The 65,840-nt window shown below is 45.0% G+C and overlaps 1 protein-coding gene and 1 pseudogene across 2 annotated transcripts; both read left to right on the top strand.

The window, feature by feature from the left end:
• The first annotated feature begins 25,847 nt into the window (after positions 1-25,847).
• On the top strand, positions 25,848-56,874 carry ISCA1 (iron-sulfur cluster assembly 1). 2 transcript variants are annotated; one of them, XM_089662119.1, is made up of 4 exons: positions 25,854-26,063; positions 38,643-38,696; positions 48,013-48,118; positions 53,146-56,874. In XM_089662119.1, the coding sequence occupies exons 1-4, from the start codon at positions 25,983-25,985 to the stop codon at positions 53,292-53,294; spliced, it is 390 nt and encodes a 129-aa protein (XP_089518245.1). In that variant the 5' UTR covers positions 25,854-25,982; the 3' UTR covers positions 53,295-56,874. The 2 variants fall into 2 exon arrangements, with proteins under 2 accessions (XP_089518246.1, XP_089518245.1); XM_089662120.1 differs by lacking the exon at positions 38,643-38,696 and having other exon boundaries at positions 25,848-26,063.
• Positions 56,875-60,144: 3,270 nt separating this feature from the next.
• Positions 60,145-61,756, top strand: LOC149436010 (uncharacterized; annotated as a pseudogene).
• The last annotated feature ends 4,084 nt before the right edge of the window (positions 61,757-65,840 follow it).

Raw genomic sequence — 65,840 nt, 5'->3', positions numbered from 1 at the left:
CACACAGCACGGGGTTTCTCAGGGTGCGGAGTCCCAATCTGCTTATTCACCAGGGTCCCTGATAGTGGGGATGGACTTGGAGCAGACTGAGACCAGGTCGCGACCCCTGAGTACATCCGGCAGTGGTAGAGAGCACCGTCAGGGGTGTGCAGGAAATGGAACCTGACGTGAAGAGGCTGGCAGGCCTGGTAACAGGGACAGATCCGTGCGTGATGGATGGATAATCAGGGTAACGTAAGGCATAGTCAGGCAGGCCAGGTCAGCAACGTGCGGGCAGCGAGGTACCGGAGGAGCAGGCAGAGAATGGTCAGGGTCACGAGCCGGGTTCAGCAACTAACGGGCAGCGTGGTACAGAGGATCAGGCAGAAGAATGGTCAGGTCAAGCCAGGGGTCAAGCAGGAGACAATCAGCAGGGTCAAGATCAAAGCAGAGGTCGGCAACAGGAAGCTTCACAGGATCAGATAACAGGAACAGGACAAATAAAGACCAAACGGCAATTGACATACCTCCTGTCCCGTTTAAATAGCGCACCCTGCGCTGTCATTGGTGCCAGGCGCGTGTCCGCGATCGCGAGTGCACATGCGCGGACGTCGCAATTGCCCAGGTCCTGCTGCCCACTGGCTAGAGTGTGTCGGTGTCCTGCGCATGCGCCGCCCGGCGCATTGCGGCAGAACAACCAGCCCCTGACACATACTGCTAAAATTCTCTCCACGCCTTGGTCTGACCATGTCCCGATTTCTATAACATTGTCATCCTGGACATTTGGTAAGACTGCTTATTGCTGGCGCCTTAATGAATCTATTTTGTGTAACCCCTCATACTGCCAAGACATCTCCTCACATTTACAAACATATTTTGAACTTAATAAAGCAGAGGACACGAACCCGGCAATTAATTGGGCAGCCCATAAGGCTTCAGTTAGGGTTTTTTTATTCAACTCTCCTCACGAATTAAAAGAGCCCGTAATGACTTACTAGCCACCAAAACTCAAGTTTATACTGACTTGGTTGCCCAGCATAAGCAAAACCCCAGCCCAGACTTGTTACTTAAACTCGATCAGGCTCGATTGGAATTGAACCTATGTCTTACTACCACTGCTGACAAACAGCTACGATGGTCTAACCATAAATTTTTTACTTGGAGGGATAGGCCTGGCACCCTATTGGCCCGTAAGTTGGCTCCTAGACATTCCCAAACGGCTCTCCCTAAACTTAGATTGAATGATGGAATATTGTCCAAGATCCTGGTAAGATCCTCCAAAAATTTCATTCTTTTTACAGTGAACTTTATAGCTCATCTCCAGGGGGTTACTTCCTCGCCTATCGATGCGTTTTTGAGCTCTATTTCTCTCCCCTCTCTCCAGGAAACCCATAGGGAGTCTATGGAACGGCCTATTTCTTGTGAAGAAAGTTGGAATGCTTTAAAATCTCTTGCCCCTTATAAAGGCCTGATGGTCTTCCTCATAACTATTATAAAGTTTTTCCTGATATCCTGATTCCCCATATGGCTCTTTATTTTAATTATTTACGAGATGGGGGACTGGTGCTCCCTGACAAAAACAGGGCATTTATCAGTGTCATCCCCAAACCCCTCAAGGATGCGTCTATAGTCTCTAATTATCGGCCTATCTCCTTAATTAATTGTGATCTAAAGATTCTCACTAAAATCCTGGCCTTGCGCCTCCATAATTTTTTGGCCCTGTATATTCATGATGATGAGTCCGGATTCATAAGCGGTCGACAAACTTCGGACCAAATTCGTCAGACTTTAGCTCTGCTGTCAGCCGTACAATCCAACTGGGACAAATCCTCACAGATGGAAATCCTATTGTTATCATTAGCTATTCATAAAGAGTTTGACAGTCTTTCCTGGGATTATTTATTTCAGATGTTGGATAGGTTTGGTTTTGTCCCTTATTTTACGACATTATTACGGGCTTTATATTCTAACCCGTCAGCTCAAGTCTCCATTCGTGGATATAAATCAGCCCCCCTTTTGATAGAGCGAGGAACTAGACAGGGATGTGTTCTTTCTCCACTATTGTTTGTGTTGGCAATGGAACCACTTGCGATTGTTACTCGTTCTGATCCCACCATTTCAGGCATCCACTGTGGCCAACGGGACCATAAATGTGCCCTATGTCAGGGCTCCCAGGTATGACCAGAGGTGTGTGACTGATGCAGGGAAACGCAGACTTCAGATATGTGATAAACAATACAATTTATTAACACTAACCATACAAACATAAACGCAGTGCAATACTAAACATAATACAGTGCAAACAAACCAAACCACCCACAGATAACAGTACATACAAGCAAGCGTCGTCAGGCAGGCCGGGTCAATATCAATTGGGCAGGTAGGTACAGGGGGAGCAAGCAGAGAATGGTCGGGGTCACAGGCCAGGTTCAGCAGGTAGCAAGCAGCGTAGTACAGAGGGTCAGGCAGAGGGATGGTCAGGGTCACAAGCCAGAGATCAAAACAGGTAACAAGCAGCGTAGTACAAAGGGTCAGGCAGAGGGACAGAAACAGGATGCAGGACAGATACAGGGCCCAGGACAAACACAACACCAAGGCAGAGTCTGTGGGTCTGGCCATCCCTTAAATACCCCAGCATCATCAGTTCCAGGTGTTAGCTGGCTGAAAGGTTGAGTCTCTGATTGCTGGGAGCACCCGCTGGCCAGCCCTGGTACTGCAGATCAAAAGGCAGGTGAGTCCCACCATTGCTGGCCAGTCCATTCCTAACAGTACCCCCCCCCCCCAAGGAGCGGCCTCAGGACGCTCCAAACAGTCCTAGCTGGGCAAAATGTTCCACCGCCCGGGTCTGGTAACTGGCGGGATATCAAAGACTGGCACACCGGGCAGGACTCCGGGCAGCGGCACACCAGGCTGGACTCCGGGCAGAGGCACACCGGGCTGGACTCCGGGCAGAGGCACACCGGGCTGGACTCCGGGCAGAGGCACACCGGGCTGGACTCCGGGCAGAGGCACATCGAGCAGAGGCACACCGGGCAGAGGCACATCGGGCAGGACTCCGGGCAGAGGCACATCGAGCAGAGGCACACCGGGCAGAGGCACACCGGGCAGAGGCACATCGGGCAGAGGCACATCGGGCAGGACTCCGGGCAGAGGCACATCGGGCAGAGGCACATCGGGCAGAGGCACATCGGGCAGGACTCCGGGCAGAGGCACATCGGGCAGGACTCCGGGCAGAGGCACATCGGTTTACCAGGCGAAGCAGCAGGCAGCGGGCCACCAGGCGGAGCAGCAGGCACCGGGCCCCCGGGCGGGGCAGCAGGCACCGGGCCCCCGGGCGGGGCAGCAGGCACCGGGCCCCCGGGCGGGGCAGCAGGCACCGGGCCCCCGGGCGGAGCGGCAGGCACCGGGCCCCCGGGCGGAGCGGCAGGCGTCGGGCCCCCGGGCGGAGCGGCAGGCGTCGGGCCCCCGGGCGGGGCGGCGGGCGCCGGGCCCCCGGGCGGGGCAGCAGGCACCGGGCCCCCGGGCGGGGCAGCAGGCACCGGGCCCCCGGGCGGGGCAGCAGGCACCGGGCCCCCGGGCGGAGCAGCAGGCACCGGGCCCCCGGGCGGAGCAGCAGGCGTCGGGCCCCCGGGCGGAGCAGCAGGCGTCGGGCCCCCGGGCGGGGCGACCGGCGTCGGGCCCCCAGGCGGGGCGGCGGGCGCCGGGCCCCCAGGCGGAGCGACAGGTCTCGGGCCCTCAGGCGGAGCGGCGGGCGCCGGACCCCCAGATGGAGCGACAGGTCTCGGGCCCTCAGGCGGAGCGGCGGGCGCCGGACCCCCAGGCGGAGCGACAGGTCTCGGGCCCTCAGGCGGAGCGGCAGGCGCCGGACCCCCAGGAGGAGCGACAGGTCTCGGGCCCTCAGGCGGAGCGGCGGGCGCCGGACCCCCAGATGGAGCGACAGGTCTCGGGCCCTCAGGCGGAGCGGCGGGCGCCGGACCCCCAGGAGGAGCGACAGGTCTCGGGCCCTCAGGCGGAGCGGCGGGCGCCGGACCCCCAGATGGAGCGACAGGTCTCGGGCCCTCAGGCGGAGCGGCGGGCGCCGGACCCCCAGGTGGAGCGACAGGTCTCGGGCCCTCAGGCGGAGCGGCGGGCGCCGGACCCCCAGGCGGAGCGACAGGTCTCGGGCCCTCAGGCGGAGCGGCGGGCGCCGGACCCCCAGGCGGAGCGACAGGTCTCGGGCCCTCAGGCGGAGCGGCGGGCGCCGGACCCCCAGGAGGAGCGACAGGTCTCGGGCCCTCAAGCGGAGCGGCGGGCGCCGGACCCCCAGGCGGAGCTACAGGTCTCGGGCCCTCAAGCGGAGTGGCGGGCACCGGACCCCTAGGCGGAACGACAGGTCTCAGGCCCCCAGGCGGGGCGGCGGGCACCGAGTCACCAGGCACAACCGTGGGCTCCGAGTCAACTGGGATGACCGCTGGCACTGGGTCAGACATTGGATCGTCTGGCTGGACAGCGGGCATCGGGTCACCAGGCATCAGGTCATTTGGCTCGACAGCGGGCACCGCGTCATCTGGCAAGGCAGTGGGCTACGAGTCAACTGGTATGACCGCGGGCACTGGGTCAGACATTGGATCGTCTGGCTGGACAGCGGGCACTGGGTCACCAGGCATCAGGTCATTTGGCTTGACAGCGGGCACCGCGTCATCTGGCAAGGCAGTGGGCTCCGAGTCAACAGGCACGACAGTGAGCACCGGGTCATCAGGTTCCGGATTGTCTGGCTCGACAGCGGGCATCGGGTCACCAGGTATGACAGCGGGCACTGGGTCACCAGGCATCAGGTCATTTGGCTCGACAGCGGGCACCGGATCAGGTACCGGATCATCTGGATCAACAGCGGGCATCGAGTCAACTGGCCTAATAGGATCGTCAGGCTGGATCAGTTCATCATGCTGGGTAGAGGCATCAGGCCGAGTAGAGGCATCAGGCCGAGTAGAGGCTTCAGGCCGAGTAGAGGCATCAGGCCGAGTAGAGGCTTCAGGCCGAGTAGAGGCTTCAGGCCGAGTAGAGGCTTCAGGCCGAGTAGAGGCTTCAGGCCGAGTAGAGGCATCAGGCCGAGTAGAGGCATCAGGCCGAGTAGAGGCATCAGGCTGAAGAGAGGCATCAGGCTGCATACAGGCATCAGGCTGAAGAGAGGCATCAGGCTGAAGAGAGGCATCAGGCTGAAGAGAGGCATCAGGCTGCGTACCGGCATCAGGCTGAAGAGAGGCATCAGGCTGAGTAGAGGCATCAGGCTGAGTAGAGGCATCAGGCTGAGTAGAGGCTTCAGGCTGAGTAGAGGCTTCAGGCTGAACCACGGAAGGCAGGCTCACCGGTTTGGATACTGGCAGGATGGTATTGGTTGGAAAGAATTTTCGCTTTTTTCTGGTTTTAACTACTGGAGGACTGCAAGTAAACGCAGGTCTGCAAACGAATGGAGCAGCTGGAGACAGAGAAGAACTGGAGGATGGAACAGGAGAGGGAGCAGTTGCTACAGAGGGCTCTTTTACAGGGTTAAAGGCAGGATAGGTGCAGCGAGTGGGAACAGGGTACTGACATGCGGTAGATAGCAGGGCAGGAGGAGCTGTTGGGAATGCAGGAATAGAGTTTTGAGGAAATAGATTAGAAGCAGGACTGGGTCTTTGTAAGCTGACTGAGGCTGGGTGCAACAAATCTGTCCATGTCTGCAGTATGGGTTGAACAAAGCTGAGCTTACACAAAGCCTGTCTGGTCAATGACTGCACTGCATTTATACAATCTCTTAGTGTCTGTGGTGAACATGTGGAATAACGCTCCAGAAAGTAACCCACATCATCCTCTAATAACCACACCAGGGACTCTACCTGGTCTGCACTAAATGGTGGCAAAAATTCATCCCTGCATTCGGGGGAACCAGATGAAACCAACTCAGCACAAACCTCAATCAAAGGCTGCACCTCAGAGAACTCTGTGCCCTGATCTACTAGAACATGAGCGAGCCGTATACATTCTAGCAGTTCATCCCGGGTATACTCCTTCAGAGTTTGATAAGCATACTCCCTGTCATCAAACACTAGCAGATATAAATATTCAACCTCATCCAGATCCATCCTTCCCATCAACAAGCCAAGATGGCTTCCCTGTGCAGCCACTTCTGGTCAGGATTGGCCTTGGTGTAATGTCAGGGCTCCCAGGTATGACCAGAGGTGTGTGACTGGTGCAGGGAAACGCAGACTTCAGATATGTGATAAACAATACAATTTATTAACACTAACCATACAAACATAAACGCAGTGCAATACTAAACATAATACAGTGCAAACAAACCAAACCAAACCACCCACAGATAACAGTACATACAAGCAAGCGTCGTCAGGCAGGCCGGGTCAATATCAATTGGGCAGGTAGGTACAGGGGGAGCAAGCAGAGAATGGTCGGGGTCACAGGCCAGGTTCAGCAGGTAGCAAGCAGCGTAGTACAGAGGGTCAGGCAGAGGGATGGTCAGGGTCACAAGCCAGAGATCAAAACAGGTAACAAGCAGCGTAGTACAAAGGGTCAGGCAGAGGGACAGAAACAGGATGCAGGACAGATACAGGGCCCAGGACAAACACAACACCAAGGCAGAGTCTGTGGGTCTGGCCATCCCTTAAATACCCCAGCATCATCAGTTCCAGGTGTTAGCTGGCTGAAAGGTTGAGTCTCTGATTGCTGGGAGCACCCGCTGGCCAGCCCTGGTACTGCAGATCAAAAGGCAGGTGAGTCCCACCATTGCTGGCCAGTCCATTCCTAACACCCTATTTGCTGATGATGTCCTTATGCATGTATCTGATCCTAGGATCTCTTTACCTGTTCCATCGTTTCTCTGAGGCCTCTGGTCTTACGCTTAATTCCTCTAAAACAATTGCCTTAAATATTTTGTTACCTGATTTGGAGGTTGGTCACCTCCAGGATAAATTTGACTTCCAGTGGGCTTCTCGTTCTCTTCCTTATTTGGGGATCCATCTCACGAAATCTATTTAGTCGTTATATAGGGCCAATTATCCTCCACTCTTTAAACGACTTATATCTGACTTACTAGAATGGCAGGATCTTCCACTTTTCTGGTTTGGCAGAATTAACTCTATTAAAATGACCTTTTTGCCGAGATTATTGTACTACTTTAGGACATTACCGATCATGGTTCCCAAACGGGATCTGTTAATATTACAAGCAACAGTCTTTAGATTCATTTGGAGAGGAAAACGTCCTAGGGTTAACCAGTCAACCCTTTTCTCCCTAAAGAAGCATGGCGGTTTGGGACTTCCTAATCTTTTTGCCTATTCTCAGGCGGCTCAGATAGCACAATTATCATGTACTACGGCCAGGGGTTATGTCCCCCAGTGGGTTGGCATTGAGGCATTATCTTGCCATCATTACGCTATTGGGACTCTTATGTGGCTTCCCAGTCGCTTGCGTCCTCCTGTTCTGTGTCCTACATTGTCCTATTCATTACCGGTGTGGGATAGATGGCGAGCTCGCAAACCCTTCTTCTCTGCACATACCCCACTAGCTCCAGTCTTTTGCAATCCTGAGTTTATACCTGGCTTATCACCGTTGGTGTTTCAATGGTGGATAAATAAGGGGTTACTGCATATTGGAGACTACCTGGATGGGCTTCGTCCGCCTTCTCTCCAAGGTTTCTTCACAAAATATCAGTTGCCTCCTGGGGAATTATTTCATTATTATCAATTTATCTCATTTATCAGTAGCAAACTCAAATTAATCACAGAACCTTGCACACTCAGTCTTTTAGAAGTCTCCTGTGGGGCAACTGGGATGATGAGTGGTCGTTTGTCCATTGTCTATGCTTCCCTTGTTGATCCACCCACTAAATTATCTTATATGACTCAATGGGAACGGGACTTGAATAGCTCATTAGACCTGGATACTTGGCGAGAAGTGGCCCATACTTTGTCAAAGATCTCGATTAATGTCGTTCTTATCGAATCCAATTATAAAACGCTACTTCGTCTGTATTTGATTCCTACACGCCTTGCTAAAATGTACCCATCAGTGTCACCTACTTGCTTTCAACATTGTAGACAAGAAGGCGCTATGTTCCATATATGGTGTAAATGTCCGGTAGTGAATAGGTTTTGGATCCGAATGTTTAATTTTATCTATTCGGTAACAGGAGTTAATATCCAACGATCACCTGAAGTGGCCTTATTTCATTTGCTACCTGCTCACGTTCCCAAAAAATCGACTAAATTAATTCTCTACCTCTTATTGGCAGCTCGCATTACCATAGCTAGAAGTTGGAGACAATCACTGATCCCATTGGATGGGGTTAAACAAAAACTTAATTGGATAATGGTAAATTATAAACTTACAAGCATTGTTAATAATGATGTGGCCAGATTTGAGGTGACATGGGAACCATGGTTCAGATATATGTCTATTACTTAATAGTGCTACAGCTGACCCCCCCCCCCTTTTTTTTTTTCTCCTTTCCCTAATCTTTCTATCTCACTCTAGATCTTTTTCTGATTTTTCTAGTCTTCATCCTTTTCTATTTTCTTTGCCTGAATTGGTTTTTGATACTTTTGGTAAATTTCTATGGCAATACCTATGTTCAATGATGGATGTAAAGTTTCCTATCTGGTGGTGGTGATGGTGTTCTTTGTATATAATATTGTTGACTAGGGATATATTCTCTATATTTCTCATGTGCTGCTATGTTCTATGAATATGTTTTTATATACTCCATCTCACCTTGTTGGTGAATATTGTCTCTATTTCTATGTATACTACTGTACACCAATCTTTCAATAAAAATATTGAAGTATAAAAATCATACAATGTGATTTCCTGAATTTTTTTTTTTAATTCTGTCTCTCAGAGTGGGAATGCACCTACAATGTGAACTTCAGATCCCTCCATGATTTCTAAGTCGGAGAACTTGCAAAATCGCAGGGTGTTCAAATACTTCTGTTCCTCACTATATATATATATATATATATATATATATACAGTTGCAAGAAAAAGTATGTGAACCCCTTGGGATTACGTGGAGTTTTGCATGAATTGGGCATAAAATTTGCTCTGAACATCGTCTAAGTCACAACAATAGAAGAACACAGTCTGCTGAACATAATACTACACAAACATTAGATGTTGCCATGGTTTAATTGCACATAACATGTAAACATTCACACTGCAGGGAGAAAAAAGTATGTGAGGCCCTAGCTTAATGACTTCTCCCAGAGCTAATTGGAGCTAGGAGTGAGCCAACCTTGACTCCAATCAGTGTGATGATATTGGATGTGTTGCTGACAGCTGTTCTGCCCTTAAAAAACACACACCTGTTTTGGGTTTACTGGTTTCAAGAAGCACTGTCTGATGTGAACCATGCCTCTCAGAAAAGAGCTCTCAGAAGACCTACGATCAAGAATTGTTGACTTGCATGAAGCTGGAAAGGGTTACAAAAGTATCTCCAAAAGCCTTGTTGTTCATGTGTCCACAGTAAGACAGACTGTCTACAAATGGAGAAAGTTTAGCACTGTTGCTACTCTCCCTAGGCTTGGTCGTCCTGTAAAAATGACAGCAAGAGCACAGCACAGAATGCTGCATGAGGTAAAGAAGAATCCCAGAGTGTCAGCTAAAGACCTACAGAAATCTCTGGCACATGCTAACATTTTTGTTGACACATCTACAAAAAGGAAAACATTAAACAAGAATGGAGTACATGGGAGGACACCATGGAGGAAGCCATTGCTGTCCAAAAAGAATATTGCAGCACGTTTGAAGTTTGCAAAAGAGCACCTGGATGTTCCACAGCACTACTGGCAAAATATACTGTGGACAGATGAAACCAAGATTGAGTTGTTTGGGAAGAACACACAACACTATGTGTGGAGAAAAAAAGGCACAGCACGCCAACATCAAAACCTCATCCCCACTGTAAAACATGGCGGAGGGAGCATCATGGTTTGGGGCTGCTTTGCTGCCTCAGGTCCTGGACGGATTGTTGTCATTGATGGGAAAATGAATTCCAGAGTTTATCAAGACATTTTGCAGGAAAACGTACGACCATCTGTCCGCCAACTGAAGCTCCGCAGAGGATGGGCGATGCAACAGGACAATGACCCAAAGCATACAAGTAATTCAACAAAACAATGGCTGCAACAGCACAGAATACGCCTTCTGGAGTGGCCCAGTCAGAGTCCTGACCTCAACCGGATTGAAATGCTGTGGCATGACCTTAAGCGAGCGATTCACACCAGACATCCCAAGAATATTGCTACACTGAAACAGTTTTGTGAAGAGGAGCGGTCCAAAATTACTCCAGATCGTTGTGCAGGTCTGATCTGCAACTACAGGAAACGTTTGGTTGAGGTTATTGCTGCCAAAGGAGGGTCAACCAGTTATTAAGTCCAAAGGTTCACATACTTTTTCCTCCCTGCACTGTGAATGTTTACATGTTATGTGCAATTAAACCATGGCAACATCTAATGTTTGTGTAGTATTATGTTCAGCAGACTGTGTTCTTCTATTGTTGTGACTTAGATGACGTTCAGAGCACATTTTATACCCAATTCATGCAAAACTCCACGTAATCCCAAGGGGTTCACATACTTTTTATTGCAACTGTATATATATATATATATATATATTTATTGAAATGTATTTTTAGATATATTGAATATGGCCAAAATTGTAGCATTTCAAATATATGTCAATATATTTGGGAAGAATATTTTTTTAAATATATTTAAATATATTTCAAATATATTTTTCTTCCATATGGGTTCCTCTGATTGGTGTAGGGGTGGGCAGATAACATCACAAACTCCACCTCAGTCAATCAGAAGAAGCTCTGTATTCATTCAAAGAATGCAAAGCTTCCTGTGAGCACTTAGCTCAACTCTATTTTTTTCTGGGAATAGGACAAGAAGTCCCCATCCCGCTCCCAGAACACAGCACTTTATACTGCTGAGGCTATCTACAGTTCATACAGCATGCCCAGCAAGCGCAGGTATTAGTGCAGTGAAGAGTCCACTTTAGCCAGCTTGACCAAAACTAACTATTTAGAGGTAGTGGTGCACTGAAGTTAAAATTCTGGTGCCGAAACCAAATATTCAGGATTAACTTTGCTGAAAATTGAAAGTTTTTTTAATTACATTTAATTAATGTGGCTGGTGTTTTTGAAAAAGCCACTAGGGGGGTTTTGTATTGAAGTCAATGGGACGCGAGTTTGCATTGAAGTCACTAGGGGGCGTTATTACATTGAAGTCTATGGGATGTGATGTTCTGAAGTATATGGGACACGATTTTGCATTGAAGTCTATGGGACACAATTTTGCATTGAAGTCAGTGGGACGCAGCATGTCATCATCGGCACCTTCTTTTTCTATCACCAAAATGCCAATAACCCTCTTTTCAGCCAATAATTTTCATGCTGGTCGTACAGTAATACATTATATGTTGCACCTTGAATATGGGTGTAACATGTAATATGTTAGGAAAGGCGAACCTATCCTTTAAGGGGTATATGGCTCAGTTTGTACTGCTGTGACCCCAAAGTTATGTGACTTGTTTGTTATTTCCTTGGGACTTCCTTGCAACTTTTGTGATTTAACATTGCAGTCTATGGCACTCAAGTTGCACCAAAGTTGCAGAAAAATAATGCAGGAACCTTTTTTGGTCACTGTGACTTGAGACACATTGATGAAGGCAGCACCCATTGAAATAATTGTGTTTTGACTTGTCATGTAAACTTTATGTGTCGCAAGGTGCATGCTAAGTCACAGCAGTGTGAACTAGGGCTTACGGGGGCACTATCAGATAAATGGTACAGTTGGGCTATAGACAGATATTGGATAGAGTGGGGAAAAATGTAAAAATTCTATTAGGTTTTTTTATGGATTGACATTAAGGAGATTCTTTCTCACTTCCTCCCTAAGGAAAGGGACAGGAAAAGCATGCAAAATAGTACCTTCGTAAGGTATAGGCCAATCATAGGCAATCCTGTATGTGGTAGTATACAGCAAGAGCAACAATTTGCATGATATTCACTGTTCACAAGATATGCATATAATCATTAAATTCATTATTACATGAAGCTCTTGAACGGGGCAAAGGATAACTCACATGGGAATACTGCACAAATCTGAAAGAAATACATAAAGCACACAAAGCTTCAAGTATTATTTATTAGTACAGTAAGAACAAACATGATGGAAATATTTAGACAATATTTGTTTATATCCAAGTTCAGCTTTCATACTGTATGTACTTACAATGTAGAGGTACAAAAGTGGAATTTTCATAGGTATAAATGGTACAATTGGCCTATAAACAGACATTGGACAGAGCGGGGAAGAAAATTTTAAATCTCCAAGAGTGTTTTTTTTCCAGTTTGTCATTGAGATTTTCTTTCTCTTCATTCTTATGGCCTATGGAAAGAGAAGGTATGCTAATAGTTCAAATCATGCAGAAAAAATAAATTTTTTTATTTTTAGTAGCTTTTTTACTTTAAATGTTTATTCATATAACCTGTGCAGTGAGCCAGTGACTGTCTGTCAATATTAGACATGTGCGGTTCATTTCGTTCCCAAATTGATATTCGGACTAAATTTTCATTATTCAGAGATTCGGATGTATCCAAATTTCCAAATTATAATAGTGGTCCTAAACAAATAACAAAACTAAATTTTGTCCGTAATAGCGAATTATCTGAATTCAAATCAAATTCATAAACAAAATCGAACTTGAAATTAATTTGAATTGTAAACATATTGCTGATTTCCTTCACTGGCTGTGTGTATTAGTGTACATAAAAGAACTGAAGTAGTTGTGAAGCCGAAGGGTATTCAAATATTGATTTTTCTTCTGTTAGTTCACTTTGCATTTTTTAAATTGATAAAAATAAACAAGTAAAAAATATATTTTTGAAAGCATTCATACTTTGCATTATTTCTTCACATCTACCTAAAGATTTCTGCACAGTACTGTACATAGAGACATCAAAATTTTGAAGTCAGATATTTCTTTTATAACTTAGAACACTTCACATATTCTAAATCAGTGGTCTCCAAACTGCGGCCCACTATCACACTATCCCGCTATGGCACTATTCCTTCCACCGACACCAACAGTGGGGCATAATTCCTGCCACTGACACGAATAATGTGGCACTATTCCTCCCACTGACACCAACGATGGGGCATTATTCCTCCCACTGACACCAACGATGGGGCACTATTCCTCCCACTGATATCAATGATGGGGCACTATTCCTCCTGCTGATATCAATGATGGGGCACTATTCCTCCCACTGATATCAATAATGGGGCACTATTCCTCCCACTTATATCAATAATGGGCACCATTCCTCCCACTGACACCAATGATGGGCCACTATTCCTCCCACTGATACCAATGGTGGGCCACTATTCCTCCCACTGATATCAATAGTGAGGCACTATTCTTCCCACTGACACCAACAATAAGGTGCTATTCCTTCCACAGATACCAATGATGGGGTACGGTTCCTCCCAGTAATACCAATGATGGGTCACTATTCCTCCTCCTACTGACCACAGGCGCTATGTAACTGACTGACAACCCTGTGGCAATGTTTATTCTCACTGATGTTGGGCCTGGGACAGTTTCTACCCCCACTGGCCACAATTTGGCCCCCCTAATGTCTGAAAGACAGTAGACTGGCCCTTTATTTGTAAAGTTTGGAGACCCCTGTTCTAAATAAACCTTATTATTAATACAAAGGAAAGTAATATGTCAAAAATAAAACGGTCAATTTTTCTGGTGAATGAAAAATGTTAGCATCATTTGTGTCTAGATCAACATATATGCCTTATAACCTCAATTTTTTGTTACTTTCAATCCTTTTATTAAAGGTTTAAGCCAGCCATTGATGGTGTGATTACAGAAAATTGCTTGATTCCCCCATCAACACTGACTGTGTTGATGGGGGAATCCCTTCCGCAGAGCTATTGTGTTCTCCGGATGTGGGAAGGGGAGGGGGCGGGGAGCCTCCTTGCTGGGAGAACATTCAGTGATTATTAGCAGAGGCTATAGTCACTGGCAATAATAAAATGAAAAATCCAACATGCTGGTGATACCCAAGTTGACCAATGCCCCCAACCCTATTCTGGTGGCAGGGGATATTGGATTAACTATACTCAATATAATTGTTATGCATGTGATTCTTAAGGTAAAAGATAGTATCTTCAATCACGTGAGTTTCATGTTAGTAATACACTATTTTTGTTGACAAAACAAGTTCTGATGATGATCCAAAAATTAGGAATGCTGCAGACCTAGAGAAAAACCATTATGCTAACAAAAAGCAAGCTGGAACTTCAAATTCCTGCCCTGAAACAGATAATACAGAAAATACTATCAGTGAGGAAAAAACATCAGTAGAGATTACCAATATAGAAATGGCCACTGACAGAACACAAGAACTAGAGCAGTGGTTCTCAACCTTTCTAATGCCGCGACCCCTTAATACAGTTCCTCATGTTGTGGTGACCCCCAACCATAAAATTATTTTCGTTGCTACTTCATAACTGTAATTTTGCAGTGGGAGGAGTAGCGCCACATCACTGGTGTCAGTGGAAGGAGTAGTGCCCCATCACTGATGTCAGTGGGATGAATAGTGCCCCATCGTTGGTATCAGTGGGAGGAATAGTGCCCCATCACTGGTGTCAGTGGGAGGAATAGTGCCCCATCACTGGTGTCAGTGGGAGGAATAGTGCCCCATCACTGGTGTCAGTGGGAGGAATAGTGCCCCATCGTTGGTGTCAGTGGGAGGAATAGTGCCCCATCGTTGGTGTCAGTGGGAGGAATAGTGCCCCATCGTTGGTGTCAGTGGGAGGAATAGTGCCCCATCGTTGGTGTCAGTGGGAGGAATAGTGCCCCATCGTTGGTGTCAGTGGGAGGAATAGTGCCCCATCGTTGGTGTCAGTGGGAGGAATAGTGCCCCATCGTTGGTGTCAGTGGGAGGAATAGTGCCCCATCGTTGGTGTCAGTGGGAGGAATAGTGCCCCATCGTTGGTGTCAGTGGGAGGAATAGTGCCCCATCGTTGGTGTCAGTGGGAGGAATAGTGCCCCATCGTTGGTGTCAGTGGGAGGAATAGTGCCCCATCATTGGTGTCAGTGGGAGGAATAGTGCCCCATCATTGGTGTCAGTGGGAGGAATAGTGCCCCATCATTGGTGTCAGTGGGAGGAATAGTGCCCCATCATTGGTGTCAGTGGGGGGAGTAGTGCCCCATCATTGGTGTCAGTGGGGGGAGTAGTGCCCCATCATTGGTGTCAGTGGGGGGAGTAGTGCCCCATCACTGGTGTCAGTGGGGGGAGTAGTGCCCCATCACTGGTGTCAGTGGGAGGAGTAGTGCCCCATCATTGGTGTCGGTGGGGGGAGTAGTGCCCCATCATTGGTGTCAGTGGGGGGAGTAGTGCCCCATCATTGGTGTCAGTGGGAGGAATAGTGCTCCATCACTGGTGTCAGTGGGGGGAGTAGTGCTCCATCACTGGTGTCAGTGGGGGGAGTAGTGCCCCATCACTGGTGTCAGTGGGGGGAGTAGTGCCCCATCACTGGTGTCAGTGGGGGGAGTAGTGCCCCATCACTGGTGTCAGTGGGGGGAGTAGTGCCCCATCACTGGTGTCAGTGGGGGGAGTAGTGCCCCATCACTGGTGTCAGTGGGGGGAGTAGTGCCCCATCACTGGTGTCAGTGGGGGGCGTAGTGCCCCATCACTGGTGTCAGTGGGGGGAGTAGTGCCCCATCACTGGTGTCAGTGGGGGGAGTAGTGCCACATCACTGGTGTCAGTGGGGGGAGTAGTGCCACATCACTGGTGTCAGTGGGAGGAATAGTGCCACATCACTGGTGTCAGTGGGAGGAATAGTGCCCCATCATTGGTGTCAGTGGGAGGAATAGTGTCCCATCATTGGTGTCAGTGGGAGGAATAGTGCCCCATCATTGGTGTCAGTGGGAGGAATAGTGTCCCATCATTGGTGTCAGTGGGAGGAATAGTGCCCCATCATTGATGTCAGTGTGGTGGAGGGGAGAATAGTGCCCCATCATTGGGGTCAGGGGGGGGGGAAATAGTGTCCCATCGTTGGTGTCAGTGGGGGGAGGAATAGTGCCCCATCATTGGTGTCAGTGGGAGGAATAGTGCCCCATCATTGATGTCAGTGTGGTGGAGGGGAGAATAGTGCCCCATCGTTGGTGTCAGTGGGGGGGGAAATAGTGTCCCATCGTTGGTGTCAGTGGGGGGAGGAATAGTGCCCCATCGTTGGTGTCAGTGGGGGGAGGAATAGTGCCCCATCGTTGGTGTCAGTGGGAGGAGGAATAGTGCCCCATCGTTGGTGTCAGTGGGGGGAGGAATAGTGCCCCATCGTTGGTATTAGTGACAGCCTGGGCTCGCTCTCTCACTTACCTGTCACCTGTCTTCCTTCTCTGGCCGCTCTCCTCTTCACTCGCTCCGGCAGCTCCCTCGATCTTCTTTGATGTACGCGCGCTGCCGCTCGGCTCCTCCTCTCCAAGCTCCACCTCCTCGCCGGTGATTGGCCGCCTGTGTGCCTCTCCTGAGCTACAGTTCCGGTGGCCAATCAGCGGCGAGGAGGCGGAGCTGCTGAGCGATCCCGGAGGTGTGGCCAGGTGACAGGAGCAGCGTATCATCCCGCCCACACATCGCCGGAGAGAGGAGCGGTGTCTCGGTTCCTAAGACCATCGGAAATATGTGTTTTCCGATGGTCTTAGGCGACCCCTGGGAAATGGTCGTTCGACCCCCAAAGGGGTCGCGACCCCAGGTTGAGAACCGCTGAACTAGAGGAATAAAAATATCCAACAGACAAAGTTCATTATCCTGAGTCGATATGTAATGCTGGCAAACACCTGATAGGGTTGCATGGACCTTGTCCTTTCCCTTGCAATACTGAACGCAGAAGATCTTTTCTTTTTCTGAAACATGTTATTACAAAATACATAAATCAGGAGTTCCTTTGAGAAGGGCATGGCTTTGCTACTCCCCAGCTTTAGGCAAGGTGTTTTGTCAAGCATGTTGGCTATTCTCACAGAAATATAGAGCTCATTCTTCCTCTGTGCAGGGTACCAGTGACTGGGTACACCTCTCTCAATTAATTAGAGAGATATGTAGATTCAGTTTCCCATATAAACGACTGTGTGGTCCTAGTTCATTGGCAACTTCACAAAACTATTAATGATGAAGAAGCAAAAGCTGTCAAGAGACAGGTAAACTTCTGGACACAGGTAATCGAAAGAATTGTCAGTGTTTCTCTGAGTTGACATTAGCCTTGTGTAATTTACCCTTCCTTGTACATGGAGGGGTGGATGCAGACAATAAAGGACATTTCTTTCTATTGAATCATCTGTTTCTAAGTATGACCCTGTTTTTGAAAACCTTCTGGCTTTGCAAGGTGGGAAAGGTTCAACAAATTATCTCAGCGCAACCATTTAGAATGAGGTTATTGGATTATTGCCCGATCAAGTGAAAGATGACATCATTACTGATATTAACAAGGCTCCATTTTTCTCTGTAATAATTGATACCACTCAAGATGTAACAAAGATTAACCAAGTAGACCAGCCTATCCTAACTTAATTAACATAGAGGAACCCTTGAAATCACTTTTTAGTCTCAGGGAACCCTTGGTAATAATTACTGTATCTACAACTCATTGTAAATTAGTGTAATGGTCAGAGGGAAGAATACTCCTTATGTAGTCAGATGCCGACTGCTGCAAAATGGAATCAAGAGGACATTATCAAACTGGACTATAGAATACATTGTTTCCTCCTAATGTTCGGGACCCAGACAGTTACATCACTTCCTGCCTATAGAGGAGGGGAGCTGTCCACCTGTAACAGAACACAGGATCTTAGGACCAGTAGTCCTGCAGTCAACCCTTACTGTATTAAAGAGTCCCTTCAGAACTAAAAATTCCTAAAAGCTGATTCAACAAAGGATTATGAGAGAGCCTACATATTTGATTGCTTCTGGCGGGTTTGCTCTCTCTGCCCGGGGACATTAAAAAGGACGGTTGGAAGCTACCAGTCTGTATCCAGATGCATCGGGACTCATTGGCACAGCTGGTGGTAGTGACACACAGCCCGTTCATCTGCACCACAGATTGCCTACTGTTTACAGCAGCTGCCAACTATCCAGTGATCCTCACTGCCTTTCTCAGTGCCATCCGCCCCGGCTGTAAGCGCACTAGCAGCCTGCTGTGTAACCGCTGCTCCTTCCGTAGAGATGTAAAGAACTGCTCAGCTCATCCAGTAGTGTCGGAGACCATATCTGTACTGGGAATGGTAAGAGAACAGTTGCCCATCATTCTATTTACCCAATTGTATAAAGACACTGCTAGCAAACACTGGTTTAACTACACTAATCAAGGAATCTTCGTTTTGCTACCTCCCTGGCTCTGTCTGGAGACCTCACAAAATATGTATCAAACTTGCGCCAAGAAAATGAGTGAAAAATGAAGTGGGCAATTCAATGCTGCTATTCAAGGATTGACTAAACATCAAAAGATAATAATAAAAATAATACAGCGCAAATAATACAAATAAGAAAAACTTACGAATTATATGTGAAAGACCAAAAGAAAAGTCCCAAATTAAAGTCCAATGTCCCAAAAAATTTGAAAAAATTATTATTTACTCAAACTTTATAAATTTTCCAGCTTGCTCACATCTTCTGTGAAAAGCATTATATAGATCCACACTCAGCAAATGCTGTGAATTCCCAAACTGGTATGGCTTTAAGATGCAAAAAAGACAAGCCTGCAGGTGGGGAGTGGTGTCCTCAGAGATGATATAACTCTTTATGCGATCTCACACTGACTCTCCTTCCCAGATATTTCCTCATATAGCGAAAAACATAAAAGAAAAATATGCCAATGATATATTGCTATATACCGATAAAAAATATATTTTATAAAAAATGCAAAAAAAAAAAACACCTTCCTTACACTCACATAAAGTAATTAAGCCCCAATTTCCATAGGGCAATTTGATCTCCCACATCACAGATGGTGATCCACCCTTATCTTCCTCCAAGCTCTCACTCCTGGATGGACGGATGGATGGATAGGGGTACTTTATGACCAGCTTGTTACTCTCAAGCCTTCGCTCATGATTCCTCCTTAATTTACCCCGAATGCATTCTCATGGATGGATGGATGAGAAAAATACAAAAGAAAAAATACCAAAATAGCGTAATACTGTTAAAAACTATTTAATACTCAAGTGATGCTCCAAATGCACTCACACTTTCAAACTGAATAAAAAGGCTTTCTGTATATAAATCAGGACTCCTCAAACATGTTCCAATAGCTCCTCTGACAATTCCAGTCAGGTAGACACAATTGATCAGCTCTGGCAATGAAGAACTGGCAAAATTGTAAAATCAGACCTCTTTGCCCACATTAAAGATGACAGCGGACCGCCGCACCGGAAGTGATGTCACCGGAAGTTGCGTCAACGCGTTTCACCCTCCCACAAGGCGTTGTCGCTTCTGGAGACCTGACTCTGTCATTCTTCATTAATCTTCACCTTTAAAGGGTCCCAACATGCTAGCAAAAGATGTCCCCAACCTTTGAACTGGTTCTATTCAATATCCACAGCTATTCATCGCTTACTTAAAGCAGAACTCCAGGATTCCCTAAAAATGTAAAAGTCAGCAGCTACAAATACTGTAGATGCTGACTTTAATTTTAAGGACACTTACCTATGTAGGGATCCAGCGATGTCCTCACCGGAGCCGATTCTTCAATCAGCTTCAGGTGCCAACATCTTCAGTAAGGGAAATCGGAAGTGAAGCCTTGCGTCTTCACAGCCAGATTCTGCGCTTTGTGAATGGTCTCACAGTCTTCTTGTACCTGTGAAGTGTCTCAGAAGGCTGCGGGGGAAGGAAGGGGGGCCAGACTTCCGGCTCAGACCTCCGTGACGCATTTGACCAGATGTGGAAGCAGGTACCTGTCAAACCAGGTACCCACTCCCCCTCCCCCCAAAAAAGTGCCAAATGTGGCAGTGGAGGGGGAAGAGGAGAAGGCAAACAAGTGGAACTTCCCCTTTTGGGTGAAAGGGGCGCATGTTCTTTATACAGGTATCCAGTGGAGGGAGATGACGGTTTTCTTAAGCCTCAACAGGCACCATTGATGCACAGTGGTTATCCACAGTTTGCTGATGTTATATAAGCATTGATATTCCCTGTGTGTTACCATTGCTTAGACCTTCAAATTGTGTAAATTGCTGTAAATAGTTTGTCACCCCCTAAGTGATAACTTGAGTCATTCTTGATGTATTTAGTACAACTGTGGTTATTAAAATATTGTGTCCATAGCCCTTTTCTACATTGTACTGGGGATTATCGGTAACTGGTTTGATGACCATTGTTGATCTAAACATGTCTGAACCCAGAGTGTCCGAAGAGCTGAGAAGTTTGCAAGGTCAGGGCAGCACCAGAGGACAAGCATCATCCAGCGGCTCCTACTGGGTAGTGCCACACTTATGTATGTGGTCAGTGGGAAAATGGCCTTACAGATATCTAAAAATACCACTGGCATCAGTGGGAACTCATCTGAGAGGCTGAATTTGGGCCTTGGTCATGGAATCCCTAGCAACCTCCGGAGAAACCCTAGGGTTGCACGAAACCTCTATTAAAGTGGAACTTTAGTCAGAAAATTAAGTCCTGCTAGATTTTTCTCTGGCTGGCCCCTTTTGTAAGCATACAGTTGTGTCCAAAATTATTCAACCCCCAATGCTGTAAAGGGGTTTAGGGACTATAGTGTACATTTGGAATTGTATTCAGAATCAAATCCTACAAGGACGTTGTAACTACCCAAATGCAACTAAAATGACATCAATTGTTTATGTAATACAGTAGTAAATGGTTCTTATGTGGTTTCTTCATTGCCACAATTATTCAACCCCTTAAAGACTACCACTCTGAAGAACAGAGGTTCATACAGGTGCTTTCCATCAGGTATTGAAAACACCTGTGGATGTCACCGAGCAGCAATCAAGCATAATAAGCACCAATTAGGCAGCTTTAAAATGACTGTGATACTCAGCTCCTTCTAGACATTTACTGGTGTGGTTACAAACATGGTGAAGGCAAGAGAATGGTCCAGGAAGACAAGAGAAGAGGTGATTTCTCTTCACAGGAAGGGCAATGGCTATAAGAAGATTGCAAAGATGTTAAACATACCAAGAGACACCTTAGGAAGCATCATTCGCAAATTCAAGGCAAAGGGCACTGTTGAAACGCTACCTGGTCGTGGCAGAAAGAAGATGCTGACTTCGACTGCTGTGCGCTACCTGAAGCGTAGAGTGGAGAGAAGTCCCCGTGTGACTGCTGAGGAACTGAGAAAAGATTTGTCAGATGTGGGTACAGAAGTTTCAGCCCAGACAATAAGACGCACACTGCGTAATGAAGGCCTCCGTGCCAGAACTCTCAGGCGTACCCCCTTGCTGTCTCCAAAGAATAAGAAGAGTCGACTGCAGTATGCCAAAAGCCATGTGGACAAACCACAAAAGTTGTGGGATAGTGTTCTGTGGACTGATGAAACAAAATTAGAACTGTTTGGGCCCATGGATCAACGCTATGTTTGGAGGAGGAAGAACAAGGCCTATGATGAAAAGAACACCTTGCCTACTGTGAAGCATGGTGGAGGGTCAATCATGCTTTGGGGCTGTTTTGCTTCTGCAGGTACAGGGAAGCTTCAGCGTGTGCAAGGTACCATGAATTCTCTTCAGTACCAGGAGATATTGGATGGAAACGTGATGCAGTCCGTCACACACCTGAGGCTTGGGAGACGTTGGACCTTTCAACAGGACAATGATCCCAAGCATACCTCCAAGTCCACTAGAGCATGGTTGCAGAGGAAAGGCTGGAACATTTTGGAGTGGCCATCGCAGTCACCAGACTTAAATCCGATTGAGAACCTCTGGTGGGACTTAAAGAAAGCAGTTGCAGTGCGCAAGCCTAAGAATGTGACTGAACTGGAGGCCTTTGCCCATGAAGAATGGGCGAAGATACCCGTAGATCGCTGCAAGACACTTGTGTCAAGCTATGCTTCACGTTTAAAAGCTGTTATAACTGTAAAAGGATGCTGTACTAAGTACTAAGATTGAATGTCACTTGGGGGTTGAATAAAACTGATAATGCTGTGAGCACAGAAAAGACATTTGTGGTTATTTCATTATAACTGTTATGTTATATTTGTCTGACCTACAAGTGCCTCTTTAATGTAAATGTAAGCAAGATGACTGAATGATCAAAAGCAATGTCAAACTGGCCAAAACACTCAATTTCAGTGGGGGTTGAATAATTTTGGACACAACTGTAGCTATATAAAACATTAAAAATACACTACATTACCAAAAGTATTGGGATGCCTGTCTTTACACGCACATGAACTTTAATGGCATCCCAGTCTTATTCCGTAGGGTTCAATATTAACTTGACCCACCCTCTGTAGCAATAACAGCTTCAACTCTTCTGGGAAGGCTGTCCACAAGGTTTAAGAGTGTGTCTATGAGAATGTTTGACCATTCTTCCAGAAGCGCATTTGTGAAGTCAGGCACTGATGTCAGACGAGAAGACCTGGCTCGCAGTCTCCGCTCTAATTCATCCCGAAGTTGTTCTATTGCGTTGAGGTCAGGTTCCTCCATCCCAAATTCACTCATCCATGTCTTTATGGACTTGCTTTGTGCACTGGTGCGCATTCATGTTGGAACAGGAAGGGCCATCCCCAAACTGTTCCCACAAAGTTAGGAGAATGAAATTGTCCAAAATGTCCTGGTATGCTGATGCCTTAAGAGTTCACTTCACTGGAACTAAGGGGTAAAGTCCAACCCGTGAAAAACAACCCAACACCATAATCCCCCTCCACCAAACTTTACACCTGGCACAATGCAGTCAGACAAGTACCATTCTTCTGGCAACTACCAAACCCATGCAAACTGGAAACATTCATCAGATTGCCAGAGAAGCATGATTTGTCACTCCAGAGGACACATCTCCACTGCTCTAGAGTCCAGTGGTGGCGTGCTTTATACCACTGCATCTGACACTTTGAATTGCACTTGGTGATGTAAGGCTTGGATGCAGCTGATCAGCCATGGAAACCCATTCCATGAAGCTCTCTACACACTGCTGTTTTGCTAATCTGAAGGCCACATGAAGTTTATTTATTTATTAATTTCAGGTACTTATATAGCGCTGTCAATATTTGCAGCGCTTCACATATATATTGTACATTCACATCAGTCCCTAACCCTCAAGGGGTGTACAATCTAAGGTCCCTAAGTCACAATGATACATATACATATTATGGACAATTTAGACAGGAGCCAATTAACCTACCTGCATGTCTTTGGTGTGTGGGAGGAAACCAGAGTACCCAGAGGAAACCCACACAGACACAGGGAGAACATGCAAACTCCAGGCAGGTGGTGCTGTGGTTGGGATTTGAACCAATGACCCTAGTACTGCCAGGCGGAAGTGCTAACAACTAAGCCAATGTGCCGCCCCAGTTTGGAGGTCTTTAGCTATTGACTCTGCAGACCGTTGGCGACTTCTGTGCACTGTGCACTTCAGCATGTGCTGACCCCGCTCTGTCATTTTATGTGACCTACCACTTCGTGGCTGAGTTGCTGTTGTTCCCAGTTGCTTCCACTTAGTTATAATACCACTAACAGTTGACCGTGGAATATTTAGTAGCAAGGAAATTTCACGGATGGACTTATTGCACAGGTGACAACCTATCACGGTACCATGCTTGAATTCACTGAGCTCCTGAGAGCGACCCATTCTTTCACAATTGTTTGTAGAAGCAGTCTGCATGACTAGGTGATTGGTTATATACACCTGTGGCCATGGAGGTGATTGGAACACCTGAAACCAATGATTTGGAGAGGTGTCCCAATACTTTTGGCAATATAGTGTAATGCAGGCCATAGATGGGTCGAAAATCGGCCGATTTTTTGGCCGAAAATAAAATCGGCCAATTTTCGGATCGTTAGTGGGCTATTTTTTCGGCCGTATTTTGGCAGATTTTTTTTATCGGTAAAGTTGGAAACAAAATCGGCCGATTTTGCCGATCGGCCGATTTTCGCGGCAATGATGGGCAAATCGGCTGATTTTTTACTGATAAAAAATCTGCGCATGAGCAGTGACCTGCAAGAGGAAGACAAAAAGAAGAAAAAGAAGAAGAGGAAGAGGAAGAAGAAGAGGATGATGAAGAAGAAGAAGAAGAGGATGATGAAGAAGAAGAGGATGATGATGAAGAAGAAGAAGAGGATGATGATGAAGAAGAAGAAGAAAATGATGAAGAAGAAGAAGAAGAAGAAGAAGAGGAGGATGATGATGATGAAGAAGAGGATGATGATGAAGAAGAAGAAGAGGATGATGAAGAAGAAGAGGATGATGATGATGAAGAAGAAGAAGAAGAGGATGATGATGAAGAAGAAGAAGATGATGATGAAGAAGAAGAGGATGATGATGATGAAGAAGAGGATGATGATGGTGAAGAAGAAGAAGAGGATGATGATGAAGAAGAAGGCTGAAAAATAAGAGGAATTCCAGTCCGGCAACAAGTGTCTCTGCAGAGAGCTCCGCTATTTCTTTGACAGTTCCTTGACATTTACAGCGGTTGCAACGATGTATCTATTTGTTTCCGAGTAAAAAGTAATGCAGGAACCTTTTTCATAATCGCTCTAACACGGGCCGCGGAATTATGAAAGGTTCCATTTCTGGCAACAGGGTGCGACTTGTCATGCGATTTGGAACTGTGAAATCGCATGACAAGTCACAGCGGTGTTAACGGGGGCTTCACCTCATGCACTGATCTAGCAACAGGCTCATTCTGTACAAGTCATACAAGTTGGATATTGTGGTTGGTTAACCACTTGCCGACCGCAGATAGCCAAATGACGGCTTCACCTAGGCCGGCCAGTTCTGGGAGGACATCATATGACATCCTCCCAGAACGCGCTCTCCTGCACACCCGGCGATCTCCGTGATCGCTGTCTCCTACGTACACAGCTGATCACGTGATGTGGTAAAAGGCCAATCACAGCGGCCTTTTACCACATGATCAGCCGTGTCCAATGACACACTGATCACCGGAAAATGCAATTGCTGGTTATCGGCTGCACTTTCCTCACGCTGTCACAGCATGAGAAAAGTACTTGCAAAAACCGGCAGTTGTCAGAGGAGGAATCGGCACCAATCATCAGGGCACTGATGATCAGTGCCCTGATGATCGGTGCCCAGCGGTACCACCTACCTGTACACATCAGTGCCACCCACCTGTGCCCAGCAGTGCCACCCATCAGTGCTGCCAGTCAGTGCCCATCAGCATTAACTATCAGTGCCCATCATCAGTGCTGCCTATCAGTGCTGCCTATCCGTGCAACCTCATCGGTGCCACCTATCAGTGCCCATCAGTGCTGCCTATCAGTGCAGCCTCATCAACACACAACAGTGAAGGAGACAAATTACCTGTTTGCAAAATTTTATAATAGAAACAAAGTATAACTTTTTTTTTAACTTTTGCTATTTTATTTACAGCGCTCAGTGCAACAGCGCTGAAAGCTGAAAATTGGCCTATTAAGGAAGGGGGTATAAGTGCCCAGTAGGCAAGTGGTCAAAGTTCCAAGCTGCTGATTCCAGTTTCTATCCCACGCTGCCAATGTAGCTATCTGCCCAATGACAGACATTTCGTCCTTAGTGCTCCTTCTGCGCATGTGCCATCCTCTTCCCTACACAATAACATGAAGCGTGTGAGAGGCTGATAACCGACGCAACCAATCAACGGCGCCTTTGGGGGTGGAGCATTAGTGCAGTTGGTAGAGCTGAGTCTAACTGTCGTCACTTTTTATTCGTCCCCCCCCCCCCCCCCTCCGTATTTATAGTGGGCTTTGCTCACATTCCCATGGGCGAAGGGGCGAAAACAGTAGCAACCACAACATGTCTGCCTCGCTGGTGAGGGCGACAATCAGGGCAGTCAGCAAAAGGAAGCTGCAACCGACCCGGGCGGCTCTCACTCTGGTAAGTGCGACCTAGTGTAAGGTTCACTGGGCCTGAGCGGAGGCCTAGCTATCGGCGGCTCCCTCACTGAGCTTAGTAGGGCTGTCATGCCTCCAAATCCTTCCCGAGAACTCTGTGTGACTACATTTCCCGGGGTCCTTTGCGTGGCCTGCTCACCTACCTGGACCTATGGGGTCACCCTGGCTGGGGTCACTGCTGGACGTTGGAGATGAACGGTTGGGGTTTGGCTTTATGTAATGATAGACATTTACTATGTTGTATAGTTGTCCTGACTTCCTCAGTCTAGGGGAAGCTGCCAATGGTTTCCCAAAGTAACGATATTTTCATTTTTTGACCTTCCTGTTTCAGCAAATGAGCTGCTTTTGGTAATAAGTAATACTTGTAACCAATTCTCCATATATGCAGCCTCTTGGTGGCTAATGAACGTGTGTGTGTGTGTGTGTGTATTAGTGTTTTAGAAGTGGCTGTATACCATGATCATATCATTTGTGCTTAGTAAACAGATACTCCAATAAATACCTAATATACATACAAAAATGTGTAAATCCTTTGCATGTGCCCAAACGTGTGTGTTGAAGTTACCAAAATTAAAGCATATTAGATTCTAAATTAATCATAAATCACTCATACATCCACATGGTGAACTTGCTGTGTTTTGAAATTTACCATACGCTGTTAACTGCTTCCCGCCTGCCATATAGCCCAATGACGGGCGCAAGGCGGTTCTCTCGTTCTGGGAAGATGTCATATGACGTCCTCCCATTCTCACTGCGCATGCGCGGCTCTGGGAGCGATCGGCGGTGTGCTCTGTCCCTTGGACACAGCAGATCACCGATCCACGGAAAGAGCCAAAGATGTCGGCTTGGTCATGTGATCAGCTGTGTCCAATCACAGCTAATCGCATGTAAACAGGGAAATGCCGGTGTCACGGAGTGCCAGGGCCTCTCCCTTATCCCTCCACCCCTCTCTTACCCCTTGCACATTCCGATGACAGTGTAGCTTCCTTGGACAGGGCTGCGCCGGCTGTTGCCAAGGCAACCTAGCTGCGTCCCACATGGTTTTCAAAAGACTCGCACAGGAAGCAGCCCTCCTCTTTGTTCCTGTCCATGCTGCTGGAATCATCTTGCTCCCAGAAAGATGCTGGGAGGCTCGGGTGAGGGGGACCGAGCCTCCCCAGCCATCCCCCCCTGCGCACTCTGCAGACCCCCAAAAGGTCAGGACTGTAGCCCTCTGCAATACCCCAGGGTTGGGAGTCACCACAGCTCTGCATGAGCCTTCTCCTCAAAGGTCAGACCCCACAGTTGAGACCCTGCAAGTCTGTAAGCCTGTCTGCTGAGCACCCTTGCACCCTGTCTGCTGCTGAGTGCCCTGGGAGCTGCTGCTGAGGGACCCTGCACACTGTCCATGGCCGCGGGTCCCTGGAAACCGTCCGCTGCTGAGTGCCCGGGGAGCTGCTGCTGTCTGCTGATCGCTGGTTGTTCCTGGAACGCTGACCTCTGGTCGTCCCTGTCTGGAGCCGCCTGCCGCTGAAGGTCTGCAAGCTGCTTACCGTGAGTGTCCTGAACTGTGCCCGCTGTGCGCACCGACCACCCGTGTCCTGAACTGTGCCCACCGACCACCTGGGTTATGCACTGCTCTACTACACGCCTAGACTACCCTTACTTTAACTGACCCATGTCCTGTTGAGGCCCCTGCCCAGGGGTAGGTTGCCGCCTGTTGCGAGTCTCCAATCCGCTGTCAAGTCACGGAGGGAGCTCGGCTGAGGCCCCAAGCCTAGGGGGGAGATTGCCTGCCTGTTGCTGAAGACCCCCCCCCCCCCCCCCCCCCCCCCCAATGCCTGGAATCGTTCCTGGTTTGCACACACATCACCCTCCCTGCCATTTCCCCATTGAGTGTCTGTTATTTTGTTGCTTCAATAAAGTTTTGTGTTTTCCCCATCTTCTCCGTGTGCTCTGTCCTGCCTACGCTTCCGTTACAGCCGGTTATCGGCATTTCTCTCCTCACGAGCTGTCACGCTGACAGCTCGAGAGGAGAGGAGAGCCGGTAATCGGCATTACTCGGAGGGGACATGTACACTGATCATCAGGGCACTGATGATCAGTGTGCCCTGATGATCAGTGTAGCCCCAGCAGTAACACTTTAAGCCGGCCATACATCATACAGTTTTCTTCACTTTCCTTTAGATGCACCTTCAACAATATAGTGCAAGAGCCTACCTGATTTTATACAAATTGAAAGTGTTTAGGTCTGACCTCCATAATATTTAATTTTGGTAAATCTTAAGGAAAATTGTATCATGTATGGCCAGCCTTGCATTCCAGACATGGGTATGGCAACTATTGCATTTGCTTGTGCTTTCTACCAAACTGTCAAACCATCCAATGGCTGATGTCATTACTGATCACATACGCAGCACCATGGCAGTTGAAGATCAAACCGTGGCTAAAATGGCAGCTTCCTTGGCTTAAAATGATAGGAGGGTTTAGTTTCACTTTAAGACCCTGTTCACGCCATACATGCAGGAAAACTGATGGAAACTGACAAGCAGATTGCACGTGCAGAAACATCATGCGCACTTCAATTAGTTTTATACACATTTAAGATTCCTGCACAGAAAAATCTGCAGGTAATACTAGTGTTGTGGTGTAAACCAGGCACATAGAAAACAATTGATTTTGTTGTGCCCTTGCAGAATGATGCAGAAAAACTTGCGTCTCTGCACAATGGTCCTAGGGCCTCATTCAAACTTCACTTGCAGAAAAACTGGTGACAATGTGTGCAGCTTCAGTAAGTGGGTTTTTTTTTTTTTTTTTTTTTTTTTTTTGTTACAGATTCCTGTGCAGACAAAATCTACAGGATACCAGTGGTGTGAACAGGGCACATAAAACACCTAGGGCACTTATACCCCCTTCTTTACCAGGCCAATTTTCAGCGCTGTCGTTCTTTGACAATTGCGCGGTCATGCAAGATTGTACCCATATGAAATTTTTTCTTTTTTTTTTTTTTCTCACAAATAGAGCTTTCTTTTGGTGGTATTTAATAGCCGCTGGGCACTTTACTTTTTGCGCTATAAACAAAAAAGTGCAAAAAATTTGAGGAAAAAAAAGTTTCTCTTTTTATAAAATGTTTCAAACAGGTAATTTTTTCTCTGACAGCGTGAGGAAAGTGCAGCCGAGAACCGGCAATTGCATTTCCCGGTGATCAGCGTGTCATTGGACACGGCTGATCACATGGTAAAAGGCCACTGTGATGGCCCTTTACCATATTACGTGATCAGCTGTGTCCGTAGGTTTTTTTTTTTTTTTTTAAAATCACTTTTAATGCTATCACAGGGAATGCAAATATCCCCTATAACTTCAATGGTCATTGTCATATATTCTTTTTTGAAAAATCTGGGGTCTATCAGACTCTGGATATCTCTTCTGCCCTTACATTATCTAATCAAACAAAGATCGGTGTAATCAGATGCTTTCCCAATTTACAAATTGCGTTGTTTATATCCTGCAAAACTGAAGTGATGAAATGCTCCTAGCTTCCGAATTCTTAGAATATAGAGATGATTGGCACCATTCTCCAATCAGCTCTATGGTCAGCTGGCAGAAACACCGGCTGCATTCTCAGGTTCCCCCGATGGCACTGGAAGGCAGCGGGGGAGGGGGGCATCATATCCTGCAGCTAATTAGCCACTAGGATTGCTTTTACATGAAAGCCGATTGCCGGCTGAAAAAAAAACAATACCAGGATGATGCCTGCAGCTGTAGGCCTCATCCTGCCATAACCATTCAAAGTCCAGTGATGTACCAGGACGTCGCTGGTCCTTGGTTGTATATGCTATGTTCTATTTTGTTTGTATGCAGCCTGTGGACTGAATGGGGGGGGGGGGGAAATCTCTTCCAGAAAGTGTGTGGTATGCCCACCATTAGAATATACCGCCATGCAACCACCCACTTCTAATGGTGGGCACACATTAGGTCACTCTTTCCCACATGCGCCAGTTCCAAGATTGTACAAATGTCTAAAATAGTGGCACGCTTGAATAAAAATTGGCCACGTATAAGTGGTACCCCATATGGGAAAAAGGATGATACCAAGTCCCAACTATCTTGTCACCTGCACCCCATGTAGTCTGGGCATCTGGGGGGCTCCACGTGACTCTTTTCCCTTGTAAATCTGAAACTTATAAGTATAGCCTGTTGTCCTCTCAGATCTTCTACATCTTGACCCCATATCTGGCATGCTTGCTGGGGATTAATTGTTTGAATGCAAGGCGGCCAGAAAAACTGAGGGACTCATCAACACAGATGTTTTGCTGGGGAGTATAGACATCTGCAAATTTTTGGTTGTGATTTGTGAGGGGCTGAATTTTGTGGAGCCGGTCAAATTCAGGGTCACCTTGAGGATGACAGTGTATTGTCATTGAAATGCATAAAACACATTATACACTCATATCTATGCCTGGCCATGGCAGCAGAGAACACGGCATATGATGAATCGGGTCTGCGGACCCATACAACCACAATTAATTTCTTTTAGTAATGCCCATGTTGAGGGTTAGGCCCAAAAAAAAAAAAAAAAAATGTAAATTCGGAAACCGTAATGAGTTTCCATGTGACTGGTCTGGCAAGGTTTGAATTTGGGTTGGCGTCGATAAACTGTTGTGCATATAAATTGCTTTGATCCACAATCAATGCATACAGATATTCCGTGAAAAAACGCTCCCAAAATCAAGGGGAGTAGTTAAATTTGGTGGCTGCGGGACAATACTTGTGCTCGCCACCACACCGACTTGTACTGGACTTGTGGGACTCTCCACGTCATCAAGTCATACTGCAGTGCTGGTTATTATTATACAGGATTTATATAGTGCCAACAGTTTGCTCAGCGCTTTACAGTATAATGGGAGACAATACAGTTCAATTAAGAGGGTTGGGAGGGCCTGATCCTGGGAGCTTACAATCTGAGGTATGTGAAAGACCAGGATGTACTAGACCACTGGTGTCGCCAGTTCACCAAAAGGTAGCGTGGCACTAGTAATGGCACTCTGCTGCATATGAGAGTCATCAAAAATGTACCTGCAAGTGCTAACAGGGATCAGGCCTGATTCTGCGAACACTGCAGTTTTTGTGTGCAATGTATCAAGTGACCGTGACCTACTGACACTGCACTTGGTGGGGGAGAAGGGGGGGGGGGGGGGGGGGTTAAGCATAGGGGCTAAACGCAGGTGTCGGGGCTGATCCCGCTAACGCTGCGTATTTGGGGGCGCTATACTAATGTGAACGCTGGTATAGTGCTGATCTGATTAAAGATATTGATCCGTTCAGACACTATACTAGCAATGGAGGTTTATTGTACATGAGTGTCTTCCTGGCAGTCAAGGGATTAAATGTGATGACTGGTGTACTGACGGGCAATTTGACGCTATCTGGGAGGGGTGTGAAAACCATGGGAGCCAGAATCGTGTGTGTTTGTTTTTTGCATACCCATGCCACCCTGTAGCAGTATTTCTGCTATAGGGCGGTCAGGAAGCGGTTACAGAAGCGGTTTGTGTTGCGTCGCTGCGTTACTTTAACTGACAATTGCGCGGTCATGCAGCACTGCACCCAAATTTACTCTTCCCCCCCCCCCCCCCCCCCCCCCACGAATTAAGCTTTCTTTTGTTGGTATTTTGATCACCTGTGTGTGTATAAAAAAAAAAAAATGTTTTTTTTTTGCACTATAAAAAAAAAATGCTGACAATTTTTGAGAAACAATATTTTGGACTTTTTGCTATAAAACATGTCCGGTACAAAAAGTTTAAATCAAATTTTGGCCAAAATGTATTCTGCGACATGTCTTTGCTAAAAAAAAAAAAAAAAAAAAAATACCAATACGTGTAAATTAATTGGACAATAAATAGTAAAAATTTAAAATCGAGCACTATCCAATCAGCAGCTAACCACTCAAGGTAACAAACCCAAACCTTACACTAGAATAAGTAAATGGTGCAGCGCTAAAAATTATGATTCAACTGAGAGAGGGGGTATTGAACAGCAAACTGATAATAAATAAACGTTCAATATGAGTGACCATCTATGACTAGAAGGTGCCAGGCAACTGGTTAAAATTCAGTGGTGGTGCTCCAAGAAATACGGTAAAATTACGCACTCACCAGATGCGTAATATACGCATTAAGTATCACATCCAGGGTTTCCTCATCAGATAAAGGTCTGGTCGGGGTGTAGGTAATCCTCAGGGTTTTGGTCAGCAATGCCCAGTAATGGATTAAACGGATCCAGGTAACCAGAGGTCCCTTTAAGGCAGGGGTGTCCAAACTTTTTTCAAAGGGCCAGATTGGATGAAGTGAACATGGTGGAGGGCCGAACATTTTTCCAAACATTCTTTGAACCATTACAATTAAATGCAAATAAATTATTTTATGCCAAGTTACCGTATTTTTCGCCGTATAAGACGCACCTGACCATAAGACGCACCTAGGTTTTAGAGGCAGAAAACAGGAAAAAAAAAATTCTGAACTAATGGACTGCAGACACAGTACAGGAGATGACCAGAGACTGCGGACAGCACAGGGATGACCAGAGACTGCGGACAGCACAGATGACTGCTGACCTTTGGGGAGGTGGGGAGCGGGTACCTGAGTTTGACAGGTACCCGCTCTTACTTCCGCAGTTGTTGTTTGATCTTACCTGTTCCTCGATCCAGCCGCACGCTGTCTTCCCGGCTTCTGTAATGGCGCTCGGCATGACAGCCGGGTGCCCAGTGCGCATGAGCGAGAAGCACTTGCACTTTGTGATCCGGCGGCTTCTGGGATCTGTCATGTGTCCCAGGTACCGCCTTACCATTCACAAAAAGCACCGCTTCTTGCGCATGCGCACTTGGCACCCGGCTGTCATGCCCAGTGCCCACACTACAGAAGCCGGGAAGACAGCGTGCCACTGGATAGAGGAACAGGTAAGGTCCCGCTGCAGAGCTGAGCGGCCGGCCCGGTATTCTGACACGGCCGCGGTGGAAATACCGGACCGGCCGCTCCATATTCGCTCCATAAGACACACTGACATGGAGGGCCGTATTAAACCGACCCTCGGGCCGTAAATGGCCCGCGGGCCGAACTTTGGACATGCCTGCTTTAAGGGATAGGTAGAAGAGGCTGCCTGCTTACAGGAAAACTTCCTTCTCTGGATATGGATGGTGGGTAGGTAACTGGATCACAGACCGGGCTCCTCTGGAAGATTTACCCCCACCCCCTTGCTGACAGGCAATTTTTTGGTATTCGCCGCTGCGCTATTTCAACTTTTTCTTTCTTTTACAAAGCAATCTCCACATTCACAGCTCTCAGATTTGTCTTTCTGAGCCCCAGGCTTGCACATAGCAGGGCGAAATGTAAGGAAAAACAACCCGCCAAGCGCCCGGAACTTCATGTTTTGGGCGTCATGCTATAGGATTTGCACATCCCTGAGTGTGTAACTGCAGCTCCCCAGCCTCTGCTTTGTCAATCTGTGAAAAATCCTTTTCATGTGTGTTTTTTACAAGCCTGTACAGGACAAACTGTAACAAATAAACAAGTACCACTTATGTAGGATTTGTTTCACTTCTGTGCATCACCTGAGGCCAGTCACTTCACTGGGTATCGGTAAGTGTTTACAACCACTTATTACTTCTGTATGCCTATGCTGTTAGAAATGGCTTATTAATTGACAACTTTGTAGAAATACATATTCATTTTCTATCCCCACAAAAACTTGTGGCAAAAATCAAAGTCTTCAAGGGACTTGCAATGCCTTTTAAATACAGTTAACATTTTTGTCTATACTTAACTGCTGTGTGCAGGGGGGTTGCACAGAGCAGACTGAATCCTCCTCTTCTCGGGTCTGCCGCAGGCTCTCTTGACCCCTCCCTATCAGCTACCCCCAAAAGCAACCAGCTTGCTATGGGGGCTGCCTGCTGTTCATTCACACGTGGAGCTGTGGCTTGTCCCCGCCCCCTCTCCTCATTGGCTGGCTGTGATTGACAGTAGTGGGAGCCAGTCGCGCCCGCTTGCTGTTTCATCCAATGAGGAGGCAGAGACCCAGGGCAGCTGAGGCTGTTGTTCACACCGCTGGATTGCGATGAGGTTCAGGTAAGTATTGAGGTGTGTGTGTGTGTGTGTGTGTGTGTGTGTGTGTGTGTGTGTGTGTGTGTGTTTGTTTCCCTCTATCTTCATGTATAGAATGCATAAAAGTAAAAAACCTTGAGCCTTTTACAACCACTGTAAAAGTATATTAAAACAGATTTTGAGCCTCCCCACATAAGCAAACATTTAGGTTTCAGCCAAGTGCATCCTGAATTTTTGGTTTCGGCACCAGACTTTTCATTTCGGTGCACAATTACCATGCAGGGCTGCACACGCCCGGCCACGTCACTCATTCACTGTGGTCTGTGAATGAGAAACCACAAGTCCCGACACCCTTAGTGGCTGTCTGCTTGTAGTTCTCAATGAACCATCACCACGTTGGGAGTGCTGTACAGGTTGAAGAAAACTTACTGCGGCATGTCCATTTGTCAGGTGGCACCACTGACAAACTTGTCTATTTAAGTCAATAGGACCATGCTGCAACCACAAGACAAATGTTTGGGTTCTGGTTGTGTTGCATTAATCATTTAAAATTGCAGTTCAGCCAAAAAAACAGGCATTCAGGAGATGTCCGTATTAACCCCTGAAACAATCAAAAGGCCCAGCATCACAGGGAACTACAATCTATTTGTCTTCAAATGCAGTGAAGAGGTCCTATTTGTTTCTGCTCTGAAGAAATTGCTTTTGTTAGGTCATGTCTTGTGCAGGACTGATTCTGAAAGGGAGTGATTTATTTATTTTTTTTTTATTTTCAGTTCTGATATGCTGATGCACTTGCAGGGCTATAATCAGGAGCGTATAAAACCATAAAGATAGAGGCCTGAAAAATAACAGGTATCACCTGAAGTACAGTTTGCCCAGTAACCAAAAAACGACAGCAAAATAAACGTGAAAAGCGGTTACATGAAGGACAAATGCGATACTCAAATGGTCATCAGACATATGCTTTATTAGCAAAGTTGCACATAGACAATTGAGTCAAGACTGCAAATCGCCATTTGAGTATCACATTTGTCCTTCATGTAACCACTTTTCTTTGAATCTTTTTTGCTCTAATCAGGAGAGTGGCTGGGTCTGCATTCCTTTAAAAGTAAAAAGGTAAAAGATATGAGCGCATTAAAAGGAGCAGCTATGCACGAAAGGTAACCAAATAAAACTAATAAATCACAGTGCAGCTCTAAAGTATAATCTTTAAAAGTAACTCGGCAATTAAGTAGATAAAGTGCATAAATGATGAATAATTATTAAAAATTCAGAAGTTCAAAGGTGACAATAGTGCTCCTGAAGGTGCCTGCTCCAATGATAATCCAGTGCTTGTGCAAAAAATGGCTTTGGCAGTGAAAGCCCAACACTCCCCTTTCCCGATGAGCACCCAATCGGTGCTCTCTACACTGCAAGGTCTCTCCCCTCCCTGCTAGTCCCCGGGTGTGGTGCTGGAGACAGGCAGGGAGGGGAGGAGGAGATAAACAATGCAGTGTTACAAATATTAAATGTTTTAAGTTGCCAAAAAAAAAAAAAAACTTTATAAGCCCCAGACACTACTTAAAGTAGAAAAACTTTTAACCAAAACCATATTTAAATCTGCTTTATCAGGACAAGTAGATTGGGGCACCAATTTTAGAAAAAGCTACTTGTGCAGGACCTAACATTTCCACACCCCTGTACTGTGTGTTCTATATTGCCAAACGTATTGGGACACCCCTCCAAATCATTGCTTTCAGGTGTTCCAATAAACTCCATGGCCACAGGTATATAAAAGGAAGCACCTAGGCATGCAGACTGCTTCTACAAACATTTGTGAAAGAATGGGTCGCTCTCAGGAGCTCAGTGAATTCATGCGTGGTACTTCTGATAGGTTGCCACCTGTGCAATTTCCTTGCAGCTAAATATTCCACAGTCAACTGTTAGTGGTATTATAACAAAGTGGAAGACACTGGGAACAGCAACTTGGCCACAAAGTGGTAGGTCATATAAAATAACAGTGAGGTCCATGCATGCGGAAGTCGCCAAGTGTCTGCAGAACAGAGAGCTTCATGGAATGGGCTTCCATGGCTGAGCAGCTGCATCCAAGCTTTAAATCACAAAGTGCAATGCAAAGTGTCGTGTGCAATTCTGTAAAGCCACTGGACCCTACAGCAGTGGGGATGTGTTCTATGGAGTGGGTTTTTTTTTTTTTTTTTTTTTTTTTTTCTCGGGGGTTGGGTTTGGCCACTTTAGATCCAGTGAAGGGATCTCTTAAGCTGTCACCATACCAAGAAATTTTGGACCATTTCATGCTCCTACCTTTTGTGTGAATTGTTTGGGGATGGCCCCTTCCTGTTCCAACATGACTGTGCACAAAGCAAGATCCATAAACAAATGGATGAGGAAGTTTTTGGGGTGGAGGAACTTGACTGGCCTGCACAGTCCTTACCCTAACTGGATAGAACACCTTTTGGGATGAATTGGAGCGGAGACTGTGAGCCACGCCTTCTCGTTTGACATCAGTGTCTGACAAGCACCTGCCTCACAAATGCACTTCTGGAAGAATGGTCAAACCTTCCTATAGACACACTCCTAAACCTTGTGGATGGCCTTCCCAGAAGAGTTGAAGCTGTTATGGCTGCAAAGGGTGGGCCAACTCAATATTGAACCCTGCGGACTAAGACTGGGATGCCAATAAAGTTAATCTGCTTGTAAAGACAGGCGTTCCAGTGTGTCCCCAGGAAAATTGTTACCCTTTAAATATCCACCCAATTAGAAATGATCAATGTACAGATGGTAACCCTTCTTGAATAGCCGTTCTAGAGTGTCACGGATTCCCCACGTGCCACGCCCACAGCGACTAGCTAACCGAGGCGTGGCCGTGACTCTGGGTAAGGGGGACTTGACTTTGAATATATAAAACCGTATACAAGACTAGCCGTGATATACTTTCACAGCCCGCACTACCTCTTGGCCACCACCGGGGGGAGACTCCACTCCAATCCAGATGGATGACCACACACTGGCAGATACAAATCTTTTATATACAATCTGGTGCACTGATTACAGTTGAGGAGCAGCTTGGCAATCACACACCCTTCTAGGATTCCTACAGCTAGAACCCCGATGTTAATCACTCTTCCACTGTCCACACACCCCCACACCAGAAACGCCACAAAAGGTAGCCTGCCACCACCCAACAGCTTTATCCGCAGAATGATCTGCTGGGACACCCCACACAGATCTCCGTCTGGCAGATCTGTTACCTTTACAACCTGCCCACATGCAGTGCATTTGCATACAGATTAGCAATGAGCTTGACCGAGCGTTTAAAGGCACTAAAATACAATACAATCTAATCTCTCCAATCTAATCTCTCCAGAAATATGAGCCTGTGCTTAAATACAGTCACTAATTTTTAAGAATTAATATCCCGAAAGTGGGCAGTGCATAAAATATGTACAAAATATAAAAAGTTGCAGAAATACAAGAAGACACACAAATTACTATTCACTATAAAATAAAAGGGAATAAAACTTTTACCAAGATCTATCCTGCGACTGGAGCAAGTCAGAGCATCAGCAATCCATCTGTCAATTAGAACCGGTTCCATATGAATTTACCATGCCCAAATGTCCGTGTCCTCAATTTATGGGGATATGGACGTAGGCGGGACATTAGTCCTCGGCCAATTGACCCTGGGGGTGTTCCTGTACCTGCCCACAGGATGTTCTGGGTGCTGAACTGCCCAAGGTCAATTGGACCAAGACTGGCTTGAATCACCAAGTCAGGGATTGGATTTCCGACACCAGCGCATCAGTCCGATCGCGACCGTACCAATCGCTGTTCTACTGTCGCAATCCAGCGCCACCTAACCATTTCCTGCATTCTACCAAAGCCACAAATACGGTTTTTATGTCGCTGTGACCCACAGAGTGCCCCATCAGAAGAAATTATTTTCATCTCTACAACTAATATTTTAGCTTTTATAAGGGATGAAACCTAGTCTTTTTTGATATATGTATATTCTTAGAGCTCCCAATGTCAGGGAGACAGATCGGAGCCCCCCTGGTGTCATGAAGCCAACCTGTCTCCAGCCATTTCCTTCCCGGTTTCCCCAGAAGGTGACCAATCTTATTAGCACCCAGGTGCCACTTCCAGAGGAAGCTAGTCTTTTCAGATGCTAATTGATGACCATCTGTCTCTGAACACCTCATTTCCACAAGGACTGAAACTACATTTAGGATTACATATTGCTACAGGTCACCTCTCGGCTACTTACATCTGCACATTTTATATCACATATAGGTTTTAAACCATTTTACCAGTAGTCCCCATAAAGGTAGGGCATCCAGGGGGCTCTAGCTGACTGTCCTTTCCCTCCACCATAAATTTTGAAGTTTTATATGTACAGGTATTTTTAATAGGAAAAACGCATTTACCATAGAACTAAACATATATTTTTCTTTCTTCCTTTCTTCTTTTTTTTTTTTTTTTTTTTTATTTAGACACCCTCTGCTGTGAGTAAAGTAAAACTGCTTCTAGCAGAGAAACCAGACCATGTGAGTAAAAATCTTAATTCTCTGGATTGTTTGGCATATGAGTGCTCCACATGAAATTGGAATCAATGTTTGGGCATCTGTGCAGGATATCGTCAGTTTGCAATGTTCTTTTGGGCCTAAAAAAAAAAAAAATATATCTTTCTATACTGGAACTTTACCTAACCCTGAGGCTCCATGAACACTAGGATCTTAAAAAAAAAAAAAAAAAAAAGAGAGAGAGAAACTCTGGCACAAAAACGGCAATATCAGCATTTTGTATCCAGTTTAGCAGTGCATAGTGGGTTAAGGAGTGGGCGCCCAGCTTGTCTATGTATGTGCACATCTTCTGGTTTGGTATCTGTTTTGATGGGAACCCCATCCCAAAATTAAAAACAAAACTGAGGTCTCCCCAAAATCCATACCAGGCCCTTATCCAATCTGGCAGGCCAGGAAAGGGTGTAGGAGTCTGCAGGCAGGGGGCATATTAGAATCTGGAAGCCCCCTTCTTAATAAGGGGGCCCCTCAGCTCCTGCACCTCCTCATCCCATGTAAATGGCTATGTACCCCTACTCATTACTACAGAGTAGTGTACAGTCCTTTTATTAATAAAAGTAGTCTCCCCCTGATGTAGATCCTTCTTCAGTCATGCTATATGCTGCTCCACCGACTGACAGCTGAACATCCCTAGGTGGGGTTGCCCTGTGCGCCCCCCCCCCCCCCCCCGTTAACCCCTTCACTGCCCTGTCATTAGTACAGTAAAGATTCTTACTGATAGCTGTATTAGTGTCACTGACCGCTTCAGATAGCATTAGCATCCCTCCCAGATAGCGCCAGATTGCCAGTCACTACATCCGTCATATCTAACCCCTTGATTGCCAGGAACACGCTCATACTCAAACCTCCATTGCTAGTATAGTGCCTGAACGGATCAGTATCTTTGATCAGATCAGCACTATACCAGTGATCCCATTAGTATAGTGTCCTCAAAAAAACCTTAGTGGGATCAGCCCCGACACCTGCGTATTTTGACCCTACGCTTAAACACCCCCCCATTTCCCCAGCAAGTGCAGTGTTAGTAGGTCACTGTCACTTGATACATTGTACACAAAACCGCAGAATCAGGCATGATCTCTGTTAGCACTTGCAGGTAAAAATCCCCCCCCCCCCCCCCCCAATGAGTTGCACTAGGTGCATAAAAATTTAGTGGCCAAAAGGTACTCTAGTGAAGGCCTACAGGATTCTGAGCATGTCGGATGAGCGCAAAGAGGAAGCCTCACTGACAGAATCTGCCTCAGAATACAAACCTGTAGGCAGCAGTGACACCCTGAAAGATGGCTCAGGCGATGGAGAAGAGGTCCCTGCTAAGGTCAGGCGTACTCAACCTTGTTTTCAGGTTGCTGAGATGTTACAATTGCGTGATGATTCTCGTGCAGCAGACTTCCAGTACTAGTGCCGCTCTACCTTTTTGGTGAACTGGCGAGCACCAGTGGCCTAGTACATCCTGGTCTTTCACATACCTGCACTGCAGTATCACTTGGTGACGTGGCGAGTCCCATAAGTGCAGTACAAGCAAGTACGGTGGCTAGCAGCAGTAGTGTCTTGCAGCCACCAAGAATTTGCAAACAGGCCCATAGTTTCCTTCTGCATGTGCTTGCAAAACCTGATTGGCAGCCAACAAATTCTGCAGCACCTGTACTTCTCCCATTCACTGCCCAACCCGGAATTGAGGTGGAAACAGCAAATTTAAATGCCCTTGGGGGGGGAATTTGGCCTAAACCTCAACATGGGCATTCCTAAAATAAAAAATGAATTGCGGTTGTATTGGTCCACAGACCTGATTCATCATATGGCTGTGTTCTCTGCTGCCATGGCCAGGCAAAGATATGAGAATATAATGCGATTTTATGCATTTCAATGACCATACACTTGTCCTTGGGGTGACCCTGAATTTGACCGACTTTACAAAATTCGGCCCTCATAAATCACCTTAAGCAAAAAATGTGCAGCCTGTTGATGAGTCCCTCCATTAATTTTTCTGGCCACTTTGCAAACAAATTCTCCCCAGCAAGCGTGCCAGATATAGGGTCAAGATGTAGAAGACTTGTGAGAGTCCAATAGGCCATACATATGTTTTGGATTTACGAGGGAAAAGTCATGTGGAGCCCTGCGGATGCCCAGACTACATGGGGAGCAGCGGCAAGATAGTCTGGGACTTGGTGTCATCCTTTTTCCATATGGGGTATCACTTATATGTGGACACTTTTTTTTTTTTTTTTTTTTTTTATTCAAGCGTGCCACTATTTAGACATTTTTATAATCTTGGAATTGGCGTAATGTGGCACTGTGTGACCTAATCGCTGGGGCTTCCCCCAAAGGCTTGTCTTAGAAAGAGGGGAAAAGCCTGCTTGAGGAATTGCTTGCAGTGAAGTAGGACAAAACAGGATGTTTTTGTCCTGTCTTCCATTCACGCAGACACGACCATCCAAATTGCCATGGCAGCTGGTGTTGAGAAGCCCCTCTGTGTCCACAACTATAACCTTAACATGGGAGGAGTGGACTTCAACGACCAGATGATGAAGCCGTACTTTATTTACTGAAAAGCCAGCCGCTGGTACAAGAAAAGTGTCTTGTTTATTTCAATTGGCTCTATATAATGCTTTAGCGCTTTACAAAGCAACTGGACATAGTGGGTCCTTCCTAAAATTCCAGGAATAGATCATCCTGGCCCTTTTTTTTTTTTTTTTTTTTTTTTTTGTAAAAACCAATAGTTGTGGGTATTTTTGTTGAGTTACTGTTATACTGTTACGGTTTTATTGTTAACCATTGCGGTTTTCTTTGCAAGAATGTCATTTAGCTGCGGCACCGAACTGTGTATTCTGACAGCAACGGGGTCTTGCTCTCAGAATATACATAAGTGTGTGCAGCGCTGTTGGTCGAGATTTTTCATCCACAGTTTTAAGAAGGAGAAAAATAAAACAAAGCATATGCATAAGCATGGAGGCCTGGGATGGCCAGTGGATGGATGGTCCATATGCTTCGAGGTGTGTGTGTGTGTGTTTTCTGCCAGCTGACCAGAGAGTTGATTGGAGACCGGAGTGGATCCAATCTCTATAGTCTAAGAAATCAGAAGCTATAAGCATTTCATCACTTCAGTTTTGCAGGATATAAACCGCACCATTTGTAAGTTGGGAAAGCATCTGATCACGCGCATCTTGGTGAGATCAGATGATGTAAGGGCAGAGGAGATCTCTAATGCCTAATAGACCCCAGATTTCTAAAAACAAAATACCTGTCAATGCCTATTGCAGTCACAGAAGATGTTTACATTCCCTGTGATGGCAATAAAAGTGATTAAAAAATGAAAGGGACAGAATAATAAAAACATGCGTGGGCAAGCATTGACCCCCGTACCACTATGTAAACAGAGGTTGCACCATGCATGTGAGGTATTGCTGTGAACGTCAGATCGAGGGCAGTAATTCTAGCACTAGACCTCCTCTGTAAATCTAAACTGGTAGCCTGTAAAGGCTTGGTTCAAAAAAGAATAGAAGAGGGCGCACTCTCCTCGTGCATTACCGTGATAAAAGCAAATTTATTGTAATACGACGAATACTCATACCAATAGCTCATAAAAACAGAGGGCCACAATTAACGTCCTAGGAAACGGGGATCCTGTAGTAGAAAGTGCTAACTCGTTTCAGGAGTCAAGCTCCCTTCCTCAGAGCTGAAATTCTATACATGCGGATGGTCCATAAATAGAGTGAAGGAGACCCCACCTCATGCCCATGTGAAAAAAAATTATTTATGATCCTTCACTTGGGCTCCATCCCTGAGTCATGTACGTGTATGCTCAAGGTGTTCTAATTACCATCCCAGTATATGGCAATGATATACATGTTCTGTGCAAGACGTAAGTGACCATCACTGTAAGAGGGGACTTGATTTATCACTGAACAGTGGGCAGGGAGAGAGAGGAAAGACAGATACCCCATAATGGCGTCCTTTTGTGCGTGAGGGCACTGCAAGAACGAGTTTGCTCCGGATGCTAGTGTGATGGTATTGCGCATGCGCTGAAACGGCCAGAGATCATATGACGAGACCAGGACACTTCTAATGCTGTGCGTAAAATGCTGCGGCCCCCCCATGACCCCTTTTTGGAAAGTAGACACCCCAAACTATTTGCTGAGAGGCATATTGAGTCAACAGAAGAATTAATTTTTTTGCAACAAGTTTTTGGAAAATTACTTTTTTGTGTTTAAAAAAAAAAAAAAAAAAAATTGTCACTTTAAATGATTTATTGCTCATACATGCAATGGGTTTACTCCCCAAAATACGTTCTGCTACTTCTCCCGAGGTATGGGGATACCACATGTGAGAATTTTTGGCAGTCTTGCTGCGTACAGGACCCCAAAATCCAGGAAGCGCAGTCAGGCTTTCGAAGGGCTTTATTTCATCATTACACTTCCGGACTACCTCACAGTTTCGGAGGCCCTGAAATGCCAAAATAGTAGAACAGTGTAAATTTGCTGTCCCCTCAAAATAACTCAACACACCCCCACCCATTAATGTCTAAATCGCTGGCAACAAAAGTGAGTACACCCCTAAGTGAAAATGTCTAAATTGGGCCCAATTAGTCATTGTCCCTCCCCAGTGTCCTGTGACTTGTTAGTGTTACAAGGTCTCAGGTGTGAATAGGGAGCAGGTGTGTTTAAATTTGGTGTCATCGCTCTCTTACTGGTCACTGGAAGTTCAACATGGCAAAGAACTCTGAGGATCTGAAAAAAAGAATTGTTGCTCTACGTAAAGATGGCCTAGGCTATAAGAAGATTGCCAAGACCTGAAACTGAGCTGCAGCATGGTGGCCAAGCCCATACAGCAGTTTGACAGGACAGGTTCCACTCAGAACAGGCCTCGCCATGGTCGACCAAAGGTTGAGTGCACGTACTGTGTTCTATCCAGAGGTTGTCTTTGGGAAATAGACGTACAGTATGAGTGCTGCCAGCATTGCTGCAGAGGTTGAAGGGGTGGGGGGGTCAGCCTGTCGGTGCTCAGACCATACGCTGCATCAAATTGGTCTGTATGGCTGTTGTCCCAGAAGGAAGTCTCTTCTAAAGATGATGCACAACACATGCAAACAGTTTGCTGAACACAAGCAGACTAAGGACATGGATTACAGGAACTGTGGTCTGAGACCAAGATAAACTTATTTGGCTCAGATGGTGTCAAGCGTGTGTGGTGGCAACCAGGTGAGGAGTACAAAGACAAGTGTGTTTTGCCTACAGTCAAGCATGGTGGTGGGAGTGTCATGGTCTGGGGCTGCATGAGTACTGCCGACACTGGGGAGCTACAGTTCATTGAGGGATCCATGAATACCAACATGTACTGTGACATACAGAAGCAGAGCATGATCCCCTCCCTTCGGTGACTGGGCCGCAGTGCAGTATTCCAATGTGATAACGACCCCAAACACACCTCCAAGACTACCACTGCCTTGCTAAAGAAGCTGAGGGTAAAGGTGATGGACTGGCCAAGCATGTCTTTAGACCTAAAACCTATTGAGCATCTGTGGGGCATCCTAAAACAGAAGGTGGAGGAGTGGAAGAGGACTCCAGTGGCAGCCTGTGAAGCTCTGGTGAAGTCCATGCCCAAGAGGGTTAAGGCAGTGCTGGAAAATAGTGGTGGCCACACAAAATATTGACACTTTGGGCCCAATTTGGACACTCTACTTAAGGGGTGTACTTTTTTTTTTGTTGCCAGCGGTTTCGACATTAATGGCTGTGTTGAGTTATTTTGAGGGGACAGCAAATTTTACACTGTTATACAAGCTGTACACAGTACTTTACATTGTAGCAAAGTGTCATTTCTTCAGTATTGTCACATGAAAAGAGAATCAAATATTTACAAAAATGTGAGGGGTGTACTCACTTCTGTGATACTGTAATTTAAGTGACCACTTTGTGTTGGGGGGGGGGGGGGGGGGGGATAGATCTAGATCTTCCATGGACTCCACATGCTTCTCAGGTTGTCTTCTTTTCTGAAAAGGGGTCATTTGGGGGTGTTCCGCCCTGGTATTTTGGCACCTCAAAAAAATGTGATGGGCAGTCAAAGTAAAACTGTGTAAATTCCAGTATCTATACCATAGTTTGCAGATGCTATAACTTTCACACAAGCCAATTAATATGCAGTTTTGGGGATGTAGGAGAATACGTTTTGGCCAAAATGCATAACGAATTTTTTTTTTTTTTTTTTTTTTTGTCTTCTAGCACAAAAAACCTGCAGAGGTGATCAAATACCACCAAAAGAAAACTGGTGGTATAGATATTGCAATTTATGTCCTTTCTCACACATTTTGTAGATGCTATAACTTTCACACAAACCAAAATATAGGATGTAGCCGAATTCATTTTGGACTAAATTTATGACTAACTTTGCATTTTTTATATATTATAATTTTATTTTATTTTTTTTGTACAGCGCAAAAAAATAAAAAGCGTACTGGTGATAAAATACCACCGAAAGAGCTCTATTTGTGTGGGGGAGGACACAAATTTCATATGGGTACAGCATTGCATGACAAAGCAATTGCCTGTTCAAATAACGCAGTGCCGAATGGCAAAAAAAGGCCTGGTCAGGAAGGGGGATAAATCCTCTGGAGGGCAAGTAGTTAAAATCAATATACCTTCTTCCACCCCCCCCCTCCCCTTTTTTTTTTTTTGTTCGTGGTAGAGTGCATTTAGCAGTTTATTTTAACTGAAGTATTTGCATTGCATTTCCTTTCTTTGTTCTGTGTACTGTGAGACCAGATAAAGTGTTACCAAACCCATGACCCTGCATTCACTAAGTTTATTGATGGTAAGATGTGCAAAATGTATCCCAAGGCAGCATAGACAATTACATCTTTATACTGCTGGGAGATTTACTTGTTGCTTGTCATCACTTTAGCAGCACATTCATTATTGTACAAGCTTTTCTCTTAGCCCTTGCCTTATTCTTTACATTATGTATTTTTTAACTATGACTAGGCTTGTGCTTTTGTAGTATCTCCTTTTTTTATAATATAGTTGTTAGAACCCACAATATTTGACAAAATTTTTCTTATTTAAATTATCGGCCTTTCCCATTTTTCCCTCCCCCCTTCTTCTTTTTTTTTTTTTTTTTTTTTTAAATCTGTCGGTCAAACAACAAAAAAAAAATTTGGTCTTTTGGCTACTAAAGTGTTTAAAACAGATTTGTCTTGCCTATAAAATCCACTTCTTGGAGTACAGGACACAGACATATTCTTAGACGACTGGGTGTTATATGTTGGTACTGTCAGGAAACTGGACACTGTCAAACAGAACTGTGAGGATTCCCATATGAACGCTTCCACTGACACTTATCAGTGGTTTAGTAAGGATAAAGACAGCGGGGCCTTGGTCTCAAGACAACCTTATCCTTGTGCAGCAGGAGGCAATTTCTTTCAAAACAATGCTGTCAACTCTGATACTCCTAGTGGAAGTGATGACCGTAAGAAAAACTACCTTGCAGTGAGCTCAGTTTTTGGAATATTCAAGATGGGTACAAATGGAGGTCCTTAAGTACCAGATTTGAGATTGCATGGTGTCACCAGAGCCTCTAGGAGGAGCAAAATGTAACTCTCTGATCAAAGAATTTAACCAGAGAGGGTAGCCGAGGCTGAAATTTGGCCCTTGAGGCTACTGGAGGCCGGATGCTGATCCAGACCTGACTTGAATAAAGCCAGGATGTGTCCTACGGAGTATAGTATAGTTTAGTCTAGAATGCATGTTGTAAAGTCGGTCAGTCAAAGGTAAGCCTTCCAGGTGTGATAGTAAATTTTGTGAAGTCAATTTCTTGGCATGCAGAAGTTCTATCACAGAAATGCTATTGCAACTGAAGTACCTCAAAGCTTTCCCAAGACCTCCCCTTCTCTCAGTAAGAGGAAGAAAAAAAAAGCCGTGATTTCACTTTTACAAATTCTTGCCATATTATGCTATACTCTCCACAATGTGCTAAGGAGTGCCTAATGCAGGTGCACATAAACTACGTTGCTCCGCTCAAGGTGGTTAACCACCTGCTTCAAGCTGTTCCCTACTCGCTCCACAATCCTAACCATCCAACAGAGAAAGTCGCTCCCCATCATAAAAGCCTGCTACTCTATGTAATACATTTCACTCTTAAGCCTAGTAAATCTAACAAAAAAAACCCGCTTTTGAAGCGATCGTTCAATAATCTGATCATTAGTACACAGCTTTCAAGAGCCGATCACAACCGTTCATGTGAAATATCCAAAGGGACCAGCACAAAACATTTTCTCAAATAACAGAAGGTCATTTTGATTCAATTTTTTTTTTCTGTACAAATACTAATTGCACAAAAACCGCTCCAAGACCGCGCATGCTCAAACAAATATAATACAATACATCACATTACTAAAGTTACGAATACAACTTCGGAAGTAAAGTGTGTGTGTGTGTGTGTGTGTGTGTGTGTGTGTGTGTGTGTGTGTGTGTTCTTGACCCCCTATTCCTATCCTTTTCAGAACTGCTTTTTTTAGGACTTGTTCATAATAGCAAGGACTGCTGCTCCTCTGAAGCAATCCATACTCATCACTTTTCATAGGCATTTGACAGGCGGTAAAGCGGCAATATGTTACCTTTTAACCCCCTAAAAAGCAGCATCACCACACCACAACCTCCTGCAATGTGCACAATTGCAGGGTGGTTGTAGTTCAACCCCATTCGCCTGGAGGTATACTTCCAGCTGTGGCAACAGCATGTGTATACCCCCAGATGCTGCTTTTGCAGCTAAAGGGGGATCAGGTGGGGGTGGTAAAAGCAGCTCAATTGCATTGTTTTACCACCCTCCAACCTCACAGGTGAACAGGCCCTTAGTTCACATCTGTGTGGCTATGTAGGGCAGAGCATTTGTGTGTGTCAGGACTGAGACTATTTTGTGTGCGTTTCGAGACACCATATCATGAACCAAGCCTTGGACAGGGGTGCCTCGTGACTGAAAATACTTTTCAAGGGCTTCCCAACTGGAAAGGTTGAGCAACGCTGATCTGCTTATATTCTAATGAGCAGTGCACATTACTGGTAATAAGTGTGGCTCTTGATCATGTGATCACCATGTCAGCTATGTGATGTGGTGATCCCATGACTGTTCACAAGAAGCAATCACTGTGTGTGTGTGTGTGTGTGTGTGTGTGTGTGTGTGTGTGTGTGTTTAAAAGAAGAAAAATCACAGTCAGTCTGCAATAGCAATTCTGAGTCTTGTAAAGCATTTTAATCTGCAGTCTGTAAAAACTGGTTTAACTTGTGTCCCTCTTTTATAACAGATTGGCCTAAAAGTAGGAGTTCGTACAAGGGGCTGCAATGGCTTGTCTTATTACCTAGAATATGCAAAATGTAAGGGAGCATCAGATGAAGAAGTAGTGCAAGATGGTAAGTGTGTGGGGAAGGGGTGTTTTGTTTTTTTTTTTTTTTGTTTTTTTTTTTTTTCACGCATTTGGAAAATGCTACGGTTTTGTTTTTCTACTCTGTACCAAATATTATAAAAGAAAATGGCTGTTACTCATGTCTTTGTTTTCCCAAGAGAATAAGTTGTGCTATCTTTTAACCGCTTGATGACAACCGTATAGCAGAAATATTGCTACAGGCCGGTAGCTGTGCGCAAAATCACGTGTGTGTGTGTGTATACGTGATTATCCATTTCTGAGTAGGGGGTGTGTGAGCCCTACCCGTGTCACCATTTTACGGCTGTCAATCGCCGGGCCTTGGCCAGTAATTACTCGCTGGTGCCGGTGATTTTTCCGTAGATCTGACAGGGAGGACTGTGTTTTGTTTACTAACAGTCTTCCTCTGTGTCAACTCGGTCACTGCTTTGGATAGCTGTGCACAGCACAACCATCCACAGCAGTGTGATTAGTGAATCACACACATCCTACCCCCTAGTAAAAAACTCCAGCACACAGTTAACCCTTTGATTGCCCCTCATGCTAACTCCTTCCTGCCCAGTGCCATTAGTACAGTGTCAGGTTTTTTTTAATTTAATTATTTTTGGACATGTATAATAGCAAAGTCAAATCTTTTTGTGTTTTTTGTTTACATTTTTGTGCTACTTAATAGCAAAAAGTCAAATGTTTTCTTCTTCAAAATTGTCTGTTAAAAGTGTCCAGTAAAAAATTTAATTCAAATTTTGTCATACATTTTAGGCCGAAATGTGTTCTGCTACATGTTTTTGCTTATGTAGCAGGCTCCTTGTACAAGGGGATTCAGAAGGAATCGCATGATGAGCAGTCAGTTCCCTCTCCCTCTCCCTCTCCCTCTCCCTGGGCATTCTGCCAAGTTCATGACTCATCCACTACACAGCAAAGAACGCGGGGAGGAAGCAGGAAGTGAAGGGGAGAACAGAGAGACGCGAGGCTGGAGAAAAGACAGGGACACGTGGAGCCCGTCCAAGCAGAGGAGGAGGCACTACAGCACCCAGCGCGGATAGAGGGACCTTGCTGTGTGTTCAGAGTCTGGTGAGCTGTCCCACTGGAGAGAGTAAGACACACCATTTACACTTTGCATATAGACTGGGACATCCGCACCCCACTGCTGGGATCTCACCCATCCGGGGCCCTGTGCAAGCCACAGATCCCCCTGCCTGCTTTGCCCCTCACCACCAGTGTAATTGAGACTGTCTGCCGCGGGGACTGACACATATTGGGAGATTGCATCCTGTGACTGCCCCTGGTCTTGGGGTGCTTTGTGTTGCCTTTAGACACTGAGGTTGGACCCTCTCAGCCCAGAAACCTAGTGAAATCTGATGTAACCCACACCAGCTGAAACTCCAAAGAAGCCTTCAGCTGCTATTTACTTCATTGTAAAGGACTAAACGTGCACCAACTAGAGCTACACCGTTACAAGGACTAGAGTGGGGGAATCTGGCTTAGTAGCTTTATTAGAGGTACCTCTTTATTGCATTCTGTTCTGACTCTGAGGTGATTTTTGGCTAACGCCCCTCAGAAGCAGAATCATACACTGGTGTGGGTAATACATTTCATTGATAGAGTATAAGTAAGTTTCTCTGGGGAACTCGACCACTACACTCCGTTCTGGGCAAGCATTTTCCCTGCTGCACCACTTGGTCGCAGCTGCGACGTCCATCTTAGGAGTTGGTATAGGGCACTGCTTGAGTGGTTGTTGGGTAATTGAACAGCAAGAATCCCGGACGAGCCCCCACGTGTAGCACTGCCCCTTGGGATAAGCTGTAATATATTATGGGTCCTGCGCTCAATAGATCCAACCCTAAGCAAACCCAATCCCTCTGGCACAACTGGTAATGAATAGCAAATGCCCCGCCAAGAAATTTGCTGACACAGGGTTAAATAAAACAAGAACAATTTTATGGAGAATAAAATGTAGTGTAGAGGGGTGGGTTCCCTTTCAACTTCAAAACTTACTTTTCTTCTTTTATGCAATGCAGTAAATTTGGTCTGCCACTAGAGGGCTTCACAGCCAAGAGTCTCCGGATGGCAGAGTCGCACTTTAAGCAGAATACAACTGATATCAAACAAATAAACTTACTTAGATCAATGAAATGTATTACCCACACCGGTGTATGATTCTGCTTCTGAGGGGCGTTAGCCAAAAATCACCTCAGAGTCAGAACAGAATGCAATAAAGAGGTACCTCTAATAAAGCTACTAAGCCAGATTCCCCCACTCTAGTCCTTGTAACGGTGTAGCTCTAGTTGGTGCACGTTTAGTCCTTTACAATGAAGTAAATAGCAGCTGAAGGCTTCTTTGGAGTTTCAGCTGGTGTGGGTTACATCAGATTTCACTAGGTTTCTGGGCTGAGAGGGTCCAACCTCAGTGTCTAAAGGCAACACAAAGCACCCCAAGACCAGGGGCAGTCGCAGGATGCAATCTCCCAGTATGTGTCAGTCCCCGCGGCGGACAGTCTCAATTACACTGGTGGTGAGGGGCAAAGCAGGCAGGGGGATCTGTGGCTTGCACAGGGCCCCGGATGGGTGAGATCCCAGCAGTGGGGTGCGGATGTCCCAGTCTATATGCAAAGTGTAAATGGTGTGTCTTACTCTCTCCAGTGGGACAGCTCACCAGACTCTGAACACACAGCAAGGTCCCTCTATCCGCGCTGGGTGCTGTAGTGCCTCCTCCTCTGCTTGGACGGGCTCCACATGTCCCTGTCTTTTCTCCAGCCTCGCGTCTCTCTGTTCTCCCCTTCACTTCCTGCTTCCTCCCCCTCCCAGCGTTCTTTGCTGTGTAGTGGATGAGTCATGAACTTGGCAGAATGCCCAGGTTTTACAAATGAGGGGGGGGGGGGGGGGGGGGGGAGACTCATCATGTGATTCCTTCTGAATCCTCTTGTACAAGGAGCCTGCTACACTTACACAAACAAAAACAAAAAAACATAGCTGGACTGCGGCGGACATCCTGAAAAGGGGTGGGGAGAGAGGAACTGACTTGGTAATGGCAGACACCAGCCTATGAGGCTGGGGCACAATTTACAGTTCTCGAACTGTCCAGCACAGCTGGTCCCCACAGGATTCAATGTGCCGCAACAATATTCTTGAACTGAGAGCTGTAAGATACAGCCAGAAGTCAAGCAGCTCTGAAGGAGGCAAGCCTTATTCTCTTGGGTGGAGAACTACATGTGCAGAGGAGTGGTTCCTTCACCCCTAGATTTTTTTTTTTTCTGATGCTTTGTCAAAAGTAGGGAACAGATGGACATTGTGGCCTTCAACTTCAAGAAGAAATGGACAGGTTTGTGACCAGATCCATTTATTCCCTGGCCTTTGCTTTGGCCTTCTCCCCCAATTGCTCTGTAATTGGATAAAAAGGGGGTAAAACGAGCGCTGGATGGTGTTAGAACAAAATATAAAAGCAGCTGGCATGAAAGGCAAACCTCAAAAACGCCTCTTGGGGTAACAGTCACAAAAGGAAAACCATGCAGCACTAGGATATTGAAGTATATCTCACAATGCAACACCGCTAACATATAAGTGATGATGTATACAACCAATACTACAACATTCTCATGGTCAAAAAGGTGTACATGGTGACATTGGTGTCAAAGTCACTATATCAGTGGAGTGACATAAGGAAATCTGTGACATCTGTGGTAGGAAGTGTGGCTGTAGAATGCACTAACCAGATAGCGCAAATAGTAGCACATTGGAGTAAAATGACCTACTCCTGGTCAATGGATCAGGAACCCTGCAAGAGTGGTGGTTGCCTCTGCTGCAGTCACCAGAATCATCTGCATCCTCTCCAATTATGGCATCACCAGACATCAAGTGGGATAAACGCTCATCCGATATGTTGTGGAATCCTTTATAACGGCAACCTCCAGGGGGTGTGGTGCACGCTCATAGAACAGGAGTCACCTTAAGGGCTCAGAAATAAACCCAAAAGAGAGGCTTCCGATAGTGTAGTAACTTTTATTAAGGAGTATACAACAAATGTAGCACTTACATGATGCAATTCACAATTCCAAGTGGTGTGTAGATGGCCGCCCGTATCAAGGTGTGGACAATAGTGGTAGGTAAAGTAGCATCTCTCTAACGCGTTTCGTGGCAAATGCACGTTGTCCAAAAGCTCTGTAATTGGCCCTTGATACACAGACATACTTATCCTTTTGGGGGATAAGCCTTAGTCTCTTCCAAGCAGGCAAGGCCTCCAGTTATAAGGCCCTCTATTCAACCCTGCTTCTTAGTCAGATTGTAAGTGCATGACTGTTCTAAACTAAGGTTTAGACACATTACTGTTTTGGTCATTCCCACCTTGCTCAAAGCAACAAAATCTACTTCTCATAAGATCTACCACCACACTTGGAAGACCTATTTTGGCTTGTGAGAGAGCAGGTACCTTGCCACTTGGGAGTAGCCATTTTTGGTGTCCAGTGTCTCCATCAGACATTTCTGAGTTGCAGGCTCTTTCTTGTAAATCTTTTCTCTTCTTCCTAGAAGATAAAGTGGACCTGTTCAGGTCTGTTGATACTTTTCTTGTGGCTCTGTTTACGGTTTGGTAAAAAAACATACTGAGACCATACCAGTGTCCAGTCAACTGAAAGTAGAAATGTATAACCCATGCTGTAATACTACGGGTCCTGTGCCCTACCCTGTAAACTTAATGTCTTGGAGTACAGTAGTCAAAATGCCCCCTTCTTTGAACATGCAGTGCCCCATGGTTTTAATCCTGATCTGGGCTAAATGATGTAATATAGAATTGGAAAAGCAGGCCGTGTCATATTCTAAACTTTACTGGTAGAATGCTTGTAGTTTAGCCCAGATCAGGCTAACTGACATGGAGCCTGCATCTAGATAAAGTCATCAATGGCAGCAATGGTATTGGTTTCTCCAAAGGTCAGTATAACATTTTATCTTTAACATCATGGTGCTGCTTTGTTAAAATTCAAGAGCAATCCAGTTTTTGCAAATGCACTTTTTTTTTTTCTTGCAGGAGTAAGAGTGTTTATTGAGAAGAAAGCACAGCTGACTCTTTTAGGAACTGAAATGGACTATGTAGAAGATAAACTCTCTAGTGAGTTCATCTTTAATAATCCCAACATTAAAGGAACCTGTGGCTGTGGAGAAAGCTTCAACATTTGATACAAAAGGCTTCAGCTTGCTTTTAAACTACAAATAGGTTTTCCATCATAAAATGTATGCATTGCAAAGCACTTTTTTCAGAGTCTCAGGCTTTTAAAAATTTCCTTTCAATTTGATTTTACCTAATAAAGGCTTAATTTTTGTTTTGTGAACAAAAAATGCTCTTTCATGCAATCTTCCATCCTTGTATCACTGGAGTTATTAAAACAGAACACTTACATTCTGGCATTTCCAAAACATTTTTATGACATTAATGGTCCGTTAATAAAGTATGTCTTTTGACAGTCAGCAGGCATAAATGCAAGAATTATACTGATCTATAGCAGTTATTATGCTGGGCTTTTTTGTGCCAGTCTTGCTTTTTGCTATAAAAAACCCCTTAAAATGGGCAGGGAATGGAGTTACAAATAATACCATTGTTATTTGTATGCATTATGGACAATTCACCAGGAGAGTATGATGCCATAATTTTGTCTTTTTAATGGCTATAGCACTTGGCCAGTACTGACCGTTCTGGTGATATCTTGCAGTTTGAATCCCTTTTAGAGATCCAATAAGCCAGCATATGATTTGGCTTTCCATCTACACACTAGAATGATATTTCTGTGGAGTTTACTTTCAACACGACAGTAACCCCATTTTAATGCAGTCTGCTCACTGATAGACGAGTTCTTTCTGCTATTGTACAGATTCAGATCTCATTAAAGGGCCAATTGCTCTTAACTTGAATATGTATTAACCCTCTTGAAGGGGGAAGTTGTCTGCACAATTGGTAACTTCTTGCAGCATGAAATGGGCAGTAACCAATTCATTCACAACTGTTCTCTTTATACTTCTTTTGCCTTTTATAACTTTCAGTGTTTAAAAACCTGTTAGTACAATCAAATTTAGGCATCTGCCAGAAATAAAGGTAATCTGCACCTTTTAGACCATCTTGCACCCATCTGAAAGACTTGTAGTTAATTCATTTACAAATCTGAAGAACCTTTGCAGTCTGTTTTCTCAATACTACACAGAAGTGTAGTGATTACTACACTTTTTTTTTCATCCATGGCTTATTCCTCCAGGTCTTGCACTGAAAGTCAGTATCTTGGTACACACAGGGAGTTGGGAAGAGTCTGCAGAAATTGTAATGCTGTGCAGGCTTATTTGCAAAAAAAAATAAATAAATAAATGCTGGTTTTTATTCCTCTGCAAATATAGATGCATTTTTGTTATCCTTAACAAGTATCATGTCTGTTATGGCAAAGTTCACCTTTTCACAACATGTTTCACTGATATTCTGGCTGTAACCTATTACTATCGGACCAGCCCCCCCTAATCCCCACTGTGATAGCTAGTGGGGAATCCCTGCCTGGCTGCACAGTATTCTGTGAATGGGAAAACTACAAATTCCGGCAGCCTTTGCCGCTATCGGCTTGTAGTCTTCAGTGAACTACCTTGGCGCTCCACAATGCTGTGGTAGTTCATTGAGCTTTCCTGTTAAGTATCTACTTGCCTGTACGGGATGTATGAGCGAGCAGATATACTGACTGGTCAGGGGAAAACTTGCATGGTGCAATGCTTTTACGGCCCCACAAACAAAGTAAATGCGCTTTCTTTCCTACAAAAAAGTGCATTTTTTTTTTTTTTATTTTTTATAAAAGGTAAACTTATCCTTTTTTAAGTAGACAGATATTAACTGCTGTGGAGTGTAGCTTATAGTGTGTGCAGACATAACCACTGCTATTTTAATGTGGTGTTGTGTTGACCGTGCATTAATAAATCTTACACATAAATCAACCGTGCTCCTTTACATTATATATTTGTTTGGACACTTGGCATCATTGTCTTTGTTTTTATACAACATTAAATTTGTAATGTGCAGCTTTGGAGGATAAGCACAAATGGGGCCACTAAAATAGGACAAGTGTCCTATCAACTGCAACACTTTTTTTTATATATATATATATATATATATAAATAAAAGACCTGTGCCCCAATAGTACTAGCCACTGATCTTTCAGTTTAAGAATTGGAACTTTTTCTCAAGCACCAGTCAGACAGATCTTCAGAATAGTCTTGAACCTGATTGGTGGCTGAGGGGAAGGTCTTTCAATGCCAGTGACTCCTGACGCATAAGATCTAAAACCTCTTACAACAAATTTTAGCTAATAAAAAAAAAAAAAAAAGTGAATTGGTCTTTAAGTGCAATAACATGGTAAATGTCTTACTTCTTTGATCCGTGCTGCAAATACAACATCCTCTCCCCCAGGCAGGATGCTGTTTATACTGTTATGCCTCTTTAATTGACACCAGAGAGTATAAACCTTTCTTCCTCTATTATGCTCCAGAGAAGGACTCTTGTGCTCTGTGTGCAACCAGAAAATTCTGTACATTGGTTTGACACTTTTTTTTCTCTGCTTAGTCTTGGCAAGAGCTCTCCAATTAGCAGGAAGCTTGAGATTTGCTGATTGCTAAACCATAGTCCTGACTATATGCAGGAGCGTGATCCCTCTCTGGAGCCTAGCGATGAGGGGAGTAGAAGTGAGGAGACCTAGACATTAAAAACCAGTATATTTGTTTCTAGCTAGTAAGAAACCTTGATGGAACTTTAACACTTACAACTATGGGTATTGGTTACATCACGTTAGCTACATTTTTACTTGTATTTTTACCTAATGCTGCATTTGGAGATGATGTTATCAATGTTTGTATCTGGGCTGTATGACTACTTTCAAAGGTGAAGGAGTCTGCATTGCTTCATGGAGTTTTTGAGGACTTATATCTAGTTTCACACTGCACTTTTTTTTTCCCCATGATAGCTCCACTTTGAAGAATTCATCCTTGTGGATGTATAAAAACTCCATTCTTGAATGTTGATACAGCTGCCTCTGACACTATGCTTTCTTAATTTTCTTCAATGAATATGCTGCCACTGTAGGCTGTTTATATGGCTTTTGTGAATATTAATTGTCCACTGCACCCAGAATTGATACTTCAGTTTACTGCAGTTGCTGGCAAATGGGGTAACATGCTGGCTTGCGTCTTTGCTTTGGGACCCTGGGGGAGAAGGATTGCCACCAGAATTCATAGTTCCACCCACCTGCTATGTCCCTGTACAAAGGCAAATTTGTGATGGATTCTTCCTCTGTGGGTTTTCAAAGTCAATTTCATCTAACATGGACAATTAGGGGAGTCTACCTCCTGAAAGTGACACTGCAAAAATATTAGCACTGGAGTCTTGAGTTACCATAAACAGGCTGTCCATCCCACAGGTCTCTGCCTGAGACTGAAAAATCAGTTTTAAGTGGACTTGGTATTTAACATCCTGACCAGTAATGCTGAGGATTATTTCAGGATTGCAAGCTACCTGGTATATTTTTCTGTGTTTGCCCCACTATTTATTAAGGGATTTGTTTTAGTATGAATGTTTGTATATGTACAAGAATGCTAAGCTGACACTTTTGTTTTGGTGAATAAAATTTTGAAACGCACAAGAAAATGCTATGCTTTGAACATGTACAAGTGTATGTAAAATGGATGGTGTGCTTTGTATCTGTCTTTTTATTATGAGAAGTAAACATTACATTGTATAGTTTTCAATTGTTTGAATTGTGGTTTTGTTTTTTTTTTGTTTTTTTCTTTCTTTCTTTCTTTCCTTTTTCCTCTGGGGGGGGGGGGGGTTCCCTCTTGTACACTCCACCACTCAAATGCACATTCATCCTAGTAAAAATAATAACACTGTTCAACAAATTTTTATTTTTTGCCAGTTTTGGAAACAAAAGGATCCATTTCTTAATGAATTTCACATTCTGAGTTCAAATATAACAATGAAATTTGTCAATTGGCTCTAGTTTTTCTGTAAACGAAAAGTTTTCTACTATAGGCGTAATGACTACATAATGCACAATAATTATATAGATAGATGTCTTTCCACAAATATAAAGCAAGTGATATTGACTACATAACAAAGCCTAAATGGCATAATATATTGCATAGGATTACCAAGAAAAATTATAGCCATAAGCTAAGTTGAATCATTTTAATACTTAGGATTCTCACTAGTTTTGTCTTCAGTTTGTGTCGGTTTTGCTTCTCTTGGCTTTTCTCTTGTATTCGAGGAAAGGGCTATCTCTTACAACTGCACGTGACTACACGCTTCAGGTTCTTCCTCACTTGACTCAACCACGAAGGATTCTGGTGCTTTAGGAATTGGTAGCCCCTCTCCATGAGGAACTGGACGTATTGCCGATGGAATATTTGGATAGTGCACAGATAACTTTTTCTTCTTATTTAGCCCTTTTACAATTAGAGGCACCATACAAAAGTAACAATTACTAACATGATCTGTTGGCTCTCTCCAAATCATTGGCACAGCGAAAGGCATAGATGCCTTTTTTCCATTCAACCATTGCTCCAGTGCCGTCCCACAAGAATTGCAGCATATATGTGGTGCCCAGCTCTTGTCCTGGTCTCCTATCTTGCAGCCAAAATACAAGTTGTAGGCTTTCTTAATCATTCCTGTTATCCTCCTTTTTTGTGAGATAAAAGTTATTTCATCGCAGATATAGCAGAAATTATCTGCTTTATTCACCCAAGTTCGAGGCATTACTGAGTAGCCTATATAAGCATAAAACGAAATGTAAAGACGCTGTCGAACTACAATCAGCTACAGATACTGCAGCTTTTATGCAGTGAAGTGATGCAATTAAAGGCTAATATTGCATCATCTCAGTATACATGAAGTTTTCTATTGGTCACCAGTATCAATTGCGTAATATGCAGCTGAAGTTGCATCATAATTTTGAATGGCTTACGTCATTAGATGGGTGAATATATCATGGAAACTAGAGCCAATCAACTTTTTTTTAGGGTCATTTTTGTTTTCAGCACCCCAAAATTATGTAAGATTAGCTAATTTTATGCCCAAAACTTTTTACCTGTTGAACAGTGTAATTTGTCCCATACTTAAAGCTGAACTACAAGCAGATATAAAAAATTAATGCAGCTGTGTATTAATACATCCTCCAGTTGCTCCTTTTTAAATGTTTCATCTATATATTTAGCTGGAATTTATCTTTAAACTGATGTATGATCATGTTTCATTTATATCATGTCCTATAGGTTTGTTACATTTTTATGATAAAAATGTATGTGTAAATTAAAAATGTTTAATGATTGCATATTTTGTGCTAATGTAAACGTGCATACAAGTGATTTTGTGCCATTCACTTATGATAGCACTTACTGTACAGATGTGAAGAGCTGCCAGATAGTTAAACTACCCGTTCATCTTTCGTAATATGTTACACCTATATTTGGTGTGTAACATGTTACTAAAGCACCTGCCTGCCACCCGACCCAATCCCCCATTGTGACAGCAGGCAGAGGATCCTCTCCTCACACCCACTGTCACGACTCAAAATCGGCATGGCTGGTTTTATAAATATGTGAATGATCTACAAGTGCTGTCTTCCACTGCAGTAGAGGGCTTGTAGCTCATAATGATCTGGTGATTGCAAGTAGAATGCTTTACAGGCTCCTAAGAGAGAAAATAAACAATAGGTTTAAATTTAAAAAAAAAAAGTGCATTTAACACCAAAGCCTCCTGGCCCTTTTAAGGGGGCTTCTGATGCTGGTAGGTGGGGCGGACCTTATGATAATGTGACTACCATAATTGGCTGACACAGTAGCGATTGGGAGCTTTACATTTGGCGCCGGTAACTGTGCCAGGGAAGCATACTTTGGCACAGCTTTGTTTACATTTTAGTACGCATATATGCGACCTTTTGACATCAAGCCCCACCCACTGAGAGGCCACATATATGTGTACTGTTGGCCTGAACAGGTTAAGCTAGTTATAAAGGTAGAAGGATTTTTCACCTTAATGCATTCTCTGCACTAAGGTAAAAGGGAAAAAAAAAATCTTTTGTGTGCAGCTCTCCCCCAATTAAACTTGCCGGAGCCTGATCTCGATTCAGCTCTGTGCTTGGGAACAGCAGCTCTCTCCACTCTTTCCCCTCACTGGATATGGAGGCAACAGCAGGACCTAATCACTCCTGCTGTCAATCACACCAGTGAGCAGAGAGTGGGGGTGACTGACCCACGTTGTGTGTATCAATGGACACGCAGTGTGGCTCAGGTTCGAGTCTGCATGAGTGCCCCTATAGCAAGTGGCTTGCTGTGAGGACAACTGATGGGGGAGGAGGCAGGAGCACGCACAGGAGACCCAGAAGAGGTGGATTGGGGCTGCTCTATGCAAAACTATTGAGTGATGAGATAAAATCATTAAAAGATTTTCAAATGTTTGTACTAATGAAAAGTCTTTTGTATAGTTCATGGCTGGATGAATATTGTTAGTGCTTTTGTTTGCTGTTAACATTTCATTTTGGAATAAATGTAATTTTTCAAACATACATCACAGACCGATATATGTTTGTTCAAGAAATATTTTCCTCCTTTTCTCTTTGCTTCAGTCGAATCAAATGTCTTTTCTCCAGTCATCTTCCAGGATGGCACACCTGAAATGACTAGCTCAACCTGGCAGGAAACACACTCAAAAATTGGCAGTTTTTAATTCCCTGCCCTTTCCTCCCCTCCTCAGTTTTTGATTGTGTTTCCCTGTAGCAAAACATTTGAGAGCAGGCTGTAGCCAGGGTCATTTACCCACTGTAGGGGTTCCCAGTGCAGTGGAATTCCCCAGGCACCAGTAAGGAGTGCCTGCATTCCGGGGATGAATTTTCTTCCTCCCTCCCGGGTGTGGGGATCACTGACCAGCATTTCTTGAGGGCCAGAAGTAGAAGTGAGGCTGCGTTCCAAGCCTTGCACTCAGCACACTTCCGGTGAGGGTGGGACTTCTGCACTAAAGATGGCGGTGTCAGTTGGCATTATCTCTTCCTTAGGAAGCCGGTGGGGAGCCTCCAGGATTTACCCCTGGAAACGGACCCAGGGCCCAGAGAAGGCAACGCAGTCCCAAAGAGCCCTGCTGTGATGGAAGAGAAGGCAGTGGCTGTAGCAGTTAGTCTGACTCGGCTAGTGGGGAAGAGGAGGGGAGGTAGGTCACTACCAACTCCCCTACAGGTGTGCCTGCGGAGGAGAAACCATTTAAATGGTTGTTTTTCTTACCCCAGGGCCGTGTGGAACCACCTAAGAGAGAACCCACAAGATGCCTAAGGACAAAGCCGCCCCCCCCCTCCTCGCTCCAAACGGTGTGGTTATTGCAATGTTAAAGTTCCACAAGACCATGCCACACCCTTCTGCTACAAATGTATTCACAAGTTATCAGGGAAAGAAACCTCGGTGGTTATGAAGGCTTTATTGTTGGTGCAAACATAGATGTTAGCCACCTTACAATTGTTCAAGACATCCCTGAAATCTAGAGAGGTGGATACTCTGTCTCCTAGGGAGACCCTGTCTTCACTGGAGGAGACTTGGGTGGTGAAGCAGTGGGAAGGGTTGGGTCCCTGATCCTCAGGCCACAGAGACAGACCTGGAGGAGGTGGAGGTTTCTGATCAAAGCTCCCTGGATGAGGGGGAAGAATTGGAAGGTGACACCCAGGCTAGTGAGGAGTCTAGACAAGGTAGACCCCTTTTTGCAGTGAATGATATGGAGGGGCTCCTAAGGGCTATTTACACCTCAGAGGACATCCTGGAACCGCCTACGCAAGCCTCAGCTCAGGATAAGATGTATAGGGGGTTGGTGAAGCTGCAAACTAGGGTACTACCTGTATCCCAGACTCAAAGATATCATCTTGAGAGAATGGAAGGATACTGAGAGGAGAGTCTTAAAATTAAAGACCTGGAAAAGACTACCCCTTTGGGGGAGAAGAGGAAGAGAAATTCCTCAAGACCCCCAGATTAGGTGCCACGCTGTCACAAGTGTCTAAAAAAGTCAGACCTGTCCTTTGAGGACTCGGGTAACATCAAGGATCTGATGGACCGTAGGTCTGAGACACTGTTGCGTGGAGCCTGGGAGGCTAACGCAGCCACTATGGCCCCAGTCTTGGCATCCGCTTGCATTGCTAGGAATACTGATGCCCTAGAAAAAGGGGAAAGCCCAGATGGAAGAGGTGTTAGAATCCCTGGAAGTGGTCAGTAAGGCAGTTGCCTATTTAGCAGATGCTGCAGTATAGATGGTCAAGACATCAGCTAAGATGGCAGCTCTGATCAACTCAGCCTGGAGGGCAGTTAAGGCCTGGGACCGCAATCAAATGGCAAGAGCCCGGGTCTGTGGTCTGCATTTTGAGGGTTTCTTGCTGTTTGGCTTAGGGTTGGACCAGGCGTTATCAAGGTCCTCTGAAAAGATAGAGAATTTCCCCGTCAAGACTAACAAGGATAAGGGTAAAAAGTTTTTTCAAGCCCCCCTTAATCAGAGCCAACAAAAACTTGGGAAGGACCCTCCCAAGAAGTGGGCTAGTAAGGGGAGACAGAAAGGAAGCTTCCTTTTTTCCTGGCTCCAAACCAGTAAGTATCCCCAATGACATAGATCTCAGGGTGGGCGGAAAGCTCTCCAGGTCTCTCCAGCAGTGGGGGAATATTTCGGAAAGCCCGTACATGCAGAAGTTGATAAAGGAGGGGTATCAATTGGAGTTATCTTCACTCCATCTCATGTCTTTCTGTTGACTTACCCCCCCCCCCCCCCAGAGACAGGGCAAAGGCATAGGGTCTCTTGGGAGGGATCTAGTGGATCAGGAGGTAATTGTCCTGTTGCTGATGATCCAGCTATTTTGGGGATTTTTTTCGCTCGTCTTCGTGGTCCCGAAGCCTTCAGGGAAATTCCGATTGATCATAAACCTAAAAAGGTTGAACGTTTTCCTGTGCTACAAAAAGTTCCATACGGAGAGTGTTTACAGTGTACACAAACGTCTACTCAAACGAGTGTTTATGGCCAGGGTGGACCTCAGAGACGCCTACCTCCATGTTCCTATTGCCCCAGAATACCAAGCCTTCTTACAGTTCACTATATTCATGGAGAAGGGGGTCAGTTATTGGCAGTTCCGAGCTTTTCCATTCGGGCTGTCGGCCAGTCCAATAATCTTTACCAAAGTCCTGGCCAAGGTAGTGGCGTATTTACACCTCCAGGGGATTTCACTCATCCCTTACCTAGACAACCTGTTGATCTACAGGTTCTCACAGCAACAAGTTCTGAGAGATGTTGAGAAAGTGATCCTCACCTTGGAATCACTGGGGTGGATCGTCAGTCGGGAAAGGTCCTCATTGACTCCCTCCCAGACCAAGCTGTTCCTGGGGTACATAGTGGACTCCGGGGTCCAGAGGCTCTTCTTACCCAAAGAAAAGATCGACAAGGTAGTGGGGCCTGCTTCTGGGTTGATATCAGCTTCAGATTGCTCCCGGAAGTACACCATGAGAGTCATAGGGCTCATGACAGCCTGTATACTGGAGTGGGTGCAGCTACATTCCAGGGAGCTTCAGTTCTTCCTTCTATCCTCGTGGACAGGAAGAAGGGTTCACTGAAAGAGAGTGTGTCACTCCTGCAGAATATCAAAGACTTGCTAAGATGGTGGATCAAGCCCCAGAATCTTGGAGGAGGAAGACCGTGTGCGCAGTGGGACCCAGTGAAAGTAAGCATGGGCGCAAGCCAGTGGGGCTGGGGAGCTCATCTAGAGGACCAACAAGCTCGGGCCTGTGAGAGTCACACCTAAGGGGGACCTCCAACTACAGGGCGCTGTTGGCACTAGGTCAGGCCTTGAAGTCCTTTGAAGACAGGATTGAGGGGAAAGAAGTCCAAATTCTGTTGGACAATACGTCGACAGTAGCATACCTGAATCACCAGATCCCGGAAACTCCTGAACCTAGCTCAAGAGATTCTAGGTTGGGCAGAGAGTACAGTACTTTTGGTGTCGGCAGTCCACCCAAAGGGCTCGGCCAACACAGAAGCAGGCTTTCTTAGCCAACAGTTAATCCACCAGGGAGAATGGGAACTCAATTCCGAGGTCTTTTTGCAGTTAGGTCGGGTCTTTGTCAACCCAGAAATAGACCTTTTTGCCTGCAGGAAAAACAAGAAAGTGATGTGTTTTCTCCATGGCCTGGGAACAAGGGTCCAAGGGTATGGACGCATTAGCGCTGGAATGGGGCTTCGGGCTGGCAAATGCATTCCCACCTCTGGCATTGATTCCATGAGTGCTACAGAAGTTTAGCCGGGCAAGCTGCAGATTGATCCTGCTAGCTCCATGGTGGCCGATAAGATGTGGTGCATGGCTCCCCCACAGCGTCTCCCAGTCAGGAAGGAGCTTCTCTTGCAGGACCCAACACTGCACCTCAATCTGGAGTTTTTTCAGTTAATGGCCTGGCTCTTCAAAGGGAGATCCTTAGGAGAAGGGGGTGTTCTGAGAAGATTAAAGACACTCTTCTCAGTAGGAAACAGTAGTTGGTGTAAAAAAAAGGTTTCTCTTCCCACGGTCCCCGTGATCTTAGACTTTCTCCAGGTAGGAGTGGATAAAGGATTAGCGGTAAACACTCTAAAAGTGGTCTTTTTTTTTTTTTTATTTAAATTTTATTTATTTTCCATATATATTGCACATTTCAGCATTATTCTCATACAAATTTACATATCTTTAATAACATTTCTAACTATCTCTATTCCCATTTACCACCCCTCCTCAATCTAATTTCCCCCCCACCCGAGGAAGAAAAAAGAAAAAAAAAAAAACCCCCATATAAACCCACCCACTCTGCATAATTCAATTATCCCTCTTCATACGCGAATATAGGGAATTTAAAACCTTCTATCCTTCTCACATAGTTACTCCATATATTTCACCATGTATTCTTCCCATGTTCTCCACCTCTTATAGAACAACCCCATCCTGTCTTCCTGCATATAACACAATCTCTCCATCTTACAAATTTGATTAGTTCTTTCCACCCAATCCTCTATCTTAGGCACCTCTGGTCTATGCCAAAACTTAGGTATCAGACCCTTCGCCGCATTTAGATAGCACCATATACCCGAATCCTTGTACTTATTTACTGATAACTCTGTACTATGTAGTAGACATACTGCTGGGTCCAGTCCTATCTTTATCCCGGAGATATTCTCAATTACTTGGACAATTATCTCCCAGAAACCTTGAATCTTTGGGCACTCCCACCATATATGATATAATGTGCCTATTTTTCCACATCCCCTCCAGCACTCTAGTGAATTTTCCCCACATATCTTATACTCAATATTCGGTGTAATGTGCCATCTCGTTAAACATTTATAATTTACCTCCACCTCTCTCATACTTATATTCTCTTGTATTAATCTATATATTTTCCTTTGTTTATCCTCATCTATCTCTATTCCCAGATCTATTTCCCATTTACCTATATACCTTGGTTTTGTGTAAGTGTCTAACTCAGTGAGGGTTTTATAAATTTTTGCAGTGCCTCGCCTCCCGTCACCTCGTGTTTCTAACAACCTCTCAAACAGGTTCCAATCCTCTCTCGATCTCAACGGTTTTGGGAGGTTTCTGACAAAGTGTTTTAATTGGTGATATTTCCATTCATCTATTTTAATAAAAAGTTCCCTTTTATCCCCTTTCAAATCCCCAAGTGTTCTCAATTCCTGTCCTTCCATTATATCTCTCAGTTGGATATCTTCTTTTCTAATCCATTTCCCTGTACTTTCCTCCTTACCTGGAGGAAAATAATCCGTATTCCTCAGTGAAATTAATTGCGAGTTAAAATCCCATTTCATAAATTTATGCAATTTATCCCAAACTTTAAAAACATTTAATGTAAAAACACTTGTGGTATCTTTTAGCCCTCTATATTGTGCTGGTGCCCATATAATTCTCTTCAAGGTAACTCCACTTAATTCATTCTCAATCTGAACCCACCTTTTCCCCTCAAAATTATGTGTCCAATCATAAACTCTCGCTAGGACTACTGCTTTATAGTACCTCTTAATATTTGGCACTCCCAAGCCTCCTCTCTCTTTATTTCTATTTAACAAGTCATATGATATTCTAGGTTTTTTATTTTTCCATATATATTTTGTTAACATCTTTTTTATTACTTTAAAAAAGACCTCCGGGATTTTGATTGGAATCATCTGAAATTTATAGAGGATTTTTGGTACGATTATCATTTTTATCAGGTTTATACGGCCTATCCAGGATGGGTTACCTCCCTCGAATCTCCTTAGTTCCTTCTTAATCTCATTTAAGAGTGGGATATAATTTAATTTATACAGGTTTGTACATGAAGCAGAAAGTTTCACCCCCAAATACTTTATCTCTCTGTTTTTCCATATAAAGGGGAATTCTTTTTGTATTTTTTCTTTTTCACTGTTTGACAGGTTTGCATTTAAGATCTCAGTTTTAGTTGGATTGATTTTCAAGTTTGATAGCTCCCCATAATCCTTTAAGCTCTTCATTAGATTTGGGAGTGTTATCCTAGGATTTCCCACATAGAACAATAGGTCATCCGCATAGGCAGCTACTTTATGTTCGACTTCCCCAGTCTGCACTCCTTTTATATCTAAATTTTTCCTAATAGTTGCCAATATTGGTTCTAATGCCAATATATACAGCAATGGAGATAATGGACATCCCT

The sequence above is a fragment of the Staurois parvus genome, unplaced genomic scaffold (genome assembly GCF_062004578.1).
Source record: "Staurois parvus isolate SC_StPar_1 unplaced genomic scaffold, SC_StPar_1.0 ptg001432l, whole genome shotgun sequence".
NCBI lineage: Eukaryota > Metazoa > Chordata > Amphibia > Anura > Ranidae > Staurois > Staurois parvus.
This window is presented reverse-complemented; position numbering and strand designations above follow the sequence as displayed.

Excerpts from the sequence above, each read along its gene's own strand:
- ISCA1 (XM_089662119.1), top strand. The coding sequence starts at position 25,983 with ATGTCTGCCTCGCTGGTGAGGGCGACAATCAGGGCAGTCAGCAAAAGG. Across the intron at positions 38,697-48,012 it reads TAGCAGAGAAACCAGACCAT|ATTGGCCTAAAAGTAGGAGT; the intron begins GTGAGTAAAAAT and ends CTTTTATAACAG. Across the intron at positions 48,119-53,145 it reads TGAAGAAGTAGTGCAAGATG|GAGTAAGAGTGTTTATTGAG; the intron begins GTAAGTGTGTGG and ends TTTTTCTTGCAG.